This window comes from Polypterus senegalus, unplaced genomic scaffold (genome assembly GCF_016835505.1).
Source record: "Polypterus senegalus isolate Bchr_013 unplaced genomic scaffold, ASM1683550v1 scaffold_3294, whole genome shotgun sequence".
In the NCBI taxonomy this organism is placed as follows: Eukaryota; Metazoa; Chordata; class Cladistia; order Polypteriformes; family Polypteridae; genus Polypterus; species Polypterus senegalus.
Window position 1 is genome coordinate 1 of NW_024377224.1, and position 72,089 is coordinate 72,089.

Consider the following 72,089-nt stretch of genomic DNA (forward strand, 5'->3'; position numbering starts at 1 on the left):
CAACCCAATATCAACAAATTCTTCAGGATAATGTTCAAGCATCAGTCACAAAGTTGAAGTTACGGGGGTTGGATATTCCTTTTTTTTTTTTTATTAATTTTATTGCAATCCATACAAATCAATCAAGTTTTTACAAAAAGAAAAATTGAGTTAAGAACAGATCGATCCCCACCCCTGAGAGAGAGAGCAAGGCAAACGGCGTGAAATTTAAGGCTTGTAAACATACCTAAATTAATAAATTTGATAAGCTGATAGAGATGAATGCAGAAGACAAAGAAATACAGAAATAATTGCTTCCTCTGATCTTTATGACCTTATTTTAAAATATTACTGATTAGATCCTGCCATGTTTTGAAAAAGTCTGTACAGATCCTCTAACTGAGTATTTGATTTTTCCAATTTCAAATAATATAACACATCGGTTTCCCACTGACTTAAAGAGGAGAGTTTGGGTTCTTCCAGTTTATCAGAATAAGTCTGCGTGCCAACAGTGTAGTGAATGCAATCACAATTTGTTTGTCTTTCTCCACTTTAAACCCCTCTGGAAGAACACCAAACACAGCTGTTAATGGGTTAGGAGGGATTGTGAGTCCAAGGCTGTCTGAAGGTAATTAAAATTTTTGTCCAGAATAATGTTAATTTGGTGCAGGCCCAGAACATGTGACCCAGTGAGGCTGGGACTTGGTTGCAGCGTTAGGTTGGATCATGCCCTGGAAACATTTTAGAGAGGTTTAGACGAGACAGATGTGCTCGATATATAATTTTGAGTTGTATAATTGTATGCTTTGCATATGGAGCTTGAGTGAATTCGCTGCATTGCTACTTTACACTCCTTTTCTGATATATTAATTGAGAGATCTTTTTCCCAGTGTCCTCTTGGATCTTTGAAAGGAAGGGATTGAAAATGATTTTATATATTGTAGAGATGGAGTCTAATCCTTGAGATTGAGCAATATTTTTTCCAGCATGGATGAGGGTGCAAGATGAGGAAAATCTGGAAGGTTCTGTTTAACAAAGTTCCTGATTTGAAGATAGTGAAAGAAATGTGTAGCTGGAATGTTAAATTTGGAATGTAATTGTTCATAGGATGCAAAGAGCGTTGTCTATATAAAGATCTCTAAGCAAGTTAATTCCAAATTTTTCCAGATATTAAAACTGCATATGTTTGTGAAGGTTGAAAGAGGTGGTTCTCTTGCAGGGTGCCACAGATAGAAGCTTCTCCGTCTTAAAATGCTTTCTACATTGGTTCCAGATTCTAAGTGAGTGGAGCACAATTGGGTTATTAGTGTATTGCCGATAGCGTGTGTTTATTGGAGCACAGAGCAAGGAACACAAAGAAGTACTGCAGGATTTTACTTCTATTGCGGTCCATGCCTGTGTATGTTCTTCTATTTGTGTCCAGGTTCTTATAGCCTATATATTTGCTGGCCAGTAATAAAACTGGAAGTTAGGTAGAGCCATGCCACCTTCTGCCTTTTGTCTTTGTAGGGTCGCTCTTTGGATGCGTGGATGTTTTGAATTCCAAATAAATGAGGTTATTGTTGAATCTAATTGCTTAAAAATGATTTATTAATGTATATTGGTATGTTTTGAAATAAAAAAGGAGCTTAGGAAGAATATTCATCTTAACAGTGTTAATTCTTCCAGCTAGTGTGAGATGAAGGGTTGACCATCTATGCAAGTCTTGTTTAATTTTTTCCATGCAGACAGCAACATTTTGTTGATAAAGAGCTTTATGTTTACTTGTGATGTTTACCCTAGGTATTTAAACTGTTCTGCAATGATAAAAGGTAGGGTGTCTAATCTAATATTATATGCTTGAGAATTCACTGGAAAGAGTACACTTTTATTCAGATTAATTCTGAGACCAGAGATCTTTTGAAATTCTGTGAGTGCTGCTAAGACTGCAGGCACAGAATTTTCTGGGTCCGATATATACAGTACCATGTCATCTGCATATAATGAGATTTTCTGTTCCAGTCCTTCTCTGCTAATCCCCTTTATCTGATCAGTATTTCGACAATGTATTGCCAGTGGTTCAATGGCAATTGCAAACAGCAGCAGTGACAAGGGCATCCTTGTCTAGTGCCACGTTCTAGTTTAAAGTAGTCTGAGCAAATGTTGTTGATGCAAACTGAAGCTTCTGGGTTAGTGTATACAGTAATTTAATCCATGCACAAATGTTGGGCCAAACCCAAACTTCTCCAATGTAGTAAAAGGTATTTCCATTCAATCATGTCAATGCTTTTCTGCATCCAATGATAATAATATTTCTGGGGTGTTTGATTTAGTTGGTGAGTATATTACATTAAACAGTCGAAGATTTGAAGATAAGTGTGGCCCCTAATAAATCCAGTTTGGTCTTGTGATATTACGAGGGAGCACTTTCTCCATCCTTCTAGCTATGATTTTAGAGAGTATTTTAACGTCGTTATTCAGAAGTGAAATTGGTCTGTATGATGCACATTGTAATAAGTCCTTATTTTGTTTTGGAAAACAGTGATTAGTGCTTGGCGAAGGTTTGTGGAAGAGATTGGTTATCTCTGGCTTCTGTAAATGTTGCTAATAGGAGGGGAGCTAACTGAACGGAGAATTTCTTGTAAAACTCTGCAGGGTAGCCATCAGGGCCTGCTGCTTTTCCACCTTGGAGTGACTTTATAGCATCTAGTAATTCTGATAATGCCAGAGGTTTATCAAGTTCCTCCACACTAAAAGCGTCTATTTGTGGTATCTGTAATGTATCCAGAAATGCATTAGATTGTGTATTGTCTTCTTTAAACTCAGTAGTATATAGGGATTTATAGTAGTCTCTGAAAGTGTGCATTATATTTTTGTGTTCGATGATTTTATCTCCATTCGTGTTAGTAATTACCGAGATTGCGTTGCACTTCTTGCTTGTGAATTTGTTGAGCTAAAAGCTTATTAGCTTTCTCTCCATGTTCATAGTAATGATGTCTGGATTTGTAAATTAGTTGTTCAGTTTCTTTAGTTGTCAAGAGGTTTAATTCTGAATGTAGAGCCTGCCTCCTCCTATGTAGAGTCTCGCTTGGTAGTCTGGCATGTTCTTCATCTATTTTAGTAATTTTGCTTCAGCAATCTTAGTGTATTAAGATAATACACCCGGATAATAAAACCGGGGAATGGTGTTAGAAATTTGTCCAGAATAAGCATAATAAGTCTTAATGCGATAATAGCAATAACAATAAACCAAGGGTACGATGTTGAACAGTCTCGTTTAGGGTAGAGAGAAAATAATTAGATAATAAAAAAAAGAAAGAAAAAAGAAAAAGAAAAGTAATTAAGCACAATAAAACATAAACAGATAGCGCCCTAGTAATAATGAGTAATAATGAGATGATAAAAACCCGTATTTTAAACAAATAGATCAGACAGTAGATTATTAATCCTTGCCATATCATTACCAGCCATGACTCACTATTATGTATCAGAATAGTCCCGGGATCAGCTTTCTTAATTCCTTTTCTGCTTCTTCCTTGCTAGTGAAGACATAGAATTAACCCTGCAATTCCACTTTTAGTTTGGCCGGATACAAGAGGCTGTATTTGACGTTGGCTTGCCATAACTGCTATTTAATGTTGTAGAAGGCTGCGTGTTTAGTAGCTGTTGATGGAGAGAAGTCAGAGAAGATATGAATGTGGTTATTTTCATATATAATCTCTTGCTTGTGTCTGAGGAGTGCCATCACCTCTAGCTTAAATGATAATCTTTCAAAGCAAATAATAAAAGCTCTAGGTCTAACAGTATTTGATCCAGCGCTGATAAGCAGCTGCTATCTCAGAATCTGCTTTAAAGTCCTCCCCGATTATTTTAGAAAAAAGTTCAGCTGCGAATTTCACAGGGTTTGGACTTTCTCGATTCTCAGGCAGACCTTCAATTCTGACATTATTCCTTCTGCTTCCATCTTCCAAAGGAGCCAGTCTGTCTCCGAGTTTTTTGCATTCGAGAGCTGACATTTACTGCTTTTTCTTCGGCACTGGCAGCTGAATTTTTGGCTATTTCAATCCGAGTCGTGAATGTCTCCTTGAGATCCTCCAGTTGATCACCAAGCGTGCTCAGTTTAACTGAGTTTTCCTGAATGTGCTCTTCAATTTTACCCAGCACCTGTCACAGCTCCTGTCGCAGCCTTTCATTTGCCTGTTGCAACTCCTGTTGCAGTTTCTCATTTGCCTTTACCCTTGCCTTCTCATTTGTTTTCTCGCTTTTCTTTATATCTTGCATGAGCTCAGCGAACATCACCTTCAGTTCAGACAGTTTAATTCTGCTTTCTAGTACCGTAGGTGAAGCTGCAGGCTCTATTGTAGCCGGTGTCCCCACTGTTCCCGGCTCGCGTGGAGTAGTGAAACGCGGACTGCAAGGCCTTTTCCAGTTTCAGGTGATCTTCTCCGATCGGCGAGCTATCGAGACCTGCACTCACAATCGTTCATTCACTCCCATTTTCGCTTTCAGCCAGCGACGATGTAGCGGACCGTGGTCCCGAGGTGTCTGCACTTTTAGCCCATCTGATCCAGGTCTGTCTCTGAAGGCCGTATCTTGAACTAGGGCTTGCTGATCTTAGTTTGGGTGCAGCTTTAGTTTTTTAATTCTTTTCGGACCCCCTTTCTTGTTGGCCATGTTTATATATGCTTACATATACTGTTGCAGTGCCCCTCTGGTTGAATGCATACAGGATATCTCAGGATAATAAGCAGATAATATGAAAAAATAACACCGCTGCTAGTGGAGCTCCACTTCAGACGTCCATCTCTTGCATCGGACGAGACCAAGGGGTTGGATATTCCAACAAGACAATGACCCAAAACACAGTTCGAAATCTACAAAGGCATTCATGCAGAGGGAGAAGTACAGTGTTCTGGAATGGCCATCTCAGTCCCCTGACTTGAATATCATCGAAAATCTATGGGATGATTTGAAGCAGGCTGTCCATGCTCGGCAGGCATCAAATTTAACTGAACTGGAGAGATTTTGTATGGAAGAATGGTCAAAATACCTCCATCCAGAATCAGACACTCATCAAAGGCTATAGGAGGTGTCTAGAGGCTGTTATATTTGCAAAGAAGGCTCAACTAAATATTGATGTAATATCTCTGATGGGGTGCCCATATGTATGCACCTGTCTAATTTTGTTATGATGCATATTGCATATTTTCTGTTAATCCAATAAACTTAATGTCACTGCTGAAATACTACTGTTTCCATAAGGCCTGTCATATATTAAAAGGAAGGTGCTACTTAAGCTCAGCCAATGATAAACAAAAATCCAAAGAATTAAGAGGGTTCCCAAACTTTTCATATGACTGTAGATAGATAGATAGATAGATAGATAGATAGATAGATAGATAGATAGATAGATAGATAGATAGATAGATAGATAGATAGATAGATAGATAGATAGATAGATAATTTTTCCAGAGGGGAGATTTACCTTGCAGAAGTTCAAGAAATAGCAGAACAAGCAACAACAACAACAAAGAGTTTATTGACACGCTTCTGCTGAGTAATTCATTGGCTAAAATTCCTCAGTACTCACACCGGCCATCAAAGAGTTGCAGAACATGTGAAGGATATCACTACACATACTAAACTGGAGGAACATGGCTTTCTAAGAAAAACAGTCTGTTCTGCCCTTTCTTCTATAGTTCATCTTTGTTATGAGACCAGTCCAGCCTGTTATTGATATAGACCCCAAGTACTTGTACCAGTGCACCACCTCCATATTGATTCCTTGAATAGTGACGGAGCAGTAGAACCTCTTTGGTGAGACTAAACTCAAGAAGTAGTTTCTTTCTTTTGGTGATGTTAGGTTGTGGACAGTTGTCAAAGTTATTCAACTGACTCCCCTCTCTTCTTTCTTATCCTCCTTATCATTACAGCCCATAAGTGCAGAATCATCTGATGCTTTCTGCAACTGACATGGGCTCTTATTATATTTATAGTATGAGATATACAGAATGATTAGAAAATGAGACAGAACTGTTCCTTGTGGTAAAGATGGGAATAAGCTTTTTGGAGCATGCAGATAATTGCATCTTCTACTGCAGTCTTTGTCTGATAGGAAAACCTCAGTGTGTCCAAATGGTCTTCACACAAGGGTCCATATAGTCCAGGACCAGTCTCTTCAAGGTCATCATGATGTGGGATGTATGGCCACAGATGTTTGGTCATTAGGTGAAGCAGCATGCTCTAAAGAATTAGTGACAGACTCAATGGAGATGGAGCATAGCACAAAGTTGGTTAGCAGAAGCCTTGAGAACTTGAAGACTGACTTCATCTGGCCCAGCTGCTTTTTTGTGTTTAGCTTTCTCAGGTTTCTCCTCACTTGATTATCAGTTGTGGACACCCCATACTGATGATGGTCAGAGGTGGACTCATCACTGGCTAATCTGGATGATGTGACAGGAGTTGTTAATGAGGTAGGCATGCTGTGGGGAGACTGCTCATTGGAAAAAGGTATTGCTGGTGTTAGTGGAAAATCTATGAAAAGATTTGGAAAATGGGTGACAAGCTTAAATTGTCATTTTGCATTGCTAAATAACTTTAAGGGTACTGTGATGATATTTCACCATTTCTTCCTGGTTTCTTACTGGAACAAACTGCCAATAATTTTCAGTGGCAGTCCTTTAATACGTGGCACCCTAATGGTGATGAGCTGAACGATTCATGTGGAACAGAATTGGCTTTGGACAACTTCCAATCTTGTGAAATTTTTCTGTAGTGAAAACACAGTAGTGTCCACAATGGCGTGTTTTGGGGTGTCTCTATGTAGAAAATATACATCATAATTTAAAAGAAAAATGCACTGAACTTCTCTGTGGTATTGTAAATATGAGGCATAATGAGAATTGATTTGACTGGTGTGTAACAGATTACATCCAGAAAACAGGTAAACTTATGCAGAACTGAGAGTGAAGCTTTAAGAAGCAGATTAAACAAATAGAATACTTTTATATCCTCCAAAATATTTATAATGAATGAATTATAGAGCCAGTTTCACGAAACTGAATATAAACTGAAACTGGCCTGTTTCACTCATCCCCACTCAATAGCAAATTTTATCAATGCCTGTGATACTGTTGAAAACTTGGAATAGATTTGACGTATAGTTTCCTTAAACCTTTATTCCAATTTGTTACTCTTTTCAGTGCAATAATCAGAACTACTGTGTCTTTTTAACACGTAAATCTGTTGCTAGTTTAATTTATGCAGTCATTATTGTCACATGCACAGAATACAGTTTGACATATCAATCCATCCATTATCCAACCAGCTATATCCTAATTACAGGGTCACGGGGTCTGCTGGAGCCAATCCCAGCCAACACAGAGCGCAAGGCAGGAAACAAACCTCGGGCAGGGCACCAGCCCACCGCAGCACACACACACACACACAAACCAAGCACACAATGGGATAATTCAGGATTGCTAATGCACCTAACCTGCATGTCTTTGGGAGGAAAACCAATACAGACACTGGGAGAACATGCAAACTCCACGTAGGGAGGACCCGGGAAGTGAACCCAGGTCTCCTAACTGCGAGGCAGCAGCGCTACCACTGCACCAGCGGGCTGCACAGTTGGATATAAATCTCAACAAATCCCCATGAATACATTGAAATATTTTAACAACACTTTTTCACAGCAATAACAGGATTCAAATAAACCTTCCCACCTTCTCACTTTCGAAAAAAAAAAACCTGCCCCGTGAATACCAAAAATATGCTGACCAAGGTCTGCCTGACTGCATCTTTTATATAATGATTGATGTAATTAATGCGTGGTTCCATACTCACTTCATAATTAATGGACATGAATTTGGGGCAAAAAGAATCCTACCAAAATATATGAAGCAAGCTCATGCATTTGGTGGTCTTTTGCTGGACTAATATCACAGATGCTGGGCTGCCTTCTGTGTGGATAGGGTCCAACTTCCTCAACTGGATACAGCATGTAGAAATATAAGAGTATGGATGTTTAGATTCTTTATAAACAACTACTACCCATAATCTGCCAAGTATATCTCAACATTTCCACCTGAAATAATCCAGTTTGTATCATTTCACATTTGTACCACACATTCTTCATTTTATCAGTGTCTCTAAGGACGTAACCTTGTGGCATTTAGGGTCTCCAACTCAGCAAGGTGTTTTAATGTGCAAAATTGAAGTTCAGGCATTACATTCTTACCTCCTTTCTAATAGTTGGGTTTTCTGTACTTAAAATTATTAAGAATTGAATTTTTTTCATAATTGTTTGTAAGGGCACATTCGAGACTGCATGTATAGTGGCATTAGCACAGACAGGATTTAGAAAAATTATGTTAACATTACGTATTTATCCAAATTACATCAAAAGGCAAGTGATAGGTAATTGTTAGTGTTCAATTATATCTGTATTGTTTCATAAAATAATAATATATCTATTAATATCTTATACAAAAAGAAATTATTATCCCTAGGCATCACACTTAACTCTAGCCTAATTTTATTTAAAAGCCTGTTAAATCAAAGTAAGATATTACAATTTTATTTGAGTTTTCAAACCTGTTATTTGGGTCTGTACGTCCGTTGCCCACCCAGACAAATTCACCTTCTGTCTTCTGATCATTTAAGCCAATCCAATAAACTTTGTCTTCACATTCGTTGGTATTAATTCTGTTGTTTAGAAATGTCTAATTAAAAAAAAAGAAAAGTCACTATTTGTATGTTCAGACACAAGTTTGCATTACAGTCATGAAATGGGAAAATTAAAAAACATTTGAATTTTGTTTATTAGGTAAGTAATTTCTGATATAGTTTGTGACGATGCAGGTCCGCTCTCATCGTCCTTATGGGAGCCCCGAACCCGACACCGTCAGTAATATCACCGAGATGAGCTGACAAATGACGACAATTCTCAAATGAAGCCAGGGAATAGTGCAATAAGTGCAAAGGTGCTTTTATTAAAAATCAGCAAACAAAAACAGTGCAGTGCTCCACAGTTCCAATATATAATCCATAAAAACAATTGTTCAGTTGGTACAAAAACCAGAAATAAATAAATCTGATAAAATCAGAGGTTAAAAATGCAGTCTCACTCTTCCCGGTTTTAGCCCATCTCCGTCTCTCATTCTCCACGGCTCACCCATTGCTCCCGTAGCTGAAGGAGACCCAACATCCATGAGCTCCTTTCGGCTGACTTCCGTCTTGGCTTCCTTATGGACATCACTGCCAGACCGTCCGAGGTCTGCTGTCCTCCCTTCATCCTTCGTGCTCACGCAGTTGCTCCTCAGATCCCTTGGGAGGACACCTGCCTTGCTCACCCCACTCCAATAGAACATTCATTGGGGTGAATTAGCCCCTAGTGTGCCACAACCAAATGTTCCTTCGTGGGGCGCCAGATCATAGCTGCTAAGACAGCTCTTTCACATCCTTTAGCCTCCTTTTTCTTCCTCTATTCATCTATGCATCTATCCCCCCTTTCCTGGTATCGACCCGTATATATATATATAAAACCACCCCACACCTCCATGGCCGCAGTGCCTTAATCACATGGTGCAGGAAGCCAATGAAGCAACTGAGAACGATCGCCCCCACACGTACAGGTGCAACTCGCTCCAACTACCTCATTAACTCCCTGTGGTTGTGCAATCACACCCACAGAGAATGACATGGCTATACTCTGCCCTTATTTTTTTAAAGCCGCGGACCCGCTATACCACATAGTTGTCCAGGAGAAAAAAATTCAACTCAAAAATATTGGGTTAAACAAAACAAAAGAAAATCAAAATGTAAACCAAGGTGTAAAACCAAAAGGAGAATCAGGCTTGAAACCAAACACTACAAGATAATACCATTGTATACTCTTGGTCTCATTCTAACAGAAAGTTTTACTTTTTATTTACATTTTAATATATACTAACAAACAAGAAACACACAAACTCTTTGTTCTCTGTTTTTTGTTATATTAGATTAAAAAAGCTCTACCAGTGTTATACTACATTTTCCTTTATGTCACTATATCTGGACAATACTGTTATGAGTTTTATTCACATGTGCATGTTAACTGTGGCACACAGGGGCTCAGCCGTTAGAATTGCTAGCCAAGCATTGGATTAGATAGCCAAAGACAACTGGAGGCTTGTATAGTCAGCTTACACACAGGTTAGGGTATTTCTGTCCTCTATCAGCACAAATCTTCTTTCCTTATTGGGAGAATGAGAATCGGCATGTAAGCACTATGATATTTCTGTATTTTGTGGAAGAGGAATTCAGGTTTAAATAACGCCATGACTTATTGACCTCGACGATTCTCAGAATAGCTTGTAACATGGTCAATTAAAGAGAAGAATTTTCAAATCTGAATTTCATGAAAAGTATTATAAGCATAAAAGTTGCATTTAAAATCTATAGATGTTCTTTTTCTCCAGATGCAGCAAATCCACTGACCAACGGATGAAAAACACAAACTATGTTTCTATACAAGTTGCAAAAAATAGCTTAATAGCAAGTTTGGGCAGAGCAATTAGAAATAATCTAATCAAAGGATAGTGAATATTTATCAATCATAAATTAATGAACAGCAGCTATTAGAATAATTTTCTTGCATGCTGATTTAGTGCAAGTGTTAAATGTTGAAATGAAAAAATGCAAACAAATGAACGCTAGACTGATTTCGTTCTTTGAAAAAACAGTATAGAGGGTTTACATATTTTGATGTATGACAAATGATTATTATTATCACTTCAGTAATTACAAAATGTATTAGAACTGAAATACATGTATTGATTTGTCTCTGTAAGTGATTAATTTTAGGAAGAATTGTTATTGCATCAATGTATTAAGTTAATGCTCAGTGATAATGCACATAGCAAAATGGATTATTCAGTTATACATTAGAACTATTGTATGTAACATCCTGTTATAAGTTAAGACACTTGGATAACTGAGGCAATGTGTTAATTTTGTGTAATGTATGATCCTACTGAAGAAACATTGTCACTAGCATAGTTTAAATGTATTACTCTATTTCTTACTGTTATTTTATGAGACTGAACTGCGGGTCTAGAATTGTCATTTATAATGCTGCATTTGTATGATACATATGATTGGGAAATAATTGCTTTATGTTATGTATTTGCTCTACCTTGCACCCTTCTCTAGTTTAGCCTAGCAAGTAGTTTAAGTTTGGCCACTAAATTTAGTGGTTAAAGTCTCTCCATTCAGTGGTAAAGTTTCATGAATGAAGTAACAGGTGGTGTACGCACAAACGAAGATTTACAGAGACTGTACTGCACTAATGACTTTTAATCTGCTGCACATACCTGAGAATAGCTGGTGAAGAAACACTTGCTTTTCCAGAAGGAACAGAGTGAAGAGCTAAAGAAAGATTGTAAGTCCAGCTACTCAAACTTGATGCCATGATGTGAGCAGACATTTTTACTACTAAGACAAGTTTTATGGACTCTTCAAGGACAGGCTGTAGCCACTGAGGTGATGTGACAGCTGTTGAAGGCTCCCATGAATGACCACTGCATACAATGCAAACCTAGAGGGAAGTGCACCTCTGCTAAAAGGGACAGTCACCATGTGTTCATCTTATGAGCTCCCTAATGATAAAAGGACTGTTTACTTTCTGTTCCAGTAACAACAAACTTTAGTGCCTTGAAACAGTCACACTTTGTTCAGGCGGATCTGCAAAGTTACCAATCAGCAAAGCCACCAAGAAAGAGACTTTGTTAACAAGCCACTGAGTTGGACAAGGCATATCTATATAGCAAGTCTAGGAATATACTTGAAACTATTATAAGAAGGGCTCAAAGGTATGAGGATATGCATGATTTATCAATGATGTGAACTTGTAAATTGTTAACTTGGAATAGAACAACTGATAGTGAAGTTGGGGAGGATAACAGATAGTGAATGAACAATTATGCAATAATACTAGTTAAGAACAATTAATAATCATAGCAATGAAGCTAGAATAGCATCTGAGTTATGTTACAACTATTGTAACTCATAAAGGGATCAGACATCAAAGGGTGGGGCACATCTAGCAACATATTAAAGCTAGAAATGATAGGAGTGCCAAAAATAGTAATCCATCAAGATGCTATATAGGATTCTAATATCATCTGATGCTATGACACCCACTGCATGAATTCAGTAATATGTAGACACAACACAGACTATGTAAGAAATAACGGCAACAATCTCCACTAACACCATTGATGAGATACATTGATCACTACTTGATAACAGCATGTTAAATGTAACTGTTTGTCCATGTTTACGCTGGTTTTAGATGAATGGTACAGAAGCTATATGCTATAACATCTTACATGTCCATAAATGACTTGACATATCTACACTGTGATGGAGGATCAAGTACCTTTTGCTTTGTGGATATAACTTTCAAGTATTGTTTTTTGTCACAGATCCAGTGACAAAGGGTGGCTTGTTATACTACATTTTTCTTTATGTCACTATATCTGGACAATACTGTTATGAGTTTTATTCACATGTGCATGTTAACTGTGGCACACAGGGGCTCAGCCGTTAGAATTGCTAGCCAAGCATTGGATTAGATAGCCAAAGACAACTGGAGGCTTGTATAGTCAGCTTAAACACAGGTTAGGGTATTTCTGTCCTCTATCAGCACAAATCTTCTTTCCTTATTGGGAGAATGAGAATCGGCATGTAAGCACTATGATATTTCTGTATTTTGTGGAAGAGGAATTCAACCCTTGTTTGGAGACAGAAAGGACCAGCAAGTTGAAGAAGAACCGTATAAAAGGTCTGGACAGTAGCCAGACCCTTCGGAGGCTGTGTCGACACAAAGAGTTGTCGAAAAACCTCCCAGCGTGGGGACGGAGAAAATGGCTGACTGTATTGATCCAGATTTCCCACCTGGATAAAGTCTGTCCATATGCCTCCCCGTCTGTAACCGCGTAAAACGTCAGTAAATGTAAGCTAAAAGATATTTTGTTTCATGTGATTCTTGTACCGCTGTAATCACTATAGGAGGGATATCGCCTTTTCTGGTATATTAATGTATTGTTTAATTATTTAATAAGCCACAATTTTAAAAGAACACATTTCCAAGAGAGCTAATGCCTCTGCAGGAAACAGCCAGAAACAACATTCTGTGTTTATTTGGAGTGACTCAATGCTTGCCTAATGGGTGTTCTGTGCTTTTCAGTTTTATGTTTCAGATGCTTAGTGTGTTTTGTACTAGTTGACCTTGTTCTCCATCATGTACATCATGTAAACATGTCAAAGATGGTAACACCTAGAGCTCCCAAAGTCAAAAAAAAAATTGCCAAAAAGTAGGATAATAAAAAAAAAAAAAATACTGCATCTTTGTTTTCAACATGAACCTAAATTTCTACTATAAATTGGAACCATTTGATTTTTTGGTTGAAATTCATTTTTTTTTGTGTTAACAAGGAATGTTGATACATGCGTGTTTGGCATTAATGAGTTAGCTGCAAGTAAATAGAATTTTACTAAAATTATTTGTTTGAGTTTACCATATTACCATTTGGCTTTTTTAGGCTATGACATTTAGTGCTGTCAGGATGCGTCGCACTGTTACTAGGGGCTTGACTCCCTTTACAGCCCTGAGTTGCTTTCATCTTCTGCCAGTTGTGAGTAGTATCTAAAGCACCTTGACGGGTCTGCAGCATTGAGTAAGTCCAACTGCATTTTTTAAGTTACAGCAAACTTTTCATAATTGACTGCTGACAATGTAGATTGTGACCAATCAGCCATATGTGTTAAAATAAAATGGCAGTGTTTTATGGAAATTGTAAGGAGAGACAATATGTTGAAATTCAGAAATGGCATTATGCAAAACCAGAGGTCTAAACTGTGAACAAAATCAAAAGAGGAATTGGAAGAGATTGCTAAAGATTATCACCAAAGCCAATTTGGTAAAATTGTGAATCAAACAGAGACGTGGAATGCTGTGAATTATTAACCAGATAACCAGACGCTAAGATCACAAAATAATGTTTTCCAAGGTTTCAGTTCATAATCTCAGACAAAGAACTTCAGCGTTTTATAGCGGAGCGTTCATGAAATGGTGTGTAGTACCACCTGGGAGGCAACCCTTAGCAACATTGCAATGTGCCCTAGCAACATATTGACAAAACACTGACGTTACAAAATGCCTCAAAGTTAGACAACAAAAGCATTTTTATTTTCTTTATCTGAATTATTTAAACCAAACACATATATGGTTATATTCCGTAACAAATTAAAAGGACACAATGTGAATCATCAAAAATTTCTTATGAGGCTTCCCTGTTAACAATTAAGTTTGGTGCCTGAGACTACTGATTTAAACTTTAAACAGTTTCAGTTTTTGTGCCTTCAATAATAAATATCTCATAACAATTCTCCTTTTGACTTTAACAGTTTTTCATCTAGGTTTTTGTGACAGTTTCTTAACTTTTGATACTGACTCTTGCTACAGTTTCCTGAACATCTCCTGGTACGGGTAACCCTGCATTAGCAGCTAGATATATTTTACCTTGCTGGCAGAATAAGTTGATTGTCAAAATTAAACAAAAGAAAAACATGTCAGTACCACATGGCTACTTAGAGAGCTGTGATAAAAATCCCAGAATCAGCTGTAAATGTAGAGGTTGCTTTTCTAAAAGAAAGAGTTTCTGCTTTTGTACACACGCTGAACTGACACACGCCAGCTGTTTGTCTCACTTCAGCTCTGTGGCTTTTCTTGAAATGCATTTTTAAAGCTTATATGTATCCTTTTTTAATGTGGATTTGTTCTAACAGTATAATCAACAGTGAAATGTTACATTAAAAACATCTGATCTTAAGAATTGGTCAAAATACCTAATATAAATTTTTGGATTATAATAGATTAGATTAGTGAACTTTATTAATCCCAAGGGGAAATGCAGCAGCAAAAACATAAAAAACAAAGATACAGGCTCACAGGACAAATAACACAATCAAGCGATAGATAGATAGATAGATAGATAGATAGATAGATAGATAGATAGATAGATAGATAGATAGATAGATAGATAGAGTTAGGTCCATAAATATTTGGACAGAGACAACTTTTTCTAATTTTGGTTCTGTACATTACAGCAATGAATTTTAAATGAAACAACTCAGATGCAGTTGAAGTGCAGACTTTCAGCTTTAATTCAGTGGGGTGAACAAAAAGATTGCATAAAAATGTGAGGCAACTAAAGCGTTTTTTTAACACAATCCCTTCATTCAGGGGCTCAAAATTAATTGGACAATTGACTCAAAGGCTATTTCATGGGCAGGTGTGTTCAAGTCCGTCGTTATGTCATTATCAATTAAGCAGATAAAAGGCCTGGAGTTGATTTGAGGTGTGGTGCTTGCATGTGGAAGATTTTGCTGTGAACAGACAACATGCGGTCAAAGGAGCTCTCCATGCAGGTGAAGGAAGACATCCTTAAGCTGCGAAAACAGAAAAAACCCATCCAAGAAATTGCTACAATATTACGAGTGGCAAAATCTACATTTGGTACATCCTGAGAAAGAAAGCAAGCACTGGTGAACTCAGCAACGCAAAAAGACCTGGACGTCCATGGAAGACAACAGTGGTGGATGATCGCAGAATCATTTCCATGGTGAAGAGAAACCCCTTCACAACAGCCAAACAAGTGAACAACACTCTCTGGGGGGTAGGCGTATCGATATCCAACTCTACCATAAAGAGATGACTGCATGAAAGTAAATACAGAGAGTGCACTGCAAGAATAGAAAGACTAGATTGGACTTTGCTAAAGAACATCTAAAAAAGCCAGCACAGTTCTGGAAAAACATTCTTTGGACAGATGAAACCAAGATCAACCTCTACCAGAATGATGGCAAGAAAAAGTATGGAGAAGGCGTGGAACAGCTCATTATCCAAAGCATACCACATCATCTGTAAAACACGGTGGAGGCAGTGTGATGGCTTGGGCGTGCATGGCTGCCAGTGGCACTGGGACACTAGTGTTTATTGATGATGTGACACAAGACAAAAGCAGCTGAATGAATTCTGAGATGTTCAGAGACATACTGTCTGCTCATCTCCAGCTAAATTGGGCAGCGTTTCATGATACAGATATACAATGACCCAAAACATACAGCCAAAGCAACCCAGGAGTTTATTAAAGCAAAGAAGTGGAAAATTCTTGAATGGCCAAGTCAGTCACCTGATCTTAACCCAATTGAGCATGCATTTCACTTGTTGAAGGCTAAACTTCAGACAGAAAGGCCCACAAACAAACAGCAACTGAAAGCCGATACTGTAAAGGCCTGGCAGAGCATTAAAAAGGAGGAAACCCAGCATCTGGTGATGTCCATGAATTCAAGACTTCAGGCTGTCATTGCAGGCAAAGGGTTTTCAACCAAGTATTAGAAATGAACATTTTATTTCCAGTTATTTAATTTGTCCAATTACTTTAGAGCCCCTGAAATAAAGGGATTGTGTTAAAAAAATGCTTTAGTTGCCTCACATTTTTATGCAATCGTTTTGTTCACCCCAGTGAATTAAAGTTGAAAGTCTGCACTTCAACTGCATCTGAGTTGTTTCATTTAAAATTCATTGTGGTAATGTACAGAACCAAAATTAGAAAAAAGTTGTCTCTGTCCAAATATTTATGGACCTAACTGTAGATAGATTCAGTGTTCCAGTATTACACACCACAATTTCTGGTGTACCTGTACAGTTCCTAAGCCTCACAGACTGCTGACTGTTGGTCAGGCAGTCCATGATCTAGAAGACTGTGGGGGCATCAAGATACATCATCTTGAGCTTTTTCCCCAGTCTATAAGGCAGAATTGTGTTAAAGGTACTTGAAAAATAAAAGAACATTATTGTTACTGTGGTGTCCAAGTGGGTGTAGGCTGTGTAAAGCATGCAGATCAGAGCATCCTACACACCTATTTGTACCTGATAGGTAAACTACTGAGAATCGTGTTCTGAAATCAGAGATTGGAGCTGTCTGGACCAGGCTCTCAAAGGTCTTCATGATGTATGAAGTTAAGAGCAACCTTTCTGAAGCAATTAGTATCTTTGGGATCACTGGAATGCTTTTTCTTTGGCACTGGGACTACACAGGATGTTTTCCACAACTGGTGAACCATCTGAAAACTCAGGAAAGGGGAGAAAAGGTGCTGTAGGATCCCATAAAGTTGACTGCCACATGTTCTCAGTTTCCTTGGGCTGCCTGCTTGCCCTGTTTGTGCAGAGCTGTCTCAGCAGAGACAGACAGCCTAGGACATGGAAGGGGGCTTGAGACCACAGGTGTGTTGCAATAGTAGGGGATGAGTAGTACAGAGCAGAGATGGCAATTGAGATTCCATGTCCTCCTCAGCTTGCAAACAGTGTTGTGGGAGGACTGGACTGACACGAATGAGTCAAACCTATTGTAAAACTGTTAAAGTTCATTAGCTCTGTTCTTCCTCCTCTCCTCTGCAGGTTTTACACCCTGCTTATAGCCAGTCCTCATCCCATTCCACACTTCCTTTACATCCCAGTTAAGTTCAGCTGTAACCTGTCTCTGTGAGCTTAACCCTCACACAGTTGCATCCTCAGTTCTGCATGCAGCTACTTGATTTCCTCCTTATCCTCAGACCTGAAGGCCTTCTTCTTGTTCAGCTGGGCTTTTAGGTCTTTTGTGATCTGTGGTTTGTTGCTCAGAAAACAGTGCACTGCCTTTTTGGGAAATGTGTTATCCACACAAAATTTGATGTAGTCTGTGATACAGTGGCTGAGTCTGTGAACACTCTCACCGTGTAACTCACAAAGCTTGTTTCAGCTGGTTTTCAAGTCATTCTTCAGAGCCTCCTCAACCTCCATTTTCCATTCTTATAATGCCCTGGTAGTGACTGGCACCTGATGATCAATGAGTTGATATGTGGGTATGAGCCATACCAAATCATGGTCATATCTGCCCAAATGTAACAAAACAACAGACTTTTATGCCTCTTTAATATTGACATATAACAAGTCCAATGTCCTATTTTCCCTTGTTGTACAGTTTAGTGAAAGCTAAATGTAGTTAAAGTCTACAGAAATTGTGATGAAAGTGCTGGGATGGTCAGTACTGAGTTTGCTTGCCACAGAATATTCTCTATCTGTTACATCTGCCATGTCACACAAGGTGGGGGATGTAAACTGTCATAAATACAGCCATAAGACCACCACTAGCAGTTCAATATTCAAGTCACATATGTGTGCTTTAATTGTAACATGCCTGGAGTTGCATCATTTTTTATTAACAAAAACAACAAATCTGCCTCCTTTATTCCTATCACTTTCACTCATGCTTCTGTCTGCCCGTATTATTTTAAGCCCATTCAATCCAACCACAGAGTTCAGTGTTTCAGCTTTAAGCCACCTCTCCGTGAAGCACACAAGACTGCTGAAGTTGTATTCCTTTTGGCTCCTGATCAGCGTTGAGAGCTCATCCACCAGTACCCATGACAGAAGGCAGATAAGGTCTGTATCTTCTCCTCTTATTACGCAACTGGGCTCCTTGTCTTTTTTACTGGTTTCTACTCATTAGTTCTGCTGGCAGCCAGGCAATTCTAGGAAACAAAGGGCACAGGTCCAGCAGTTGTTGTTGTCGTGCGTAAGTGAGTAAGTCCTGCTTCACAACACCCGTTATCCAAAAAAAAGTTAGCAAACAACATCGAAGACAAGCAACCACAGCAGCTGTTATAGCGGCAGTCTTTGGTGGCAGCTCTTTCAGTCCAGCTCTTTTGCAAAACATCCATCCATCCATTATCCAACCCACTATATCCTAACACAAGGTCACGGGGGTCTGCTGGAGCCAAACCCAGCCAACACAGGCAGGAACAAATCCCGGAGAGGGTGCCAGCCCACCGCAGGGCACACACATCCACACACTAGGGACAATTTAGGATCGCTAATGCACCTATCATGCCTGTCTTTGGACTGTGGGAGGAAACCGGAACACTCGGAAGAAACCCATGCAGGCACGGGGAGAACATGCAAACTCAATGCAGGGAGGATCTGGAAAGCGAACCCAGATCTTCTAACTGCGAGGCAGCAGTACTACTCACTGTGCCACCATGTCTTTTGTAAAACAGTTTTTCAAAATCCACCAGAATAAAAGGCATACCTGTTCCAGCTCATTTTCTACAATCACCAGGTTTCCTCTTATTTTCTTACATTGCTTTTGACTCTGCTGCCATGTCAGTTTATCAGTGGAGAAGAAGTAACATTTAGAATTAAAGAGCACCCAGTCATTTGGGCATACATGGCAAGTCTTTTCTGTACAAAAAGAAACAAAACATCAAATGAGGAATTAGACAACCTACTAGGTTACATTCTACTAATCCAGAAGCCAATCACTCACCTTGAGTTGGGTTTGTAACAGGACAGTAGAATTCCTTCAGTTTTCTAAGTTCAGCATGTTTATCATTTAGAGTTCTGTATTGAGACTCTAAAGCTGTGTGCTTTTTCATCAGAGCACTGTAGTTTGTTGTGTACTGAGACTGTAGAGTTGCCAGCAAAGCACTGTTGTTACTGGTGAAGTTGTAATATGCATGCTTTAACTCTTGTAATTCTTGCTCCTTGTCATTTAATTTTCTGAAATCTAAGAAAAACAAGTCATTTAATCTAATCAGTAATACAAAGTAATATATTATTTAGACTTTAAGAATGTTGTCAATTGTAAAGAGACAGAAATCAGCTGACCTAGTTAGATCTTGCTTTGTAGATAGTCTGTCTTTCTGGCTAAGTAGTTAGTCTATCCACCACTAAGATGTCATTTCAGTCCCTGCCTCTGACTGCTTTAATTGCCCTGAATGAAACTTTAAATGTGCCACACTGAAAAAAAAAGAGTCAGAATTTTTACTCTAACACTGTAATAATGTTTGGGGCAAAGACATGTTTTTACTGGAAGTACCCCTCTGCTCCGCAGTTTAAAATTACAAATCAAACAGTTCAGATGTGATTAAAATGCACATTGCAGAGTTTAATTTAGGGTATTTGTATATATTTTGGTTACAAAATTTAGAGGTGACAACACTTTTTCTACATGGTCCCCCCATTTCAAGGCACCATAATGTTTAGGACAATTGGCGTCACAGGTGTTTGTAATTACTCAGGTGTTTTTCATTACTTCATAAGATCTTCATAAGGTCTGTAGTTACCATTGATCAACATTAGGACAAGTGCTGTGCCAATGAAAGTCAAAGGAGACATTATGAGGCTGAAAAATAAAAAAATAAAACCATTAGAGCCATCAGTAAATCCTTAGGATGACCAAAATCAACTATCTGGAATATCATTAAGAAGATAGAATGAACTGGTGAGCTCAGTAATTGCAAAGGGTCTGGTAGGCCAAGGAAGACCTCCACTGCTGATGACAGAAGAATCCTCACTACGGTAAAGAAAAGCCCCAAATGCCTGTCTGACAGAACAGAAACAGTCTTCAGGAGGCAAAGGTGGATGTGTCACACTGCAAGATGACCACTTAGTCAAAAAACCATGATGGCCAGATTTCAGTTTTCAAAAATGGACTTAAAAGATATTACAAGTCTTGTGTACTGATGAGACAAAGATGAACCTGCATCAGAGTGAAGGCAAGAACAAAGTGTGGAACTGCTCAAGATCCAAAGTAAACCACCTCATTTGTTACACACGGTGGTGGGGGTGTTATGGCTTTGGCGTGTATGGCTACCACAGGTACTGGCACACTTATCTTCAATGGTGATGGAACTGCTGACAGCAGTCACACAATGAATCCTGAGGTGTATAGAACAGCGTTTCTCAACCTTTAAGTATTTGCGACCCAAGTTTCCATAACAGTTTTAATCGTGACCCCCCTAACATTTTTTTTTGAAATGTAGATGCATATTTTATTACACTGGTGTGAAAAACTATTTGCCCCCTTCCTGATTTCTTATTCTTTTGCATGTTTGTCACACAAAATGTTTCTGATCATCAAACACATTTAACCATTAGTCAAATATAACACAGGTGAACACAAAATGCAGTTTTTAAATGATGGTTTTTATTATTTAGGGAGAAAAAAAATCCAAACCTACATGGCCCTGTGTGAAAAAGTAATTGCCCCTTGTTCAAAAATAACCTAACTGTGGTGTATCACACCTGAGTTCAATTTCCGTAGCCACCCCCAGGCCTGATTACTGCCACACCTGTTTCAATCAAGAAATCACTTAAATAGGAGCTGCCTGACACAGAGAAGTAGACCAAAAGCACCTCAAAAGCTAGACATCATGCCAAGATCCAAAGAAATTCAGGAACAAATGAGAACAGAAGTAATTGAGATCTATCAGTCTGGTAAAGGTTATAAAGCCTTTACAAAGTGTACATTTTGGGACTCCAGCAAACCACAGTGAGAGCCATTATCCACAAATGGCAAAAACATGGAACAGTGGTGAACCTTCCCAGGAGTGGCCGGCCGACCAAAATTACCCCAAGAGCACAGAGCGACTCATCCGAGAGGTCACAAAAGACCCCAGGACAACGTCTAAAGAACTGCAGGCCTCACTTGCCTCAATTAAGGTCAGTGTTCACGACTCCACCATAAGAAAGAGACTGGGCAAAAGCGGCCTGCATGGCAGATTTCCAAGACGCAAACCACTGTTAAGCAAAAGAACATTAGGGCTCGTCTCAATTTTGCTAAGAAACATCTCAATGATTGCCAAGACTTTTGGGAAAATACCTTGTGGACTGATGAGACAAAAGTTGAACTTTTTGGAAGGCAAATGTCCCGTTACATCTGGCGTGAAAGGAACACAGCATTTCAGAAAAAGAACATCATGCCAACAGTAAAATATGGTGGTGGTAGTGTGATAGTCTGGGGTTGTTTTGCTGCTTCAGGACCTGGAAGGCTTGCTGTGATAGATGGAACCATGAATTCTACTGTCTACCAAAAAATCCTGAAGGAGAATGTCCGGCCATCTGTTCGTCAACTCAAGCTGAAGCGATCTTGGGTGCTGCAACAGGACAATGACCCAAAACACACCAGCAAATCCACCTCTGAATGGCTGAAGAAAAACAAAATGAAGACTTTGGAGTGGCCTAGTCAAAGTCCTGACCTGAATCCAATTGAGATGCTATGGCATGACCTTAAAAAGGCGGTTCATGCTAGAAAACCCTCAAATAAAGCTGAATTACAACAATTCTGCAAAGATGAGTGGGCCAAAATTCCTCCAGAGCGCCGTAAAAGACTCATTGCAAGTTATCGCAAACGCTTGATTGCAGTTATTGCTGCTAGGGTGGCCAACCAGTTATTAGGTTCAGGGGCAATTACTTTTCACACAGGGCCATGTAGGTTTGGATTTTTTCTCCTAAATAATAAAAACCATCATTTAAAAACTGCATTTTGTGTTTACTTGTGTTATATTTGACTAATGGTTAAATGTGTTTGATGATCAGAAACATTTTGTGTGACAAACATGCAAAAGAATAAGAAATCAGGAAGGGGTCAAATAGTTTTTCACCCCACTGTATACCTACTTAACTTTTATCGACATTTATCTAACTCTATATTTATTGTTCTAGTATCAGAATGTAGTTTAAGTTAATTTGTTTTGGTTTCAACAGATGTTTTTCTCATATTTTTGATTCTTGTTTTCTTTTTTTAACTTCTTCGTGCCCCCCTAAGGGGGCCTGCTCAAGTTCCAGTAAAAGTCTCCAAATACACTTCCTCATACAACAAGATAATGATCTAAGCAAGTTTTTCAAAGCTAAGAAAGTTGAAAGTCTTGAAATGAGTGAATTTTAATACATACTAGGCAGCCTACAAAGTTTTGGTTCTTGAAACAGGAAAATACACCATGGTCTACTCCTCATCAAAGTGAATAACTGGCTTTCGTCTCATAGTGATGCTTTTTAAGTCAAAGTTTCCTTGGAATTAGACTTATTATCTAATTCAGGTAATTCAAAAGCAGTTGTCTTGAATTAAGCAAAATAATAATCCGATCAAAATAAGACATTTATACATGTTAAGATTTCATTTTTTTGTAGTGTTAAAATAAAGCACATGATGCCTAAAATCTTATAGAACTGCTTCACCATAAACTAATGCTAATACAAAATAATCCATCCATTTTTTAATCCACATATCCTGAACAGAGGCATGGGACAACTGGAGCCTATTCCATCAATCATCAGGCAAAAGGAAGGAACAACACCAGGACAGGTGCCCACCCATCACAGGGTGAACACACACAAATACACATAAGGAGAAAATATAATTTAGTAGTTGTTCAAACCTCTCCAGCTCAGTGGTGGTTCTTTATCAATGAAGAAAAGGTGGTGTTCTAAGATTATTCAAAGTGATTGTACCAATGACTCTTGGTCTGTTGAAAGTAATAGCTGGTGAAGAAATGGGTTGCTTACACAGAGTGGAGAAATTGCTGAATAAAGAAAATTGTAAGTACAGCAACTCTGATGACATGATATGGTTGTGCAGACATCAGTAAAGGAGGTGAAGAGGTTATGTACTCTATGCCTAGCAGACTTTGAAATACCACCGAGGTGAAAAATGTTGCAGGGATTCTCATGGTTGACTGATATACAAGTTGCAAAATGTGAAGTGTTCCTCTGCTGATGTAAAAAATCACCACACATGCATCTCATTTGCTCTGTAATGGCAAAGACTGTTTAGTTCCTCTACTAGCCACACATTTGCACAAAGACAAGTAATGAAAGATTCTGTCTACAAACCACTGCTGTAGCCAAGAGAGTGTAAGTATGAGTTCAAGCACGGTAAAACGCGTGCCGAAAGAAATCTCTCAGTCCAAAACTTTGTTTTAAAAATATTTAGTGAAAATTCAAAGCAAGCAATCCACACAAGGATGAAGAAAAAAGTTGTAAAACATGTAGAATAAAATTCCAAAAAAAAAAAAATGTATCTTTTCTAAACTTAGCTTTTCTTTAAATCTTTAGTTGTTTCTAGACTTAAAAATTCTTAAATTTTTCTTCTGTACGCTTTAAACGTATGGAACAGCACTTTCGATTAAGTACTTTGTCTTACATGTTACTTGACACACAAAACACGCACACAAGGTATGCAAGGCTCAAATTTCACGGTTTAAAACCATGTGCCCTCTACACCTTATGCATGGCAAGGTTGATCACTAACTGAGAGTAATGTTTAGTCAGAGCAGTTAGAAATAGCTAGCATATACCAATTCAATCCTACTTATGGGGTTTATAAGAACCTTCCATAGATTATGCATTTATTAAAATGTTTATGATTCTCATGTAACTTAGTAAGTTTAGGCAATAAAATATTTGAAAGTCTTTTAAGAGGGACACAAGGGTAAGAGGACATGCACAATGCACAACAAATTATATTGAATTGTAAACCAAAGGGGAATAGATCATCCCATAGTGAAGTTGGACAGGATAGAATATACAGTAGTGGAATGTTTTCTCTCTAATTATGCAATAATACTAATAGTGACCAATTATAATAATCATAGCAACAGACTGGAAAATACTAAAATAGCATCTGAATGGTGTTATAACTGATATCTATATATATAAAGGAGAGTTGGGATCCGAGAGACTGTGTTTGTGCGTTTGTGGAGGGATGGAGAGTTAAGGTGGGTGGGGGAGTCACGTGATCATCTCACCTCCCATTCACGCCATTTCATTCACTTCATTTCGCTCAGAGCTGAGCTCCGCAGCTGACGCGGTCTTGCCATTCTTTTTCCTTAGTGTTAAGTCCTCTCTCCTTTACTGATTTATATAAAGGAGAGTTGGGATCCGAGAGACTGTGTTTGTGTGTTTGTGGAGGGATTGAGAGTTAAGGCGGGTGGGGGAGTCACGTCATCATCTCCCCTTCCATTCACCTCATTTCATTCACTAAATTTCGCTCCGAGCTGAGCTCTGCAGCTGACGCGGTCTTGCCATTCTTTTTCCTTAGTGTTTACTCCTCTCTCCTTTACTGATTTACTGTTTACTAGACACGGAACTTACTGAATAGTATTTTTTCCTTTAGTGTTTCTACTTAGTGTTTCTTATTGTTTAGTAGATGTGGTGTGCCGGTGTTCCTGGCGGTGTTGCAGTTTACTGTTACTTTCTACTTCGTTTTTGTACTTTAGTGTTTAGTAGACTTTTACTTTATCTCATTTACTGTTGTTCCCAGTGGTGTTGCCTTTTTTTACTTTCTGTCATTTACTGTTTGGTAGACTTTTACTTTATCTCATTTACTGTTGTTCCCGGTGGTGTTGCCGTTTTTCCCATTTCTATTTTTTATGTAGCATGTTCACAAATTATTCATAGGGAAAATTTATATATTTTGGCTCCAGGAGGACAAACCAAAAATATTGTATATAAAGAAGCTCTATAAGCTGCATTTAGGTACATAATTATTCCAACTACAGCGACTGCAGCGAAGCGCACGAGGTCTGCTAGTAACTCATAAAAAGGGATCAGACATCAAGAGGGCCCAATTTTCCGCACACCTGGTTGGAATATAACTGTCAAATAATGGTAAAGTCCACTAAAGTGCTTTAGAACCAAAATTTACACTTTGTAATGGCAAAGACTGTTTAGTTCCTCTACTAGCCACACATTTGCACAAAGACAAGTAATGAAAGATTCTATCTACAAACCACTGCTGTAGCCGCCGGAGTGTAAGGCAAGTTCAAGCACGGTAAAATGCATGCCGAAAAGAAATCTCTCAGTCCAAAACTTTGTTTTAAAAATATTTAGTGAAAATTCAAAGCAAGCAATCCTCACAAGGATGAAGAAAAAAGTTGTTACACATGTAATCCTCTTCACTTATCTATCATGGCCACCTCAGAAATACAATACAATAGTACAAGCTACTTTGTTTTTGCACAGCACTCTTCATCAAGCTAAGCCTTGACCAGCTGACTAAGCCAATGCCTACTAGCCCAATAGTGTGGGTCTGACAATGGCTGATCCTAGACACTTTCCTACTTAAATTTAATGATTTAAATTACAGGACAGTGGGAATTTGTATACATTGGTATATTCCAGAAATTGCCATGTAAGAAATTAAACGTATAATTATATGTGATTTCTTTATTTAAGATCTTAAAAAGGGGCCTAGAAACTGGAATGTCTGTATTACTAGGCCCATTCTGCAAAGTACTATTCAGGTAAGAATCAAGTTATGAATAGTTTACAATCTGCTGCATCTCAGAACTCAGACTCAGCTTGAATAACTGGAATCTAACAATAAGCAATCAAATAATTTCTGGAATGTGCTTACGGTATACAATCAGGAAGGAGATAGCAGCCACTAGTAAAGCACAAAAAGCATCAGTAGCACCAGCTTGAGCCGTTGGCATTTGTTGTCTGTACTCACAGGAGGGTTTGGAGCTGTTGGGAGAACATAAAATGATTAGTTAAAACAAAAATGCAATTGCAGAGAAACACTTCTGTGACCTACAAATACGATAAAAAAAAAACAAACTAAACCTACTACATTAGAATCTCTCCTTTTGACTCACCAGAAGTGTAATTACCTTTGGATGCAGGAAAAGCCTTTGATAGAATAGAACAGGATTATCTATTTGCTGCACAACACAGTTGTGGATTTGGCCCTAATATATCTTCATAGGTCAAACTACTACTCGGGACGTTGTGGGTCGGTGGGAGGAGTACTTCGAAGACCTCCTCAATCCCACTAACATGCCTTCCAATGAGGAAGCAGAGCCTGGGGACTCTGAGGTGGGCTCTCCCATCTCTGGGACTGAAGTCACCGAGGGGGTCAAAAAACTCCTTGGTGGCAGGGCCCGGAGGTGGATGAGATACGCCCGAATTCCTTAAGGCTCTGGATGTTGTAGGACTGTCTTGGTTGACACGTCTCTGCAACATCGTATGGACATCGGGGACAGTGCCTCTGGATTGGCAGACCGGGGTGGTGGTCCCCCTCTTTAAAAAGGGGGGACCGGAGGGTGTGTTCCAACTATAGAGGGATCACACTCCTCAGCCTACCTGGAAAAGTCTATTCGGGGGTTCTGGAGAGGAGGGTCCGTCGGATAGTCGAACCTCGGATTCAGGAGGAACAGTGTGGTTTTCGGTCCTGGTCGTGGAACAGGGGACCAGCTCTTCACCCTTAGCAGAGTTCTGGAGGGTGCATGGGAGTTTGCCGACCGGTCTACATGTGTTTTGTGGACTTGGAAAGGCATTCGACCGTGTCCCTCGGGAATCCTGTGGGGGTGCTCCGGGAGTATGGGGTACCGGACCCTCTGATAAGAGCTGTTCGGTCTCTGTACAACCGGTGTCAGAGCTTGGTCCGCATTGCCGGCAGTAAGTCGAGCCCGTTTCCAGTGAGAGTTGGACTCTGCCAGGGCTGCCCTTTGTCACCGATTCTGTTCATAACTTTTATGGACAGAATTTCTAAGCAGCCAGGGTGTTGAAGGGGTCCGGTTTGGTGGACTCAGGATTGGGTCACTGCTTTTTGCAGATGATGTTGTCCTGTTTGCTTCATCAGGCCGTGATCTTCAGCTCTCTGGATTGGTTCACAGCTGAGTGTGAAGCGGCTGGGTTGAGAATCAGCACCTCCAAATCCGAGCATGGTCCTCAGCCGGAAAAGGGTGGAGTGCCCTCTCAGGGTTGGGGGAGAGATCCTGCCCCAAGTGGAGGAGTTCAAGTATTTGGGGTCTTGTTCACGAGTGAGGGAAGAATGGAGCGTGAGATCGACAGGCGGATCGGTGCGGCATCCGCAGTGATGCAGGCTCTGCATCGGTCTGTCGTGGTGAAAAAGGAGCTGAGCCGTAAGGCAAAGCTCTCAATTTACCAGTCGATCTACCTTCCTACCCTCACCTATGGTCATGAGCTATGGGTAGTGACCGAAAGAACGAGATCGCGAATACAAGCGGCTGAAATGAGTTTCCTCCGCAGGGTGTCTGGGCTTTCCCTTAAAGATAGGGTGAGAAGCTCAGTCATCCGGGAGGGGCTCAGAGTAGAGCCGCTGCTCTTCCGCATCGAGAGGAGTCAGATGAGGTGGCTCGGGCATCTGATCAGGATGCCTCCTGACGCCTCCCTGGTGAGGTGTTCCGGCACGCCCAACCGGGAGGAGGCCCGGGAAGACCCAGGACACGCTGGAGGGACTATGTCTCCCGGCTGGCCTGGGAACGCCTTGGGATTCTCCCGGAAGAGCTGGAAGAAGTGGCCGGGGAGAGGGAAGTCTGGGCCTCTCTGCTTAAGCTGCTGCCCCCGCGACCCGACCTCGGATAAGCGGAAGAGAATGGATGGATGGATGGATGGAGGTCAAACTACGTAATACTAACCCAGAAGCAAAGGGAATATCAGAGAAGGACTCGAACAAGAAATATCATTATATGTAGACCATATGGTGCTTTATATATCAGACCCACAATCATCTCTACCATCAGTCTTAAACAAGTTAGGAGAACTGCATAGGATTTTTGGATTTAAAATGATTGATGCTTTTCCCAATGAACTCTCTAGTACATCATACTAGAGTAGATAGCTATTGGTTCATACTATCAGTTTAAATATCCGTGAATAACCATCACAAATACATAGAAAGACCTCTTTTTCAATATTATTTTGTAAGTACCTTGGATAAAATCAAACAAGATGTCCACTCTCCATCCTGCCTTAGCAAGGAGAATTAATACTATTAAAATGAACATCCCCCCCTAAGCTGCTCTAGTCTAAAGTATCCAGATATATTTAAAGAAGTAATTTTTTAAGAAATTAGACTCAATTGCAACATCATTCATCAGAATTTAAAACAGCCATGCATTCAAAAGGTGACTTTATAAAGATCTAAAGCAGAAGGTAGCACCTAACATCTAGCTTTTAATTTTATTACTTATATATGCACAATCAAATCTTGGAAATTCATTAATTCACTCCGGCCTGGCTTGCCGTGAAAATTCAATCTTCTTCTAAATCTTCCTTGTATACCATACTTTATGATATACTGCGTGCCATTGTCAGTTCACCAGTAACCCAGTTGTCCACCATTTACGTAAAATATGGAACCAATGCAGGGCACATGTCAAGGTAGAGAAGCTCTTTCTGTTGCTCCTACACAAGATAATCACCTTTTTAATCTTCTCTGAATGACTCTGTGTTTGAATCATGAAAACTGTCATGGATTAGGACACTTAGCTATTTTTATATAGACAACATATTTGTATCTTATGAACAATTATGGAAAAATTTTATTTGCCAGCTACATGCTTTTCCTATATGCAAAGCAGAAATTTTCTTAAAATAAACCTACCCAAATTTCACATCTTGCACCCATATCAATCCCAGAAGTCTTACTAGTTAGTCTAGAAAATATTTCAATAATACAGGGTGATTCAGAAAGATTAATCCGATTTCAAAATGATTTATTTCACTTGTAAATCATTACAGAACAATTCAGTAAATTGTAAATGGTTTAGGTGATCATAAAGTTTATTATGTAATTTTACAAGTGCTCAATATGACCTCCTCCAGCTGTAAGGACAACATCAATGCGATCGCCAAATTCATCCCATACTCGATTGAGCATGTTGTTTTGCGCAAAACGCTTTCTGCTCAATGGTCACCATCTCTTTACAGACTGAAGAAGACATCTTCTGGTGACAGTGAGAAACTCTACAACCACCTCTTTCAATTGGTATGTGATTTTTTTCCTAGACACCTCAAGGTTGTAATCGAATTAATCTTTTTGAATCACCCTGTATACTGTATACAAATATCCTAAAGAGTCTACCTTTCAAAGATTCTAAAGAACTGTGGAAAAGGACCTTTCAATTGGCATCTCAGAAAAGGTGAGGAACTGAGCCATATGCAGAATAATTCTATATGTGGCAAGTATTCCATAATTCAACTAAAGGTCTTTAATCAATCACATTATTCTTATTTAAAATTGTCTAAAATCTACCCAGTGCAAGACCCGAACTACGAGTGTTGCCATCTAGCTCCTGCTACACCAAGCCATATGGTCTGGGAATGCACTAAAATAAGATCTTTTTGGATAAAAATCTTTACATACTTCTCAAACAGCCTTGGGATCGCAGTAATTCTCAATACATTAACAGCAATATTTGGTGTATTCTCAAGTGGCATTAAAGTGAATAAGAATAAAACTGAATGTAATATTTAGCCTGCAGATTTATCCTGCTCAAGAGGAAGAGGAAGAGGAAGAATCCCAACACACCTTCTATAACTTGGTGAGTAAGCACATTGTAATTATCTCAAAGTAGAAAAATTCAAACTCTTACAGGATATATTCAAAACTTGTTTAAAACATGGCAAGAATTCATTAATATAATTTAAGTATTAGCAGAATGGGTCTGGAATTGACTCTCTAATGCTATTAACCATTTTATCATTTATTTTCTTTTTACCAGTATCTGTCTTCTTTTAGTTAGTCATTGTGATGCAGGAGGGGTGTTGAATCTCATTTTGTTCTTTTTTTATTTTTCCTTTGCTTTATTGTGCCTCGCAGTTAGGAGACCTGGGTTCACTTCCCTGGTCTTCCCTGCGTGGAGTTTGCATGTTCTTCCCGTGTCTGCGTGGGTTTCCTCCGGGCGCTCCGGTTTCCTCCCACAGTCCAAAGACAGACAGGTTAGGTGGATTGGCGATTCTAAATTGGTCCTAGTGTGTGCTTGGTGTGTGGGTGTGTTTGTGTGTGTCCTGCGCTGGGTTGCCACCCTGCCCGGGACTGGATTCCTACCTTGTGCCCTGTGTTGGCTGGGATTGGCTCCAGCAGACCCCTGTGACCCTGTGTTCAGATTCAGCGGGTTGGAAAATGGATGGATGGATGTTTTATTGTATTCAATTCAAAGTAAATTGTTGTATGTGATATATAGTTATTACAGAGTGTCACACATGCGTGTCAGAGGATCGGGTTTATTGGAGGATTAGATTTATCATTCTAGGTTTATTGGAGATAAGCGTGGACAAGAGGTGGCAGTGTTGTCTCTTTTTCCAACCGTAGCGGAAAGAAGATACCTAGTGAGGGAAATCAATCCTGCCCCTATTAGCTGAAGCTATACAGAGCTATAAAAGCAAGGATGCAATAAGCACCATCAAGTGTTCTTTTTGTTTAACATTATATGTGTTAGGATTAAATGGGTTAACCGTGCTGGCACCCCAAAATCTCTGCAGCAGCAGTTAATTGTGGCACATCTGGTGTTATACACCATAGCTGTATAAACTTAAATATGCAGAGATTGGTTTTGAGACAAAAAAATGCCAGGGACTGCATTTAACACTAGAGTCCCTAAAACGTATAATTTTTTTTGTCGTCCCTGATCCCCTTATTTTTCTGATAGAAGACCAGAATCTCATAGCTCCTTATCAATGAACTAATATCCCGCTTTTGTTTGGCAAATGTGTAAAATTGAAGAATGCAGCCTGCTACACCCCCCGCCCCCTATTCGGTCAGATGAAGTCATCGCCCTGATGTTTATCTGGCGATGCATATTAACAGATTTATATGGTGTGAACTATGGCCGGCCGTTCATCCTGGCCAATACCCCCATGCCGCTAGATGGAGCCCTTCTGGCAGCATGGCGGTCCTTCACAGTCCTGCTGGATACCATGGGGGCTGCAAGGGGACGCTGCAGGGAGGCTCAGAGACTTGTATTCGCCCTATACCCCGGAAGTACGTCCTGGTCACAGGGACAGAGGAAATGACGTACTTCCGGGATGAAAAAGAAGAGTTTTTATCTGACCCGGAAGTATTACCAATCACATGGACTGAGAGGAGCGAAACACTTCCGGGTCAAGGACTATAAAGGACTATGGGAAATCCCAGATAAATGAGCTGAGCTGGGTGGCAGGGTGGCAACGTGTCTGAGAGTTGGAGGATTTGTATTATTGATTATTGGAGAGTTATTGTTTATGAGTATTGTGGAGGGTATGGTGCTTTGTGCACAGTATTATTATAAAGTAAATAATATTTAGACTTTTATCTAGTGTCTGACATTTGGACTAAGGGTTCAAGGGAACTATAGCACCCCCTCTCTGTCACAATGGCTAATGAAATACTATGATTTGAAATACATACATTTCATGTGTGCTCCATGTCTACAGTATCCCCAGTATTTCATCCTGAGTTTCAGTACAGTTTCAGATTTTCCAATAAATTTCTTGACTTCTTTGCAGAATGAAAGTATTTCACCCTGTGTTGGACTGGCACCCTGTTCAAGAATTGTTCCTGCCTTGTGCTAGCTGGGATAAGCTCCAGCAGATCTCCACAACCCTGTTCAGGACTGAGCGGGTTAGAAAATGACTGACTGCAATATAATTTGTGGCATTGAAACAAAACTTCAGAGACAAATTAAGTTTTCTTCATAGAAAGCCATGTTCCTCCAGTTCAGTATGTGTAGTAATATCCTTCACATGTTCTGCAACTCTTTGATGGCCAGTGTGCGTACAGAGGAATTTTAGCCAACAAATTACTTAGCAGAAGCGTGTCAATAAACTACTTCATACATACAGCAATATGACTTCATAGATGCTCTCCTATCTTTAGCCAAGTCAGAAGTCTTCTTCTTTCTTGTATCTTTGTTGTTGCTTGTCCTACTATTTCTTGAACTTCTGCATAAAGGTAAATCTCCCCTCTGGACAAATTATCTATCTATCTATCTATCTATCTATCTATCTATCTATCTATCTATCTATCTATCTATCTATCTATCTATCTATTTGTCTGTCTGTCTGTCTGTCTGTCTGTCTGTCTGTCACTAAAATGCACAGTTTAAAGTGGCAATAGTGCTAGAAAGGTGTCAAAAGAATTGAGTGAACTGCACTGAAACTAAAGTTCTATCCTGTATTGTCATCTGTTATTTATATATAGTTATTTATATTTAGTTCCTTAAAAGCCAAACCAGAACATTTTAATATTTTCATTTCTAATTTTTATTGAAAAGCTCACATTTCAGCAGAAACAACTTAAACCCCAAATGATTTATTTGCTTCACATTTCCACAGTTTCTGTATCTCTGAAATCACTGTCACATTTTTCAGTGTAAAAACTGTAGTTAGTCTGATTAGGAATCATTTGTTATACAATGAAACAGGCAAATCAAAGATTTAACAGAATTCCAGGGAAGTCCAAGATGAAGGTGGGAAAAGGGCACAAATTGAGACCAACATATTTGGATCTCCATCTGAATAATGACAAAATGGGAGATGCAGCACTCTAACCAAATGCCGCTTAGATCAGCAATTAATAATTTTCATGAAAGACCTCCATAGTTCAATGACTGAGAGCTGAGTAATGGTGTACTTCTCTGCAGAACGCTGTCCATATGGGTAGAGGACAATACTAAAACGAATCATCTAATGTGAGGCACAAATTTTAGAAAATGGCTTTATGGGCAGTTGAGGACACAAGTGTGTATTTTGGGTAAAACAAAACTTGTTATGTGTTACACAAAGCTAGCACTGACCATACCCACAGACATGTTCTCCTTGAAGTGAAGTATGGAGGCAGGAGCAGTATGGTGTGAGAGTTGAGGGACACTTGGACAATGTAAAGCCAAGCTAAATATTACAAGGGATTTTTTTCAGTCTACTACAAACATGAAACTTTGAAAAACAGGATAATGATCTCAGGTGTGTGGGGCAAAGGAAAATTGCATTAGATTATAAGAGGAAAGATGAGTGCCCTTGAGTTACCCTTTTGAAGAAAATGGAGGACCACAAATATAGTCCTAGAAATGTGAATGATGTGAAGAAAATGGCTATAAACATTACCTTAAGCAATATGTAAAAGTGACACACATGGAGACCAATAAAACTTATGGCCAAAGATGTCTAAATAAAATATTAACAAATGGGATCTGATACTTGTCTTTGAGTTTGACTGTTCACTGTGTCTGCTGACAGATATCTAATTTTGTTTTTTCCTTCTAGAATTTTTCAGCACAGATCTACACAAGAACAGGATGTGTAAAGAAGATTTACAATCCAACAACATTTATGCTGTAAATTATCTGAATGGTTTTGTATGTTCTTTCAGAATAGCTCTGAGCCAGTGAAGTTAAAATTACATTTTTTACCGTATTCATAAGCAATTCAAATTCAGAAGAAAATGAGGCAGCAGTACAAAACATCACCTTGTTCTTCTTTAATAATGACGTATATTAAGTTACTAAAGTTATATATTTTTATTTTAGATTATTAACACACAGAAAACACTTAGCTGCGTGGTGCGCTGAAAATAACCTGCTCCTGAATACCACCAAAACCAAGGAGCTCATTGTGGACTTCAGGAAGAAGAAGGGAGACACCCACCACCCCATTCACATCAATGACATGGCTGTAGAAACGGGTTTCCAGCTTTAAATTCCTGGGGATACATATCTCGGAGAACCTGTCATGGACAAACAACACCTCCAGCCTGGTCAAGAAGGCCCATCAGCGCCTCTTCTTCTTGAGGATACTGAAGAAGAGCCAACTATCTGCTGTCATACTGGGCAACTTCTACCACTGTGCGATAGAGAGCATCCTGACTAACTGTATTACAGCCTGGTATGGGAATTGCTCTGTTGCTGACTGCAAGGCACTGCAGCGGGTGGTGAAAACCGCACAACGCATCATAGGGACTCCACTTCCGGTCATTGAGGACGTTCACAAGAAGAGATGTTTACGACGAGCTTGTTGCATTCTTAAGGACTCCTCTCATCCAGCCAACAAACTCTTCCAGCTCCTCCCCTCCAGAAGGCGCTACAGGAGCCTTCCGACTAAAACCAGCAGGTTTAGGAACTGCTTCTTCCCCACAGCGGTCACACTTCTGAACTCAGTCCCCCGTTGAGCCTTCACATGCACACACTTAAACCTCTACACTACTCCTCCTCCCTGCCTTGTACATATCTGTACATACCTGTGCACACACAGCACACCTGTACATTGTACATCATATATCATATATTGTACATCTGTATATATTACAATACTCATAGTATTACAGCACATACATATCACATCTATATATTGTACATCTGTGTATATATATAATAGTACTTATATTATTACTGCACATACATAACACCCTGTATGTTGTACATCTGTATGTGTATATATATATATATATATATATATATATATATATATATATATATATATATATATATATAGTACTTATAGTATTATAGTACATACAAATACATGTATAGGCACATAAATGTATATTGTAAAATATGTATATTTGCCATCCGCATTTAGAACATTTGTATATCTATTTATATATATCTATATATCTATTCCCATCTGCACTGTGCTATTATCCTAGCATTTCCACCCATCTGTTATCTTGGGCGTGGCCGGTCGGGTCGGTGCCGACCCGTGTCCTAAATCAGCCTCCCTCAACCCTCAAACATTTTTTTATCATCCAGTTTGTTTCCTTACCTCTTGGTTACCTTGTTAGGCTTCCTTATCCATGAAAAGATTTTAAAATTTGGTTTTAAAATTTTTGGTGTGGCCCTCTGAAGATGAGACGTATGATGTCAATAAAACGGCCCAGTCCAAAAAAATTGGTAAAATAAACCTCAGGAGAATTATACAAATAAATCAAAGGTTTATATGTTACCTGACTATTGCTGAGGGGTATTAGAACACAACTGTAAAAAAAATTACAATTTTTATTTTAATAATATTACTATCAATATCAAATTATTAATATTAGTAACATCTGTGGTGTTAGGTCGGTTTTGACCCATATATATTTACTTCAAGAAGAAGGCAAAAAGTATTTTTTTTCCAAAAGTTGAACTTTAATTCAATCACAAAGACAAAGCCAAACAAGTAAGACAAAATAAAATACAAAATAAATTACAAAATGTAGATCAAACAAACAATCAAACCAATAGAATTAGTAGTACGGTGGTAGCTCTCCAGGAGCAGGATTGCTACTGTATGTTTACACTATGTGCAAGTAGGACAGTAAGTGACATTTTTAGTGTGCTCTTTGCAAATATATTTCTTGCATTTGGCACACATGGAATTGGTTTTTCTGTCCTTGCTGCTTGGGCAGACCTGACAGTGCTTTCTTTTGGAATCCGCAGCCTCTCTGGGTCTGGGTCTGTGGCTGTGGCAGGGCTAGCTAAAGGGAAGGATGCTGGTGCTGAAGCTCTTCGTCTTCCTGCTGACGTGGACGGAGTGCTTGCCGTGGTCTGCAGCTCTCTGACCACAGCTGCAGCGGCTGGGTCTCGGGGGACCCGCTCCCTTTTTTCAATGTGTCCCTTTATAAGAGAATCCCCTAGTTCTTGGAGAAACATTCTTGCCTTTGATTCTTCCCTGCATTCCACCCTTGGTGGATTTGGGTCCACAACACAAATCCGTTGTAGGCTGACACATCCGGCATATTGTAGAACAATACCACTGGCCATCTCCTGGTCATGCGCTGGCATGTATAGGTGGCAGTCAGCTTGTCCAGGTTGTCCACCCCTCCTTTGTTTTTATTGTAATCCAAAATAATGATGGGCTTTTTCTCTTTTGCTGATGACACAGCAGTGTCCTTGTGGAGTGTGGACATGAGTATCACACTCGGTTTTGGACAATATGACACAATAGTGGTTGTGTCTGTAAAGGCAAATTTTGAAGACAGTGGTGCCCTGTTCTTCAAATTCACAATTCAGTGGGCAGCTCAGGTTTATTTTTTTTGATAGTGCCCACCATGGTGAGCTTTCGCCTCAGAAGTTCCTGTCCAAGATCAGAACTTGTAAAAAAATTGTCACATGTAATATTGTGTCCGCGCAGTCCAGTTGTCAAGTCGAGGACTACACGTCTTCCCTGGTTCCTCTCAGGGATGCCACTTTCAGGTTTTCCTGTGTAAATTTGCATGTTCCAAGCATAGCTTGTTCTTGCATCACAGGCTGCCCAGAGTTTTATCCCGCATTTGGCTGGCTTATTTGGGCATGTATTGCGGAAAGGGCATCTTCCCGAAAGGCACAAGACGCTGCTCTACGGTAACCTCTGGCCCTGGATTGAACATCAAAGGCAGGCGCTGCACCCATCTCTCCCAGACATCCCTTATGGGAGCAAGCTTGTCACGTCTTGCTCTCATGTCTCGGTTGTCAAACCTGAGGACTCTCGAGATCATGTGGAAGCTCTTCAGTGACATCGTGGCCCGAAAAATATTTCTGCCTGTTGCTGTGTCCCAGAGACTGGCTGTGGCCTCATTGCTGGATCGGTATACTCCAGCAAGAAGAAGAATTCCAATATAAGCATCCAGGAATTCTTCATCAAAGTCAATCCATGTGTCTCCGTAGACTTTTTGTCCTTCTAGGTTTGTCATGTCAAGTATTATTTTTTTCAGCGATGATGGCATGAACTGTTCAAAACTTGTTTTGATGTCACTTATCATCAGAATGACTCCTGGGGTCACAAGGTTTGCCATAATGAGGATATTTTCAGCAGCTGCCCTGCCAGTTGTCCCTGAGTCTCGTCAGGTGGTACTAACCTCCAGGAGATGCTGCCATTCTTGGACTGTAGTACTTCAGCTGGTGGGAAACTGCTTCAGAGGTGATCTCCTCCTCAGACTCTGTGTCTGTGTCTTCTGACTGACACTCCACAATGTCTTCCTCCTCTGAGTCCACCTCATCAGTGTCGCTGTGCCACTCTGTAACTTGTCCTTCAGCTAGGATATGATCCAGAGCTTGGAGTGCTGTGAATCTGGCCATTTTTACCTCTGCAAATTAGATGCTTTCTCTCCAGTCACAATCACCAAACTGAACTGGTCTGGGTCTGTTTTGTCTGGGCTGTCTCTGTTTTTTTACTCGGGGGAGGTGTGAAGAGATAAGCCCCTGACTACAGCTCGGGGGATGGGAGAGGCCTGCTACCTGACAGAGTTGTGTGGGGGTGTGGGGGGGGGCCAGAGTGAGCTGAGAGTGAGCGGAGAGTGTGTTTATACTGTAACTTAAGTTTGGCCAGTATTTATTGTTTTATGATCTCTTATTGTACCCTGGGTCGTGGCCGACCGTAAGACCACAGGCAGTGAATTTCTGATTAGAGAAATAATTTACCTTTTTTTTTTTTTGTTTAAATGGAAGTTTCAGAAAAATAGAAAAAGCCTTGATGCAGTAAACAAAATGTATGTGGTACTTTTATGCATTTTAAACTTGAAAACGGGTCGGTACCGACCCTAGGGTAATAGTAGGGTTAACTGTACATATCGTATTTAACTGTATATATCGCATTTAACTGTAAATATTGTATTTAACTGTACATAATATGCACATGTTATATTTATTGTACTTCTGCTCTTTGCACTTCTGATTAGATGCTAAACTGAATCTCGTTGCCCTGTATTTATACATGTGTAATGACAATAAAATGAATCTAATCTAATCTAAACTGCATCAAGCTTGACACTATCAAACTTTTACTTTGTTGCTTTGAGATACTTTGGTATTTTACTGCATGGTATTTTACAAATCATTCTGTATTTGATTTTCATTGTACGCTGTTTGTAATAGAATACAAAGTGCTACATGTACAGCATATGTGAAATTGAACTTTAGAAGAATAAAATGAGTTGAAGTTATCACTAAGTAGGTAAGGACTGGGTGAAACCCCTAAAATAAAATATATAAAAATCTTAGCCAGAAATTAACAAAGAAAGAATTCTTTTCTATATTTGGTGACTTTGCCAAATTGAAGTGATAGTTGAGTATCGCAGCCATTATTTGTACAGTCAGACTTAAACTATTAAACTATTCTTACCTAAATAAACTGTAGTCATTTTAGAATTGTACAAAATTAAGTTAACTTACCTTCTTGTTGTTCTTTGTTTTTTTCCGTATATGAAAAGTCAAAATTTTCATAGATGTCTTCATTATTTTGAGACATGTTTCAGCTATTTATCTGAATTCTTGCTGCTTTCTAAAAAGTAGCAGAGCAGAACTGGAAAAGGAGGAAGTTTTTCTTTTTCTTATCTGTATGAATATGTTTTTTAAATTATGGTGAACTCACAGCTTCTCACATACGTATAGGAAGAGGTTTGTCAATCGTACTTAAAGTAGATGGATTTTAATTAAGTATGCAAGGCACATTAAAGGAGCTGTTCAACTCTCCAAGTCCTCCATCTCCACCAAAATGAAAGCAGCCTGCTATTTAATAACAAAGATTTCAGTTCCTTTGGGATGCTGGCCTTAGAGGCAGAGTTTCAAAAAAGAAGCCATACCTAAAACTGAAAAATGAAAAGAAAATGTTAAAATGGGAAAGAAATCAGTTAATTAATGCCAAATATATAATAATATCAATAATAATACAAAACAGGTTAAAGTATGAATGGTAGTGCCAAGTACAGTCAAATGTGAAAAAACAACAACTAATGCAAAAGACAAAAATGTTTAAACACTGAAAACATATAGAATTGCTTGGAAGTAAGTGGGGTGAAGCAAAAGAAAGATAAACTCAAAGCAAGTGTGAACACATTTCACAAATCAAATCATTAAAGAAGGCAGCTCAGAAACGTTCAAATCCAGGGTAGAGATGGTGCAATAGGCAGGTTTTTAATGGTTTCAATACTGTATTTTTTTGGTTAGTGTACCGTCCCAGGAGATTTGGACCTACAGTAGTCTAAATCTTTGAGATGAACAGTGTCTTGTCTCTGTCTTAATATTAAAAAGCTTAAACCACTAATAACTGATGAAATGTGATACAAATTTGGGACTTCCTCTTTCAACTATTATGAGTCACACTCTAAGAACACAGAATTTCTAATTCCCGCTACTGTAGCTTTGTATAAACTCAGCAGATGTTAGCTTCAAAAGCACTTTTTCTTGAGAGTTACACACTTGTGTTGGATTGCTATTTGTCTAAATTATTCTGTATCTTGACTTCTGGGTCACACAAGCAAATAGTGTGTGTTTCTGAAGAACTTATTGCTTACACACATTTCTTACTTCTTTGCATGAAACTCTGCCACTTGAATATAACATGAGTGATCCAGAATATAGCCAGAAATGAATATCTGTATTTGTGGATTTTTTTATTTGTTGACTGCACTGCTTTGTAACATCTATGTCGTGAAAAGTCAGGCATATCATGTATATGATGATTAACAATGGCTGTTCATTTGTCATAACTGAGCAAGCATAAAATAAAAAAGTGGAGTTGTATATTATGCAGCATTGATTTTGCACACCCATGCTTTACATTTATATTGTAGTTGTTTGCTAAGGTCTCCTGGTAGGCAGCCATTTTCTAAAGCAAAACCTCAACGGTACAGGGTCAGTCCAGCAAACACAGATTCCAAGGTCAGATTTCTGTGGTTAATGGATGCCTTTTTGATGATTCTTAATGTTTTGGACTGTTTTGTTGCTGTAGGAATGTATTTAGCGCTGCTGTCTCACAAATCAATAATACTGGATTTGATTCCCACACTTGGTCACTGTCTTTCGAGTTTGCATATTCTTCCTTGGGTTTAATTCTGAATACATTGGTTTGAGTAATTGCGATTACAAAATGGCCCGAGTGTGTAATCTTGAGTGAGTCCTGTAATGGACTATTGACTTGTCTGTTTCTTGTTCTATGACCAACGCTGCTGCAATAGGCTCTGCCTACAAGAAACGATTGAGAATGTTGTGTTTTGGACTTGGATCATCAACAACACTTTTAGCCCACTTCCATGTTACAAATGTATTATTTAATGTTCTAATATCAAGGTGAATTATCTCAAAATGTACATAAAAAAAATGTTTTTGGGGAAAAAGCAAAATAATAAAAACAGTAAGGAATAGGATTATGTAGTGAGTTGCACAAAACGAGAAAAAAATTTTTGTATGTTTTAATTTTTTGACTCACTGCCCAATTTGACAGCTTAGGAATATACTGTTGGAGGCTGTGAATGTCACATTAAGGGAGCTAATGCACACTGTTGAACCATTCAAATTGCATCAAGGCAATTCCTTTTAGTTCTTCAGTCACCTGGGGCCTCATGCATAACGCTGTGCATACAATTCACACTAAAACATGGCGTACGGACAAAAGCGGAAATGTGCGTATGCACAAAAAAATCCAGATGCGTTCACCAACTGTGCGTTCACCAACTTTCATTTTCTTCCACTACATAAATCCTGGTCAGCGTGAAAAGTAATGCACGTGCAAGTGCCTGCCACCACTCGCCAACTCCTCCCAGAATTATGCCTCTTTGAATATGCAAATCAATATAAATAGCACTTAAGCTCAGCGTTCTGTGAAAGGACAATGGCAAAAGCACGGAGGAAATCAGAAGGATTTCAGCGAATACCAAGTGGATGCAAAGAAAAACGTACTATTTGTTGGTTTAAACAGTGGCATAAACAACAAAAGGAAGTTAATCGAGTGGCATAGAGTGTTGGAGAAACTCGAAAGCTCTAGTTCACAAAGTCGCACAGTGCCAAAATTAAAAAGAATTTGTAGTGTATTTGATAAAGCCGCATCAGGGATGTGGATCTAAAAAAGAAAGGGAAACCACACAGGAACAAAAGAACTGCTTGACGCTGGGTGCCATCAGTTTGCAAAACCAAGCGGAGAACTTGCATATGCCAGGGTTTGAGCTAGCATAATAATGTGTGTGTCTTTACGCCAACTTTACTTTTATAAATTGTGAGGTGAGAGTGGAAACATTTTGTTCGTATGCACCATTTATACATGAGGCCCCTGTGTAGTAAATGATGAGATTTAATTGAATTAATTATCAGTTTTGCCTTTGACAACCCCGGTAATTACATTTTGGTAAGGCTCCTACTTTATTTACATTACCTTTTTCTGTTATAGGAGGCAGCTCTCTCTCGCCATTAGACTTATGTCAAGGTAACTGAAAAACACTTGTTGTAAGAAACAGAATAATGCAATTTATTGATGAACACAAAGTTTATAGAATATGATAAATGCATATTGTGTCCTGTAGGGGGCACAATTGAGCCATAAGCCCCCAAAACAATTGCAGCACAACAGTTCTGCTTTAACTAAAGTGCTTTTAATTTAAACAATACCTTCATGCAGGCATTTATTGTTGTGAAAAAAGTTTGAGGTTTTTGCAAATTTATTAAAAATAAAAAAACTGAGAAATCACATGTACATAAGTATTCACAGCCTTTGCTCAATACTTTGTCGATGCACCTTTGGCAGCAATTACAGCCTTAAGTCTTTTTGAATATGATGCCACAAGCTTGGCACACCTATCCTTGGCCAGTTTCACCCATTCCTCTTTGCAGCACCTTTCATACTTCATCAGGTTGGATGGGAAGCGTCGGTGCACAGCCATTTTAAGATCTCTCCAGAGATGTTCAATCAGATTCAAGTCTGGGCTCTGGCTGGGCCATTTAAGGACATTCACAGAGTTGTCCTGAAGCCACTCCTTTGATATCTTGGCTGTGTGCTTAGGGTCGTTGTCCTGCTGAAAGATGAACTGTCGCCCCAGTCTGAGGTCAAGAGCGCTCTGGAGCAAGTTTTCATCCAGGATGTCTCTGTACATTGCTGTAGTCATCTTTCCCTTTATCCTGACTAGTCTCCCAGTTCTTGCCGCTGAAAAACATCCCCACAGCATGATGCTGCCACCGTCATGCTTCACTGTAGGGATGGTATTGGCCTGGTGATGAGCGGTGCCTGGTTTCCTCCAAACGTGACATCTGGCATTCACACCAAAGAGTTAAATCTTTGACTCATCAAACCAGAGAATTTTGTTTCTCATGGTCCGAGACTCCTTCAGGTGCCTTTTGGCAAACTCCAGGCGGGCTGCCATGCAGAGATGGTTGTTCTTCTGGAAGGTTCTCCTCTCTCCACAGAGGACCTCTGGAGCTCTGACTGAGTGACCATCGGGTTCTTGGTCACCTCCCTGACTAAGACCCTTCTTCCCCCGATTGCTCAGTTTAGATGGCCGACCAGCTCTAGGAAGAGTCCTGGTGGTTTTGAACTTTTCCACTTACAGGTGATGGAGACCACTGTGCTCATTGGGACCTTCAAAGCAGAAGAGATTTTTCTGTAGCCTTCCCCAGATTTGTGCCTTGAGACAAGCCTGTCTCGGAGGTCTACAGACAATTCCTTTGACTTCATGCTTGGTTTGTGCTCTGACATGAACTGTCAACTGTGGGACCTTATATAGACAGGCTTAATTAATTAATTTAATCCATTTTGGAATAAGGGTCTAACATAACAAAATGTGGAAAAACTGATGTGCTGTGAATACTTTCTGGATGCACTGTACATATATATATATATATATATATATATATATATATATATATATATATATATATTTATATATATTTACACACTGTGAGTCTAGAAAAGAATCACCCTTCGAAATATTCCCAATTATTTTGCTTTACAGCCTTAAATGAAAACACACACAAATTAATTATTCACAGCTTTACTTACTCAATGCAACCTATAAAGTCCAAGTGAATAATATCACAGCTACAGTTCGGAAAATTAAAAAAATAAAAACAAGACATACTGAGATTAATTAAGGATCACCCCAAAATGTCAATATTTTGTTGAACCCCTTTTGCTTTAATGACAGACTTGAGTCTGTTGGGATTCTTCTCTATCAGCTTTGCACACCTAGATTGAATACTATTTGCCCACTCTTCTTTACAAAACTGTTCAAGTTTGGTCAGATTGGATGGTGAGCATTGGTGGATTGCTATCTTCAAATCTCTCCACAGATTTTCTATGGGATTTAGGTCAGGGCTCTAACTGGGCCACACAAGGACATTCACTTTTTTTCTCCTTCAGCCACTGTGTGGTTAGTTTTGCTGTGTGCTTTGAGTCATGTTGAAAGGTGAACATTACGCCCATCTTCAGCTTTCTGGCAAAGGGTAGCAGATTTTCCTCAAGAATTTGACAGTATTTTGCCTCATTCATCTTAAAGGATCCAGTAGTATCAAACACTTACCACTTCTTTATTATGGATTTTACTGTGCTCCTTGGGACTGATAAAGCATTTGAGATTTTTTTGTATCCATCTCCTACATTATGTCTGTCCACAACTCTATCCCTGAGATCTTCTGAAAGTGGCTTGTCACCCTTAGTCAGTTGTTTGCTGCCAGTTGCACTACCAAGCAAAGGAATGCTGTTGGAACAGCTGTTTTATGCTTCACTAATCACACGGATTACCAGTTGATCACAGGTGGAAGCCAGTAACCATGGTCTGCAATGGAAATGGTGCTAATTTACACCTGATTCAGTTTACAATAATTGTTTAGGAGGGGTGATCCTTTATTAATCTCAATATGTCTTGTTTTTTAATTTTTAAAATTCTTTTGAACTGTAGCTGTGATATCTTTCACTTGGGTGTTATAGATTGCATTGAGTATGTAAAGCTGGAAAAATATTGGTTTGTGTGTTTTTATTTAATGCTGTAAAGCAAAAAAAAAAGGGAATATTTCAAAGGGGGCGATTCTTTTCTATACTCACTATATATATATATATATATATATATATATATATATATATATATATATATATATATATATTTAAATATATATATATATTTAAATATATATATATATATATATATATATATATATATATATATATATATATATATATATATATATATAAAGTATATATATATATATATACACTCACCTAAAGGATTATTAGGAACACCTGTTCGATTTCTCATTAATACAATTATCTAATCAACCATTTAGGGGTGTAGTCCTGGTCAAGACAATCTCCTGAACTCCAAACTGAATGTCAGAATAGGAAAGAAAGGTGATTTAAGCAATTTTGAGCGTGGCATGGTTGTTGGTGCCAGATGGGCCGGTCTGAGTTTTTCACAATCTGCTCAGTTACTGGGATTTTCACGCACAACCATTTCTAGGGTTTACAAAGAATGGTGTGAAAAGGGAAAAACATCCAGTATGCAGCAGTCCTGTGGTCGAAAATGCCTTGTTGATGCTAGAGGTCAGAGGAGAATGGCCTGACTGATTCAAGCTGATAGAAGAGCAACTTTGACTGAAATAACCACTCGTTACAACTGAGGTATGCAGCAAAGCATTTGTGAAGCCACAACACGCACAACCTTGAGGATGGGCTACAACAGCAGAAGACCCCACCGGGTACCACTCATCTCCACTACAAATAGGAAAAAGAGGCTACAATTTGCACGAGCTCACCAAAATTGGACAGTTGAAGACTGGAAAAATGTTGCCTGGTCTGATGAGTCTTGATTTCGGTTGAGACATTCAAATGGTAGAGTCAGAATTTGGCATAAACAGAATGAGAACATGAATCCATCATGCCTTGTTACCACTTTGCAGGCTAGTGGTGGTGGTGTAATGGTGTGGGGGATGTTTTCTTGGCACACTTTAGGCCCCTTAGTGCCAATTGGATATCATTTAAATACCATGGGCTACCTGAGCATTGTTTCTGACCATGTCCATCCCTTCATGACCACCATGTACCCATCCTCTGATGGCTACTTCCAGCAGGATAATGCACCATGTCACAAATCTCGAATCATTTTAAATTGGTTTCTTGAACATGACAGTGAGTTCACTGTACTAAAATGGCCCCCACAGTCACCAGATCTCAACCCAATAGAGCATCTTTGGGATGTGGTGGAACGGGAGCTTCGTGCCCTGGATGTGCATCCCACAAATCTCCATCAACTGCAAGATGCTATCCTATCAATATGGGCCAACATTTCTAAAAATGCTTTCAGCACCTTGTTGAATCAATGCCACGTAGAATTAAGGCAGTTCTGAAGGCGAAAGGGGGTCAAACACCGTATTAGTATGGTGTTCCTAATAATCCTTTAGGTGAGTGTATATATATATATATTTAAATTGTAATGGATGGCCTGTTTCATATTCCGGCCCTCACCCCCAGACCGCCAGAGGAGCTCTCCCGAGAGCATGTTCGGGCCTCATGGACTATGTAGTTTTTATGCACAGCCCTGCTGGATACCTTGGTGGCCACCGGGAGTCGCTGTCGGGAGGGCAGTGGACTCATTTATGCCCTATGACCCGGAAGTTCGTCACATGAAGAGCGACGGGCTTCTGGAGTGAAGAAAAATACTATTTACACTGACCCGGGAGGAATAAGGACTTGTGGACTGTTGGGCAGGAACACTTCCGGGTCAGGGAGTATAAAAGGACTGTGGGAGCTCCCAGACGGTGAGCTGAGCTGGGTGGTAGGAGGGCAACGCGTCTGTGAGTAGAGGATTGGTTTATAATTAGAGTATTGTGATTGTTAATGAGTAGTGTGGAGTGGAGGGTGCTTAGTGCACGTAATTATTGTAATAAAAATAATTATTATTGGACTTTTACCTGGTGTGGTACCTGAGGGCTCAAGGGAGCGATAGCGCCCCCTACTGCGACAATATATATATATTGTGACGGACAGCCGGATCCCATGCCTGGCCGGGACGCCTCTGCCGCATACGTGCCGGGTGAGCCATTATGGACATTGCAATACCTTCCCCGGGGCGCTTGGGGGCAGTCTCCCTGGCAGTGGATTCCTCCTCAATCTCCCCCGTGGCTCCATGGGACATGGAGTCCACCACAGCAGCCCGGTTGGGAGATGGGGTGGCCGCTAGGGGGTGCTGCAGAGATCCAGCCACCACACTGGACGGTTTATCAGCCCCACCCGGAGGTGCAATTAAGACCAGCTGGTCAGGCACCTGGATCACTCCTGGGTGAGGTATAAAAGGGCCCGCCTCCCAGCAATCGAGGCCAGAATCAGGAGGAAGAGGACGAGGTTGCCTGGGAGGAGAGGTGGAGCAGGAAAGTGTTGGTTTGGTGGTAACTGTGTTTTGTGCTTGGACTGTGTTTGGGTTGTGTGGCACGGGGAAGGCGTGTCACACAGCTGAAGAAAATAAAGGAGCCTTTGAGTGTGAACACGTGCCTCTGCGTATTCTGTGCCGGGTCGGGCGCTATATAGCGCCTTGTTTACAATATATATATATATATATATACAGTGGTGTGAAAAACTATTTGCCCCCTTCCTGATTTCTTATTCTTTTGCATGTTTGTCACACAAAATGTTTCTGATCATCAAACACATTTAACCATTAGTCAAATATAACACAAGTAAACACAAAATGCAGTTTTTAAATGATGTTTTTATTATTTAGGGAGAAAAAAATCCAAACCTACATGGCCCTGTGTGAAAAAGTAATTGCCCCCTGAACCTAATAACTGGTTGGGCCACCCTTAGCAGCAATAACTGCAATCAAGCGTTTGCGATAACTTGCAATGAGTCTTTTACAGCGCTCTGGAGGAATTTTGGCCCACTCATCTTTGCAGAATTGTTGTAATTCAGCTTTATTTGAGGGTTTTCTAGCATGAACCGCCTTTTTAAGGTCATGCCATAGCATCTCAATTGGATTCAGGTCAGGACTTTGACTAGGCCACTCCAAAGTCTTCATTTTGTTTTTCTTCAGCCATTCAGAGGTGGATTTGCTGGTGTGTTTTGGGTCATTGTCCTGTTGCAGCACCCAAGATCGCTTCAGCTTGAGTTGACGAACAGATGGCGGACATTCTCCTTCAGGATTTTTGGTAGACAGTAGAATTCATGGTTCCATCTATCACAGCAAGCCTTCCAGGTCCTGAAGCAGCAAAACAACCCCAGACCATCACACTACCACCACCATATTTTACTGTTGGTATGATGTTCTTTTCTGAAATGCTGTGTTCCTTTTACGCCAGATGTAACGGACATTTGCCTTCCAAAAGTTCAACTTTTGTCTCATCAGTCCACAAGGTATTTTCCCAAAAGTCTTGGCAATCATTGAGATGTTTCTTAGCAAAATTGAGACGAGCCCTAATGTTCTTTTTGCTTAACAGTGGTTTGCATCTTGGAAATCTGCCATGCAGGCCGTTTTGCCCAGTCTCTTTCTTATGGTGGAGTCGTGAACACTGACCTTAATTGAGGCAAGTCAGGCCTGCAGTTCTTTAGACGTTGTCCTGGGGTCTTTGTGACCTCTCGGATGAGTCGTCTCTGCTCTTGGGGTAATTTTGGTCGGCCGCCACTCCTGGGAAGGTTCACCATTGTTCCATGTTTTTGGCATTTGTGGATAATGGCTCTCACTGTGGTTCACTGGAGTCCCAAAGCTTTAGAAATGGCTTTATAACCTTTACCAGACTGATAGATCTCAATTACTTCTGTTCTCATTTGTTCCTGAATTTCTTTGGATCTTGGCATGATGTCTAGCTTTTGAGGTGCTTTTGGTCTACTTCTCTGTGTCAGGCAGCTCCTATTTAAGTGATTTCTTGATTGAAACAGGTGTGGCAGTAATCAGGCCTGGGGTGGCTACGGAAATTGAACTCAGGTGTGATACACCACAGTTAGGTTATTTTTGAACAAGGGGCAATTACTTTTTCACACAGGGCCATGTAGGTTTGGATTTTTTTCTCCCTAAATAATAAAACCATCATTTAAAAACTGCATTTTGTGTTTACTTGTGTTATATTTGACTAATGGTTAAATGTGTTTCATGATCAGAAACATTTTGTGTGACAAACATGCAAAAGAGTAAGAAATCAGGAAGGGGGCAAATAGTTTTTCACACCACTGTATATATATATATATATATATATATATATATATATATATATATATATATATATATATATATATATATATATATATATATATTTATATATATTGTCACACACATGCAAATAGGAGGCAGCTGAAGGGCTTAGAGAATATTGTTAACATGTCCACTAACATAGAGAGGCTGTCTGTTTCTTGCTATCTAGAGTTATAATTTATCTTGGCATCAAAAATAATTTTACCATATGAAGTCTTTAAAGATAACGTCTGATGTTGTGTGGAGTTGCTCCTTTTGTTGATACTCTGGGTTCACATGGAAGATTCTTCTTGCACTGGATTGCACTCTTTCATTTTGCTGCATGAGCCTATGCTTGTGGTGTTCTGTGCTGCTGTTTTCTCATCTTCCTTTCTACTGTGACTTTCGCAACTTCTGTATTACTCTTTTAGGGGTTTAGATGCTGAAGTTCCCTTCTTGAAGAAATGACTGCTTCTCAGCAGAGTAGATATCAGTTTCCAGCTCATCAACTTTCTGGTTTATTCGAAAGTGTGCTCTAGTGCTCTAGAGATAGGATCCTATTCAGTTCAGTAAGAATGCCTTGAGTATATCCCTAGATGGGATAAGTGTAACTAGTGTATGAAGAAAGGTGGAATTTCTTATGATTAGATTAAAGTCACTTACAGTGACTGCTAATAGTGAGTTATTCTGCCCATCTCAGTTTCCATCCCTTAAATTACAGGTCTTTCTTTTTGTCTGAGTCTATTTTGTGCCTTCTGATTCAGGACATTTGCAGAGGAGCCTCTGCAAAGATGTCAGTGTAACTCTGATTTACATCTTTGTTATCAGATGAACTACAGGCTGGCCCAGGTACGAAGAGATCAGTCACTTAGTGTGAAATGGAAGCTGTGGCAAGGTGAAACTGAGCATCTGCATCCTTGTTCTCTTAAATCTGCTTTCTTTGTAGGCCTGCCATGCCACTAAAGCCTAGCAGAATGGGCAATGCCCACTTTGTCCTACACAAGTCTTTGATTTGCTGAAATTTTGTATATACCATTTGGCCTGTTAATTTCCTCTTTGACTTTTTATGTCAGTATTGTGTCAGCTGAGTCTGCCAGCCCACAACCGAATTGCAAGTACTTACAGGTTGTCTTCGCAACTTGCCCACTCCCTACCCATCATTATTCCTGTGCCATTTGTTGTTTAATTATTATTTATTTCCAAAAATATCCAGAAGAATTATGACAACTAAACACAAATGCAGTGTTTTTCATTCTGCCTTCTACTTTCCGTATGTGTCTCTATGACCATTATCCATTGGCCTCATTGTTCTCCCATTTGCTTATTTATCCTTACGGTGAGAAAACATTTGTTTGGGCTTTGTTTTAAATAAATATACAAAATTTTTGATTCTGATATTAGCATGTTTGCTTTTCACATTTTCATCCTTTCTATGACACTATGAATTGACATATTCCTGATCTTAAACCTTTCTTCCCACCAAAGTCTGTCTTTCTCATATTAACAATTGAAGGTTTTTCTATGCTAGTGTCACACTTAGTTAGTTAGTTAGTTAGTTAGTTAGTTAGTTAGTTAGTTAGTTAGTTAGTTAGTTAGTTAGTTAGTTAGTTAGATCCTCCCATGCTCCTTGGCGCATTGGGCCAAAAGTGATCTTCAATGGACTCGATCAGCTTCATCCAGTGGTAGGTCAACAGTTTTCAGGTCCCCCTAAAATGTTGACCTTTGTATGGTACGTGACCTGCCAGGTTATCATGTCCTCTTTGGTGGTATCCAGCGCATGGCAAGCTTTGGAATGCATTGAGACACAATGTCTTCCAGTGACCTCAGGACACTCTGCTTCAGCACCCCATCCTTTGTAACATTCATTTTGTGTTCCTCCAGGTTTCATGGCAGTTGGGATAACAATTGTGTAGTACAGTCAGATATTTATTGCTGTATTAACAGATGAGGATGACCAGACATGGTGTAAACATTGGAACACACCAGTGGCCTTACTGATCATTTCATGTCCTTATCCACATTGCCATCATTTGAAATGACACTGCCAAGGTATGTGAACTCATCACATCATCTGTAACTAAAGGCTTGACCACCCACTTTTATTTTATTAATCCTTGGAATCAAAAGCAGACCAGCATCTTGTGATCTTAATGTGCGCTCTGGTCTAAAAGTCACGGTAAGTTCAGATAAGTAAGATGGACCTTGGCTATTTAAGGCTTTATATGTTAAACGGAGGATTTTGAAATCTGCCATAAACATAACTGGGAGCCAGTGTAAGGATTTAAGAACTGGAGTTATGTGTTTGTATTTTCTTGATCTTGCAGCAGCATTTTGGATTAACTAGAAGCTGTATAAAGAACAATTTGAACATCCAGTGAACACTGCACAGTAACACAGCCACAGGAGATACACAAACCAGTGTGTTTCTTTGAGCTGGTCCCAAGCACAGGTAAATGGTGGGGGTTACATCAGGAAGGGAATCTGGTGTAAAATTTAGCCAAATCAAAATGCAGACAACAATACAAATTTCCATAGCGGATCAGTTCAGCCACGGGTTAATAATGACCGCCAACAGGGTGCTGGTGGAAATTGGGCTACTGTTGGCCAAAAAGAAGAAGGAGAAGAAGAGGGGGAAGACTTGTCCAGAGGCAGGAGGAGAGGAGGAAGGTAAATAGAGTGGAACCGAGGGTGGGAACTTTAAATGTTGGCAGTATCACTAGTAAGGGGAGAGAGTAAGCAGATATGATGGAGAGAAGGAAGGTTGATATATTGTGCATGCCAGAGTTTTTGGAGGTGAAAAGAATGTCAGAGTAATGATCATGAAGCTGGAAATTGGAGGTGTGATGATGAATGATGTTAGTGCATATGCCCTGCCAGTTGGGTGTGCAATGGGTGAGAAAGAAGATTTTTGGAGTGAGTTGGATGAAGTGATGAACAGTGTACCCAAGGAACAGAAAGTGGTGATTGGAGTGGATTTCAATGAACAGGTTGGTGAAGGGAACACAGGAGATGAGGAGGTAATGGGTAGGTATGGTGTCATGGAGAGGAACGAAGAAGGTCAGAGGATAGTGGATTTTGCCAAAAGGATGAACATGGCTGTGGTGAATATGTATTTTAAGAAGAGGGAGGAACATGGGATGACGCACAAGAATGGAGAAAGATGCACACAGGTAGATTACATCCTATGCAGAAGAATCAATATGAAGGAGATTGAAGACTGCAAAGTGGTGGCAAGGGAAAGTGTAGTTAAGCAGCATAGGAAGGTGGTCTGTAGGATGACATTGGCGATCAAGAAGAGGAAGAGAGTGAGGGGCGAGGCAAGGATCAAATGGTGGAAGTTGAAAAATGTAGACTGCAAGGTTGAGTTTAGGGAGAAGTTAAGACAGGCACTGGTTGGCAGTGAAGAGTTACCAGGCAGTTGGGAAACTACAGCTGATGTGGTAAGGGAGACAGCAAGAATGGTGCTTGGTGTGGCATCTGGAAAGAGGAAGGAGGAAAAGGAAACCTGGTGGTGGAATGGGGAAGTACAAGTGAGTCTACAGAGGAATCGGGTGGCAAAAAAGAAGTCAGAGAAATACAGAAAGTAGACAAGACTACAAAGAGATAAGGCACAAGGTGAAGAGAGAGGTGGCGAATGCTAAATAAAAGACGTATGATGAGTTGTATGAGAGGTTGAATAGTAAGGAGAGAGAAAAGGATCTGTAGCGATTGGCTAGACAGAGGGACCGAGCTGGGAAAGTTGTGCAGCAGGTTAGGGTGATAAAGGATAAAGATGGAAATGTACTCACAAGTGAGAAGAGTGTGTTGAACAGATGGAAAGAGTACTTTGAGAGGCTGATGAATGAAGAGAATGAGAGAGAGAAGAGGTTGGATGATGTGGAGATATTGAATCAGGAACTGGAACAGATTAGCAAGGAAGAAGTAAGGACAGCTATGAAGAGGATGAAAAATGGAAAGGCCGTTGTTCCAGATGACATACCTGTGGAAGCTTGGAGGTGTTTAGGAGAAAAGGCAGTGGAGTTTTTAACCAGATTGTTAACAGAATCTTGGAAAGTGAGAGGATGCACAAGGAGTGGAGAAGAAGCATACTGGTGCCAACATTTAAGAATAAGGGGGGTGTGCAAGACTATAATAACTACAGGGGGATACAATTAATGAGCCACAGCCTGAAGTTATGGGAAAGGGTAGCGGAAGCTAGGTTAAGAAGTGAGGTAATGATTAGTGAGCAGCAGTATGGTTTCATACCAAGAAAGAGCACCATTGATGTGATGTTTGCTATAAGGATGTTGATGGAGAAGAATAATAGAGAAGGCCAGAAGGAGTTGCATTGCTTTTTTGTGGACCTGGAGAAAGCATTTGACAGGGTGCCTCGAGAAGAGCTGTGGTATTGTATGAGGAAGTCGGGAGTGGCAGAGAAGTACGTAAGAGTTGTACAGGATATGTACAAGGGAAGTGTGACAGTGGTGAGGTCTGCGGTAGGAGTGATGGATGCATTCAACGTGGAGGTGGGATTACATCAGGGATCGGCTCTGAGCCCTTTCTTATCTGCAATGGTGATGGACAGGTTGACTGACGAAATTAGGCAGGAGTCCCGATGGACTATGATGTTTGCTGATGACATTGTGATCTGCAGCGATAGTAGAGATCAGGTTGAGGAGACCCTGGAGAGGTGGAGATATGCTCAAGAGAGGAGAGGAATAAAGGTAAGTAGGAACAAGACAGAATACATGTGTGCAAATGAGAGGGAGGTCAGTGGAATGATGAGGATGCAGGGAGTAGAGATGGTGACGGTGGATCAGTATAAATACTTGGGATCAACAGTACAGAGTAATGGGGATTGTGGAAGAGAAGTGAAAAAAGTGCAAGCAGGGTGGAATGGTTGGAGAACAGTGTCAGGAGTAATCTGTGACAGACAGGTATCAGCAAGAGTGAAAGGAAAGGTCTACAGAATGGTAGTGAGACCAGCTATGTTATATGGGTTGGAGACGGTGGCACTGACCAGAAAGTTGGAGACAGAGCTGAAACTAGCAGAGTTAAACATGTTAAGATTTGCACTGGGTGTGACGAGGATGGACATGATTAGAAATAAGTATATTAGAGGGTCGGCTCTGGTTGGACGGTTGGGAGACAAAGTCAGAGATGCGAGATTGCATTGGTTTGGACATGTGCAGAGGAGAGATGCTGAGTATAATGGAAAAAAGGATGGTAAGGATAGAGCTGACAGGGAAGATGAAAAGAGGAAGGCCTAAGTAAAGGTTTATGGATGTGATGAGAGAGGACAAGATGTAGAGGACAGAAAGATTTACAACTAATTCAATACAAAATTCTACACAGAGTACACTATACAGGTCATCGGATGTTCAGGATGGGATTTGTGCCATCTGACACCTGCACACACTGCACAGACAACATTCCTGACAGTTATATCCACGCACTGTGGTCATGTCCACCTGTTCAGGGATTCTGGTATAGAGTATGTGAAGACCTGTCAAAGTGTCTGAAATGTGATATCCCAACTTCCCCCTCATTTTGCTTGCTGGGGAACCTAGAGGATGTCCCGATTGAAACAAATTTGGTTCACGTGGTTCTCACTGCCATATGCATCGCTAAGAAAACTATCCTCATAAACTGGAAAAACAAAGATAATCTTTGCATTAACCAGTATAGAAATCTTTTATTGGATCATATTACACTTGAGACAGCCTCTGCCTCCACTTCAAATCAATCTCTCTGGGCTCCTTTGATCGGTTCCATCACATAGCGATGATGGAGGGTCATTGATATGGTCCTGCGGGATGCTGTGGTTGATGTGGTGGAGAGTCTGAGCTTGGAGTATCTGGAGGATCCCTGGGGTGGGTTCACTAGGGGGGTCTTGGGCTGGGGGGCTGCTGCCCGACTCTGGTGGTGCTTGGGTTACCTCCGGGGGTGGGCTTCTGGTGGTTGTGTGTAGGGCCTTAGGGGGGTCTTGACGGTGGCTGCGGGTCGCTGCCTAGTGGCCACAATGCCCCTGGGTTGGTCTGGGTGTGGGCCTGGTGGCTTAGGGTTTGGGGCGGCCGTCCCGGATGGGGATATGGGTGGGGCCTTGGGGATTGGGTCCTGGCATGTACGCTGCCGGGAAGAGGGCGGAACGTGCGGCAGTTCCACCATGGGGAGGGATGTCCGGGAGGGGAGGATCCAGCTTTATCCTGGGTGTCTTATGTCTTACTTAATCTGAATGTTGAGTAAATGTGGGGATGGGAGTAAATATTCTGCTGGGGTGGTGTGGGTTGGTGGCCTCAGACTCCGTGGGGCTCTGTGATGCTGCTGCTTCGGCCATGGCTAGATAGGCTGGGGCCTCCGTGCCCCGGGTGGATTTTGGGAACGGAGGTGCCTATTGGGGCCAGTAGGGGAGCTGGCTCCCTGGAGGGCTCAGGCCCCTCAGCCGTTCCTCCCCATCCTCAGACATTTCCCTCCTCCTGCTCCTTCACATCATCACACAAACATGCACATAGGGCCTTGGGGTGTGGGTAAGTCAGGGGGTGCGGGTATGGATCCCGTTTCCGCAGTCCTGTGGCAGCCTACACCCCAATTTTATTTGCACATTAAACACTTCCACAAAAAACATTCCACACAAATGCACACTTAGGGCCTTGGGAGTGGGCACACTCAACGGCATCCGGTGGGGGGAAATTTCAGCCTCACTCCGAGTGCCGGTGTCCACTTCCAATTTTAAACTGCACCTAGTCACGGAGAGTTTTGGGGGGGAGGTGGGGCTGTGTGTTGGCATCAGCTGGTGTAGGCCACATGGTGCCGGCACTGCCTGCGCCCCCCCAACCACAAAATGCACCTTATCAGCACACACCAACACTACATTAGAGCAGGCGGAGGGAGACTAGAGGTCTTATCACACTTCTGTTCTCAGTTAGCTGCCCGGGCTGGAGGCTAGGAGTGGGAGCTGGCCGTCTGCCTGTGGTCTGGAGTGGTGGGTTGCTTTGCTCTACGTTGGATGGGGGTGCCTGCTCACTATTACCCCTGCGGAACGGGGCTAACTCTGACGTCCAGGAATGGCTGTACCTCAGGTGCGGCAGCACCGGGACCAGAGTTAGGTAGGGTGTGTGTGGGGAGTGTGAATGGGTGTCTGGCGTACATCCTTGTAAGTCTTGGGTTGTATGTGTATGTGAGAGCATGAGGGAGGGAGTGTATGACTGTGTTTGTGTGTGACTGTATATGTCAGGTGGGGTTTTGGACTCCTCCCTCTCCTGGGACATCTGGCAATACTACAACATCTTTGCCTACCCTCCCCCTGCCTTAAGCATCTGTCTGGTCGCTCCCGGTGGCTGCCTGGTGGGATCTGGTTCCCTGGGCTCTGTTGGATCCTCGGCGGGTGGGTCGCCTCGGGTCCCGGGCTGCTGGGTTCCGGGCCCGCCGACTCGGGAGAGCGGCTGCGGGCGGCCTGAGGGCTTGCCGTTGATATCTCCGGGACTCTGCCGGCTGCTGGTTGTGACCCCCGGGGTGATCCTCTGCGCCTCTCGGGTGGGGGTTGGGGCTTCTCTGGTGACGGCCTCCCTGGGGTCTCCGCGCTCTGGGGTGACCTCTGGATCTCTGGGCTTGGAACTCCCTCCATCTTCCGCACGTTTTTGGGGGCAGGTCTGTGGCCCTTCACACTCACTATTGGATGCTCCTATAGAGAAACCTTACACATACAAGCGTGCGTACACACACAGGTGCTCACATGGTGATTTCATAAGTATGACTTGGACATCTTCAGCACATGATCTAAGGTTGTGGTGGCCTTAAATGCCTCAGTAATAATTACTGTATGATTGTCAGCAAACATTTTACTTTTATATATCTTCATGTAGCTGATGCAGCAATGTTTTTGTCTTGTGGTTTTTTTTTTTTCCCCCCCTCTTTCTGCAGGTCTAGAAGCGGATTCTGGTTCATTTATTGTTTATTCTATACGAAACCCCCCCCTCCCCCTTTACCTCCATCTCTTCCTTCTCTCTCTTCTTTTTCTTTCACTTTTGTCTCCGTGTCCAGTTCGAATCTTAAAACATCTAAAAATATTTTTTAATAAAGTTTTGGTATCAGGCGTGACGTCAGCAGAAGCTGTAACGCTCCACCTGAGAGAAAAACTGTAAGGCTAGTCGCCAGCATTCAGACATCAATTCTGATTGCTTCACAGCCGAACAGGACACGGTTAAAAAAAAAAAAGAGGACAGAAAGATATGGAAGAAGATGATCTGCTGTGGCAACCCCTAACGGGAGCAGCTGAAAGAAAAAGAAGAAGTGAACACCGAACAGTAGTCAATTCTGCTAGAAATAAATGCATAAAATTAATTGCTGAGTATCCTGCATATTTAGAAAATGCCTTAACTTCCCAACGTTTCTAAGATGGAAGAAACATGATTTAGACAACTTTGTAATGTGCTCTTCAAAAGACATCCTGGAGTCAAAAATAATGGCTAGATTGTGGGAGGAGTAAAATTAATAGTGATTCCAACTGAGTTAAATAATGACAAAATATTGTTGCGATCAGCATCATTCCCTCCAACAATTAGCATCTCTGTTTTGTCTGTGTTTAAAGTCAAGTAGTTCTCATTCATCCACTCCTTTAATTCACTGACACGACTAACTAAAGACAACTTTGGAGAAACTTCATTTGGTCTAAAAGAAACAAATAACCTGGTGCCATTTTAGTACGAGGGAAAATTAACATTATTGTTTCTAATGATACATCCCAGTGGAAGTATGTAAAGTGAAAACAGTAAAGGTCCAAGTACTGAGCACTGCAGGACACCATATCTCACTTCTGTGTATAATGATGGAGTACGGTCAGCACATTTCTGCACATAATGGAATAAATAAATTGTAATGCATAAGGTGTGACTCAAGCTGATTGGCTTCTACTTTTTCAAGAATTTTAGAGAGAAAGGGTACATTTTATTTGTGTCTATAATTATTAAGAAAGTGTGGGTTTAGGTCTGACTTTGTATGGAATAACTTAATGAGTGACACTTTAAGAGAATCAGATGCTGTGCCATGCAATAATGAACTATTAATAATGTTAAGAATAGATGCTGCAAAAACATTCAATGCACTTTTTACTATTTTTGTTTACACCGGATATAGGGAACAAGTAGTAGGTTTCATTTTAGAAATGAAAGTTAAGATTACCTGTTCTGTTACAGAATTAAAATTTCTAAAGCGTTAAATGCACGGTGAGACAAGTTCTGCCAAGCTAGTATGCAGTTTCCATTGTGATGCTGAGATCTAGGATCTTATATTTTGAATTTTTTCATTAAACAAGTTCATGAAGTCTGTACTGCTAATATCGGTTGGTATTTTGCACTGTAGATCTGAATTGCCATTTGTTCAATTAGCCACTGTTCTAAACAGTACCAGAGGATTTTTATTATTGTTATCTATTATTTTAGAATAGTAGTCTCAGTGAGCATTAGAACTTATTTTTATGTTTTTTAACACTTTCTGTTCATGCACTTTGAAAGACCTGGGGCCTCATGTATAACGCTGTGCGTTGAATTCGCACTATAACATGGCGTAAGCACAAAAGCCGAAATGTGCTTACGCACAGAAACATCCAGGAATCTGTGCGTACTCAATTTATGCGTTCTTCCGCTACATAAATCCCGGTCAGCATGAAAACTAACGCTCCTGCACGCGCCTTATGTCCCGTCCCATCTCCACCCAGAATTACGCCTCTTTGAATATGAAAATCAATATAAATCTCCCTTAAGCTCAGCCTTCTGTGAAAAGACAATGGGAAAAGCACGGGGGAAAATATAAGAATTTCAGCGAATACCAAGTGGAGGCAAAGGAAAAACATACTATTTGTTTAATTAAACCGTGGTGTAATCAATAAAAGGAAGTTGATCGAGTGACATAGCGTGTTGGAGAAACTTGAAAGCTCAGATATCAAAGTCACCGTGAAAAGGCGAGTCGTAGCCCACTGTCTGAGTGTCATATGAAAACTTAGGGTATAGACAAAAAAAAAATAGGCACACAGTGGGAAAAAAGCACAAAATGTCAAATTCAGAAATTTCCACTTTAATCATGTAGTTTATTTTGTCATCAAAGTAGAATATCATAAAAGTCATCTTAAAATCGTTTAATTAACCAGTTTCCCAAATCACATCGTAATTAAAGTAGCATGTTAAATGCTTTGGATCTGTTTTAATAAAAGCACTTATGCACTTATTGGAAATATCCCCTGGTTTCATGTGAGAATTGTCCTCATTTGTCAGCTCATCTCGGTTTTTAACTATCGACGGTGTTGGGTTCAGGTCTGCCATAAGGACGTTTGGTAACGTGGAGTGGACTCGCATCGTCACACTTGTGTACTACATTGTCAAAGATGTCTGTAGACCTTTATCATTATACTCATTTTCTTAATGCAACCTCCCATCTTCTCTTCCTTAGCTGAGAATATAATTTTTAAATCTCACTCTCCTCCAAAAACCATAATAACCAATATGTTACTCTCTGAAAGTGTTAAGATAACAGACTACAGGTTTTGTGTCTTTGTCTCTCTAAATACTTTCTTTTTTTCAAAAGTGCTGTTTTCTGTAAATATAAGCTTAATCTGCCAGCTAACACAACAAAATAATTGCAGAATTGGTATGAATCATCAGTTCTAACTATAGTAGCATTTTTGGAAACAGACGCTTCATAATTTAGTAGAAACACAAGCATCTACATAATTATCTGCAACAAGAAGAGTTTACTAGAAAAGTATTTGTCATTGTTACATTTTCTGCATTAATTATCACAGTGAATGCTGTCAGATTTTGAACCAAAACCTAACACTAAGAATGTGACATTGAATGAAAAATGAACACAAATGTCAGTTCTTTTATGGTCTACTTATTGCAGTAAGTGTTACAATACCTAGTGCTCCATGTCAAAGCATAACTGGACTCTTGGATTCAAAAGTCGGTTGCAATACATTTCACAGCAATTACGGAAACCATATATTTCCTGAGATAAGTCTCTTTTAGCCTTTTGGATAAACTACTCAATCTAACAGAACTGCCTCAACTCCGTGACATTTGGAGATTTTCAAGCATAACCTTCAAGTTCTTGTACAACAAATCCAATAGGCTTTAGTTTGCTGATCAAGTCATTTCAAATCTGAGTTTTTGGTTTTGCAGCCTTCTTAACATATAGTTGCTTTTGTATTGATTATTGTCTTGACTGGGCAATCTCTTAATGAACCCTTTAATAACCAGCAAATGCAGGACTCCTTTGATGAACTCAAGGTCCTAATCAAACAAAGCATTCAAAACCATGATGCTGTATCTGCCATGATTAACTTTTAGTATGAAGAAAACACAATTCTGCGCTTTCTTTACTCCAGATGTCACACGTCAAAGCCAGTAGACCTGCAAACAAAACATTTTTCAGAACTCTTGATAATAATCCATGTGTATTTTGTCAAAATAGGAGTGTGCACGCATGTTTTTATTAGTAAGCAGTTTTTTATGCTGTGCCATTCTGCCATTCTGCCATGCATCCCATTTTATCCAATGGAGTAATGAACAACGATCGTAATAGAGGTGAGAGAGGCCTACATTTTATTCTGGGATTCTTTGTTAAGTCATGTAAAATATTACCTCTTTGTCTCTGGAAGTTGTTTGCAGCTGCCCAGACCTGAGATGATTACTGTCACAAACTTGCCTTACCCCTTTCAAAAATCAAAAACCTTTTATTGTTTTCTGGAGGAATGTTGCTTGTTCATGGCATGATTTATGTCAAAATTGGCCTGATGGCAAATTCAATTGAAAGTTAATGAGCGTTATAGTTAAACCAGCTTTTTATTAGTTACGCATCTCTTATGTGGACACAATAATGTTTTCACACAGCTGTTTTTTAATTATCCTTTTAATTGTGTCGATTTCACACTGTAATCATTTTTCATACCAACCAGTGCCAACTTATTTTACAAAGAAGCACCCAGCTTTAAGAAAACAATAAAATCCAACTCTTCAAATATACAAGATAAAATCTCTAGTAATATGCAATAATGCAGGATATTACACAAATATCATTTGAACTATGGGAATCGGCAGGGGTTTCAATTAAATGGCTTTAAAAAATGTAAAGATTAATAATTTTTTTAGCCCTTAATAATAATATTTATTACATTCATTAAACAAATGCCACACTTCTAAGTTGTTTATCTGAAATTGTTTGACCTCTCAATCTGCACCCTTTCTTCACATTTCAAAATATTTCATATTTCTGTTTTATATGGTTCCACCTTTGAAATTTGGAGGAATGTAGAAGATTTGTGGAAGAAAGAGGTCATAAAGAGGCCAAATTAGAGAGGCCAGACGAGCTTTGTTGTATGAATCAGAAACCTGGACAGTTAAAGAAAAAGGCGCATGGAAGGAAACCGTATGCTACAGAAATCAGAATGTTGAGATGGATGCGTGGAGTAAGATCAGGAGTGAGAAAATTAGAGGAACAGTTACAGTTGAGTCACTCTCAAGGAAAATACCGGAAAGGAGATTAAAGTGGTATGGGTATGTCATGAGAAGAGAGATGAACAATGTAAGGAGAAGAATATGAACATGGAGGTGTCTGGTTGCAGGAAAATAGGACAACCAAGGTGAAAGTGAATGGACTGTATGAAAGATGAGGTAAGGCAGAAAGGAGTATCAGGTACATGAATGTACAATAGACAAGAATGGAGAAGACTGGTCAAATACAGCAACCCCACTTGTAAGTAGGAAAAACTTTAGAAGAAGAAGATTGTTTGAACTTAGGTTCGAGATATCTACTTGTATTTATTATTACACCTTCTATCTGAAAAAAATAAACTTCTAAAAATTGCAGTTAGCGATGTTGATATCTCTCTGCTATATGATAAAACACTAAGATCTGTGTGTCCAGTCCCTCAGAGCAATCTGATTGGACAGTTTGACTTTGGTGACGCAACAAAGGAGAAAGTTTGAGTCTGAGACACACCAGGAGGCGTAAATGCGCATGCTGAGAGGGTCACCATTAAAGATGAAAAGCATATAATTGGACAGAAGGCAAAAAAAGGCAGCTTGAAAGCAGGCGTTATGAGAACATGCTTGAGAAGAGGGAGCACCGATGAAGAGACATTCAGACACACAAATACACAGGAAAGGCTATGAAGGTACATGTGGGCCAACTGATATTTTTTAATTACTCTGTTCACCTTTGACAGGAAGCGTGGATAGTAATAATTAAAAATACTACTCTGAGTCTTTCACCCTGCACAGAAAGAGTATACATTTTTCCAACATAAAACTGAACAGTCAGAACAGCTGAAGGGAATAAAAATAGTTCATTAGTCAGTTAAACTTTATTTCACAGAACATGGAGTGTGATATTACAAACCTCCTTTAAAACATCCAAGACTACAAACCAGAACTTGACAATAAAAAAATAATTCATAATTAAGGACATGGATTTACAGTACACACTAGAAGGAGTTTACTAAAGTTAAAAAATGTATAAGAACACAAGAAGTTTTGAGAAACAAGATTAGACCATTTAGTCCATTATGCTGATTTTATACTAAGCAGTACTCCAGCACTTATGCTATAGAAAGACCCAAAGAGTGTCTGATTTATAATAAAATATGCCATAGAGCTGAGCACAAATGGAGAAAAAATAAATTGATAGTTCACTATGAAATAATAAAGGCTAAAATAACAGAATACAACAATATATTCCATCTTGAGAGGCGGCGTTGTTTCTCTAAAATTGTAAATAATAATGCTGGTAATCCAAGAGGTTTATTCTCTGCTAAACCCAGGTCACTCAATGGAATAACTCCAAAAAACTTCCAGTGAAATGTGTGAGATTTTTGCTATATTTTTTTATTATGAAATGAATTATATTAAAAATAACACAGTACATCCCCCCAGTACTGATCCTATTAAACCCTGGTAATCCATTTTAAGTGGGTTCAGTACTTTACCAGGATAGATTTACCCAATCTTTATAGAATAATTTCTCAACTGAAACCTTCCACCTGCATCCTTGACCCAATACCAACAAACTTTCTCAAAGAAGTATCCAATATGGTAATTGTTAGTGTTCTTGACATAGTAAATTCATCACAAGATACGGGGGTCTTCCCAGACTGTCTTAAGACTGCTGTTGTTAAACCCCTGCTCAAGAAACATAATCTCAAACCGTCTGTTTTTGAAAACTTTAGACTTATTTCTAACCTGCCTTTCTTAACTAAAATTCTAGAAAAGGCAGCCATTACACAGCTAAATGATCACTTGAATAAACATTCTGTTCTTGAAAAGTTTCAGTCAGGTTAGAGCAAACCACATTACAGAAACTGCACTCGTTAAAGTAGTAAATGACTTGCGGGTAAATGCAGACAGAGGCCATTTATCTGTTCTCATCGTCTTAGATCTGAGTGCCGCATTTGATACCATTGATCACAATATTCTTAGAAATCACCTTAGTCAAGTAGGCCTCTCTGGCAGTGTCTTAAATTGGTTTGAGTCTTACTTGACCGGTAGAAAATTCTTTGTTAGTTGTGGTAATTATTCTTCAAAGACACATGATATTCTATATGGTATTCCACAAGGCTCTATCCTGGGTCTGCTGCTCTTTTTGATTTACATGCTTCTGTGAGGTAAGATTATCTCAAGGCATAACATGAGCTACCACAGATTTGTATAATAGTACAAGGAAAAATTTTAAACACAAAAAGATTTTTCAAAAAATTAGGGTATTGCTATATTCTTCTCAGGTGAAAATTAGCATTCATAGAACATTAAAGTACACCCAATGCAAGTCATTTTTGAGAACAATGTGGTTTTTCTTCAGATTCTATGACAAGGTGACAATTCCTACCACCTCAAGACAGGTTCAGCAGCAGTGAGTTACTACAGAAGTGATTCTCATAATGCTTGATGACGTGTCTGCCTTTCCACCTTCTGCTTTAAATGTTAACCATCGTTGCATCAATCTCACAGATCATTTTTGTTGGAATTTCACAGGGGAAGTCGTGCCACTTTTCCTCTGATTCAATCTGCACACAGTGTTCATTTTTACTATTAGGTTGGCTACTGTGCCAGAAGCTGCAAGAAAAAAGGAACCATAAGTCTTTCTACTTTTTACAAAATCAATAATGTATATGAATTAATCTTTAAGATTTTTCATTTATGCAAAATGTGCCTATGTGTTAAATATTCACATATATATATATATTCACATACTTATCAACGAAGTTAGAACACCAAGAGCATTGTGTTGTAAACGGTGATTTACAGTACATTAAACTAAGGCAAATCGAATCTAATTTGACAGAGGAGACAAAACTAATAACAATAATAATAATAACAATACAGCAGCAGTTAGCACTGTCACTTTACAGTGGATAACTGGTTTGTCTTTAGGCATTGGAGCCGTCAGTGTGGCATTTCCATTGTACTAAGGACTTTCTCCCAGTGTTGAAAAACATGACATTACCTGTCTTAGTAAGATTAATTTTCCTAAAGATGTACATTTCAGAATTGTTTTCTTAGTTTGATAAATTTGTATGTGTTATTAGAGAAATCCTTCTTTTTTCATTTTAGTTGTTTATTTTTGTCGTGATTGCCAACCACCATTCACAGGAATTGAGTAAAAGCTTCAAATCTCACCTGAAGTTCTTAAAGGGATAAATAATAACTTTAATAAAACTATTAGTTAAGAGAAGCAATACCAATTATTAGATATTTATTCAATGCAAAGGTGTCCTATAAACTGGCACAAAAACAACCAAGAAGCAAAGAAAACATAAATGATTTAATGGCAGATAATCAACACACCTAAAGCAAACAAATGATGAAAAATTGAGACAGTTACCTGAAATAATGTGAACTATAAAATATGTCATTGTAAAGTCAAAGATAGAATTATAAATGTTAATCTGTTGAATTTTCAGCATCCAGAACACAAGAATAGAACACTTGAAATGATGAAGGGTAAGATGCAGTCCTGAACCTTGCATTGTTCTTCTTCTTTCTCTTGTCCTTCTGATTTATTTGGGAATGCTCAATAAATCATTATTGCAGGCTGCAGGATGGGGGTTTTACCTGTCTTAATGTTTTCTTTGCTATTAGTAGAAATGATAAATTCATATATCTTTCAAATGCTCAGTAAAGACTTTTATTCTCTGTTATCTTCATAATTATTTCATTTCATCAAGTTACTAAATGGGAGCCCTAACTATTAAATGTGTTGAAATGTCCTCTACTTTTGTTGTCTGTATTACAAACAATACATGATAATCTTTTATAATACAATGTTTCTTTGAGGTCACACTGATGCTTTTCTGTTATTTTGCATGGCGCTGATTGTTTGCCAGTCCAGCTGCATCACTCCCATCTTAACAGTGGCACCCTATCCTTTTTAACAACACTGGCAATGTGTGTGTTTTCTTGGCATATGTTACTTGTACAGCAGTGGTTCCTAGCTATACTGTAACATTTCTGCCATGCACACAGTATTTAACTTCTGTTTCACCTGAAATAAATTTCTTCCTTTTCTCACAGGTTTGTCTTGCCAACCCATCTTTTTTTTGTTTGTGATGCCTATTTTTATAACTTATTTGCCATTTCATTACCATAAAAAGACTTTAAATTACATATCTATATGCAATACAGTTATTGAGTATTTTATTTCCAGAAACAATTCTACGAGATAATCACCTTTTTAAGCTGTATTTAGATGATCTTTTCCAGGGCTTGAGCAACAGCTCTCATTTCAGCAGTGAACTCTCATATTTTTTTAAATTCTGGAGGCACTTACTTTATTCATATTTTTAAGTAAAGGAATTGGGTGTGTATGATTATACCATGACGACTGTGTTGCTTACTTAGATTTCAACCTGCTTAGACAGGTACCATAGACTAAAAAAACTGCATTTTGTCAAATTATCACTAACAACATTTCTTAAAATACTTTTTCAATATATGTTCCTACATAGCTAGGGTTTTTTTTTATACATTTTTTCTGTTATAGTAGTGAAATGTTACTTTACATTTTTAGACTGTACCTGATTAAGAGTGGTATCTCTATTCAAAAAACAAGATTTTCTTCATTATTCTTTCATGGTGAAAATATTCCTCCTAGCATTTTTGGAGGCTCGGGGATCAATTCTAAGCTCCTTGTAGGCTTCTTCTAAACTGCACAACACTCTGCTATATCTTTCTATCATGCCTTATCAATTATCAGATTTGCAATCTTAATTACAGAATGGAAGAGCTGTAATTTCATTAAGTTAAAAAAAAACAAAAAAGAGAAACCTGAGTATTTGGCCTCATTAATATACAGTATATATTGTAGCAAAGCACGATTCCAACCCATATGGCGATTCAATGCATTGCTCTTTTTAGTGTGATATAATAATTGAATAATAACTGATCCACCAGTTCCTTGCTTGGTGCTGTTCACCTTCCCATTTCCTGCCTCCCCCACTACTGCCAGAATTGGCTCCATTCTAATTTTTTGATTAAGCTTGATCATCTTGCCTTGCAAATTAACACTAGAATTACCAGAGCCAACGAAAACACTTGCCCACCTTAAATCCCTTCGCACCTCTCTGTCAACGTCTTTTGTCTTTTAAATGTGTCGATAAGCCCAAGCAGCAAGCAGCCTGCTATACCATCCCCCCATCGCCTCAGAACAGGAAAGTTCTCCCAGTTCCAGCCTTGACTGATTATCTGGGAGTGAGCTACTCAGAATTGTAAGGGGAAATAATTTGATGTGCATTTTGTGTCTACAACAATCTATGTAAACACAACAATCTATGTAAAAACGTTTTTCATGTTTTAGTAATAAATGACAAAATGTAGACTTGAACTGTATAATATGCGAAGGCTGATGGCCAAATATCAAATAAACACTTTCACAAAAGGTGCAAGAATAATACGACAGCTTCTGTGGTTCTGTCGTTACAACCGCCGATTTATAATCCGGAGGTCAAGAGTTTAAAACCAGCTCTCCGGCAAATTTACCGTTTTGAGTTGTGAGCTGCTCTTATTGTTAATAGTTATATTATACAATAAAAACATACATTTGATTTGTGTCTGTAACAGCCGCTGTAAATTTATAGTACTTGTAAAAGTTAACATTTTTTTGACCTGATGTGGTTACTTTTTATCTGAAATTGGGAATAATTGTAGATGTGAGTGGTGTTTTGAGTCAATGGAACGGGAAATTCTCTGATTTGGAAGGATAAAAACTGACACACAAATGCTGGTGAATCTGCTTTCTTTGTATCTCACCGTCACTTGATTTTTTTTTGTTCAGTTTAATTGAGTGTTCCTGCTCATGCTGAATTAGTATACACCTTATGCTCCATGATGTCAAAGATGCACTGACAAAAAACAGAGACATATGTATATATGATATTTGGAATAAATGGATGACCAATATAGTACATTTCGAAAACATTGTGGCACTGGTGAAGCACCTTGAGCATGAGAAAGGCGCTATATAAATAAAATGTATTAATATTATTATTATTCATATTAATTAAATTGCTTCTTGCACTTGAAATCAGTGGCCGCGTTTTTTTTTTCCATCTTGCCCATGCAGTCTCCTCATTTTGGTGAATGGTGCTGTTTCTTTCATACTCCAGGACATGCAGAGGAAAAAATAGTACAGTGAGGTCAGTTCAGCGCTATATGCAATCATCAGATTCAAATGTTAACAGTTCACACACATACCCAAGGACCGTCCTTCCTACATTTTTACGACATGTGTACCTGTTGCAATGTACACGCTTCTCTCTGTGCTGTGGTTACTATTACACTGAAGGGGCTGGGGGGAGAGTCGGTCTTGGAACAGAAGCTTGTCGATGTTGCATCCTCTTTTGCTTTATCCATCACCTTTTGTTGTAAGAAGTGACGGTGAAGTTCCTCTGCAAGGTGGGCCATGAACACTCTTCTTTTCTCAGTGCACCCCGTGCATGTCTTGTACATTACATGCTCGTTGATCACTGCCAAGTCAAGCTTGTTATAGCACAAGCAACCACCCACCTGCGTGCTCCTGCCGCACTGAGTTTAGCTCACGCCTTCTGGTGCACGATGTCAACGCAGCACCAGGCAAAAAAGAAAGAGACAAATATATGTGACATTTTGAAGAAATGACCTGAATAGTACCAATCAGAAAACATCATCGCACTAATGCAATATGATTTGAAAGCGAACAGAGTGTGAATATATACTGGCGCTTTTATTTAGAGTAAGAGGGGGGGTGGGGTTTGCAAGGGAGAGCGTCAACGTGACTGAGTGAATAAAACTAAAAAAAGCTAACTTTTAGAAATCTCATACATTTATTGGGGGTGGGTGTTGTATCGTGATTGTGATTGAGAGAATAAAAGTGAAAGAAACGCTTTTACAAGTGCTGTAAATTTACAGTGGCTGTTACAGACACAAATCAAATGTATGTTTTTATTGTGTAATATTAATAATAATAATAATACATTTTATTTATATTGCTTTATATTTAACAATCTCAAAGTGCTACAAAATAAGAATAAATTAACAAACAAAATAATCTATAGAAATAATTTAACAAAATGCCTTTCTTAAAAGATAAGTTTTTAGGTTTCGTTTAAAAGCATCAGTCAACTGTGGGGCTCTCAGGTAATCAAGGAGAGAATTCCGCAGCCTCTGAAGAAAAGGCCCTATCACCCATACTGCTAAGCTTAGTTCTGGGAACTTGAAGAATGTTAGTATGCACAGAGCGGAGGGTGCGTGAGGAAGTATGAGGGATAAGGAGTTCCTGTAAATACAGGGTAGCAGATCCATAGATGCACTGATGGGTAAGGAGGGAAACCATGTACTCTATTCTAAGTGGTACAGGGAGCCAGTGAAGGGTTTTCAAGATAGGAGTGATGTGGCTATGCTTTCGCACCCTCATCAGGATCCTGGCAGCGCTGTTCTGAATGTACTGGAGTCTCTGGATACTCTTGTTCAGGAATCCCAATGAGGAGCGCATTACAGTAATCCAGCCTGGACGAGACAAAGGCATGGACAAGCTCTCTGCATCTGCCAGGGTAAGTGTTGGACGAAGTTTAGCAATGTTCCTGAGATGGTAAAATATGACTTACAGAGATGTTTAATGCGGTTGTCAAAAGTGAGTTAAGAGTCAATTTTAACACCCAAATTGGTAACAAATGTAGAAAGAGGAATGTTTTGACCAGAAAAAGTAATACTGGTGATGGTAGAAGAACGAAGATGGTGTGGTGTGCCAACTAAAATGGCTTCTGTTTTAGATCTGTTCAGCTGAAGGAAGTTGAGCCTCATCCATGCCTCTATTTCCTCCAAACAAATAATCAGTGTAGATGTTGGCAGAGGAGCAGTAGAGGAGGTGGGGGTAGTCCTAAGATAAAGCTGAGTGTCATCGGCATAACAATGAAAAGATAGACCATGTCTGCTAATGACACATCCAAGGGGGAGCATGTAAATGATGAAAAGGATGGGGCCTAACACAGCGCCCTGTGGAACACCACAGGTAACATTATGGGTGTGAGATTTTGCGCTGCCAAGAGTGCCATACTCAGTTCTACCAGTCAAATAAGATATAAACCAATTTTGAACATTTCCTGAAAGTCCAATGGTGTATTGCAGACGATGAAGAAGAATATTATGATCAATTGTATCAAAAGCAGCTGTCAGGTCAAGGAGAATGAGTAAAGAAGGAGAACCAGTATCTGCTGACATCAGAAGGTCATTAGTGATCCTGACCAGGGCTGTTTCGGTGGTATGACCAGGGCTAAAACCAGACTGAAACTTTTCAAACAGGTTATTCAGTTTGAGATGATCATGAAGTTGTACTGCAACTATTTTTCCAGAATTTAGAGAGAAATGGAAGATTAGAGATGCGTCTATAGTTAGACAGAACTTCAGGATCCAGGGTGGGTTTTTTCAGTAGAGGTCTGATGACAGCAGTTTTTAGTGCTGAAGGAATATGGCCAGCCAAAAGGGATTGGTTTATAATCCTGGTGATAAGTGGAGAAACAGCAGAAATGTTCACCCTCAGCAAGGCTGAGGGAAAAGGGTTCAGAGCACTGGTAGACGGTTTAATTTTCCTGATGACGTCCTCCACCTCTTCCCTTGTGGCAACAGAGAAGGAGCAAAGGGGCTGGATAGTATTGACATTTGGGGGGAACAGAATATCCATGGTAGAGAGGTGTAAGTGGATGTTATAAACCTTTTGTTTGAAAAAATTAATATGAAAATTACACCTCTCATCAGTGGCCTCGGAATGAGCACATGAAGGAGGTTTAAGTAGATGATTTCTAGTTGAAAAAAGTTTTTTTTTGGATCCCTGGAGCTATTTCTAATGATGGTAGAATAGAACCTGGACCATGCAACCTTCAAAGCTTCTGCATACGCCCTCCTATGTTGCCTATAGGCCTGTTTGTGAACAGTCAACCCAGAAGCCTTGAGCCACCGCTCAAGGACACGCCCAGCTGCCTTCATTTTTCGCAGACCTCGCAGGTGTACCATGGTGCTGAGCACGAAAATGAGACGGACCTAGATGTTAAAGAGGAGTGAAAATCCAGGAGACTGCTCAGAGGCTTAACAACTTATTAACAATAAGAGTAGCTCATTACTCAAAACGGTAAATTTGCAGGGAGCTGGTTTCGAACTCACAATCTCCGGATTATAAGATGGCAGTTCTAACCACAGCACCAGTCGTATTGTTCTTGCACCTTTTCTGAAAATGTTTATTTGATATTTGGCCATCAGCCTTCACACACTATACAGTTCATGTCTACATTTTGTCATTTATTACTAAAACATGAAAACCTTTCTATTTTAATGATGTGTTTACACAGATGTTGTAGACACAAAACACACATCAAAATATTTCCCCTTACAATTCTGAGTAGCTCACTCCCACATAATCAATCAAGGCAGGAACTGGGAGAACTTCTTGCCCATTCTGAGGCAGTGGGGGAATGGTATAGCAGGCTGCTTACTGCTTGGGCTTATCAACACATTTAGAAGACAAAAGATGCTGACGGAGCGGTGCGAAGGGATTTAAGGTGGGCCAGATTTACGAGTTTTTCCATTGGCTATGGTAATTTTAGTGTTAAGCTAGAAGATAAGAACATATGTATCATTATAGATTCAGAATTATACATATTAACCATATTAAAATGATTTTTTTATTTTAGAAATAGAGCATGAATTTGGTCTTTTAAATTATTACAAGAATCAAAAAAATTAAAACATGCTTTTTTATCCTATTAAACTATTACCCTACTATTCACTCCTGTCAAGTCTACCAAGAAAAGATATAAATTGGCAGCAGCCTGTACAAAAATGGCATAACAAGAATTTTAAAGGATAAGTTGAAATTATTTCTTCACAATCGTGGTATATATATTAATCTGTCAAATGAAATAGTGTTCTAAAGTGAACCATATTTTGTAAATGTTTAAAATAACTGCTTTTACGTTTTATAATAGAGCTTATGAGTATTGGGGTCCCATTGAGAAAAAAGCTTATTTTCTGTTAGCATTTTTAAAAATCTAATGTGAACATGGGGTTTGCAAGAGTCTGAATTTTTCAAGTACATCCAGTTGGGCCTTTCAATCATCAAAGTGGTGATACTTAAAGCTGAAAACCAATTCAGACAGGTTTCAGAGAAAATTTAAGTGCGTAGCCTTTCTGCCAGTTTTCAAGTCGTCTACATTCTTAAGTTTTTTTTTCTTTAACCACAATCCTCTTGGTCTGTCAGCTTTAATTTACATTCACATTTACACTTATTTTCTTAGCAGATTTTTCAATCAAAGTGAATTGCACAAAATGTCAGAATAGTTAATAATTTATCCATAAAGCAGTGTAAAAGGGGAAGTTAAAACCAAAAAATAAATACACCAATAAAACAGTTAAAATCTCAAGGTTAAAAACCCCAATCAGGATCTTCTTTTTGCTTCAGAGCATCAGTGCCTCCTTCTAAAACTGACGTTTTCAACTCACCATCATTGGTCTCCTCAACAAAAAGGGGAAAAGTCGACAGACCCGACACAGTCATCCCTTTAATTCAGCCTGGGGTCCAGCCACAGTACCTGGGGCCCAAGCCCCGGCTGTGTCTTCCACCCCCTTCCCTTGGGGGTCTGCAGGACCCCACTCAGAATGGTCCCCACCTGCTCCCCCCGGACACAGCAACCCCTTTTAAATTCCCCGTTTTTCTTCTACTTAACCTTAGATTTCTTTTCCTTTTCTCTTTTTTTCTCAACCTCATCAGGCTCCCTTTTTATACCTGTTTTTGGCAACCTAATTTCCACCTATGGAATTAGCGGGGGAGCTGACAATTTAAACAATAATCCCACCTTTTCCCTTGAACAACCCTCAACTGCACATCAGATCCCCAAATTTACCTGGTTTTTTTTAAAACCTGGACATCTTTCACCCCCAAAGCCCGTGGATTTAAATTTTATTTTTTAGTTGAAAGTTCCACACATTGTTAGTATTCTATGTTAAAACATTTATCACCCAAAATTAACACAATCACTGGGGGAATTAATCCAGGGAAAATGGAAAAAACAAACAAGTAGCATGGAAAAAACCCCGGGACTGTTAGAATACAGGAATGGATTAAGCATCACCA

The 72,089-nt window shown here is 39.6% G+C and overlaps 1 protein-coding gene across 1 annotated transcript; it reads right to left on the bottom strand.

Moving 5' to 3' along the window:
* Positions 1 to 8,575: 8,575 nt before the first annotated feature.
* On the bottom strand, positions 8,576 to 36,237 carry LOC120519262 (CD209 antigen-like protein B; the record flags this gene model as incomplete). Its single annotated transcript, XM_039742411.1, has 5 exons — positions 35,996 to 36,237; positions 26,244 to 26,353; positions 19,374 to 19,613; positions 19,137 to 19,288; positions 8,576 to 8,684 (listed from the first exon to the last, which is right to left on the bottom strand). Coding segments are annotated over exons 1-5 (853 nt in total), but the record flags the coding sequence as incomplete, so codon positions are not given.
* Between the last annotated feature and the right edge of the window lie 35,852 nt (positions 36,238 to 72,089).